The sequence below is a fragment of the Ursus arctos genome, unplaced genomic scaffold, assembly GCF_023065955.2.
Source record: "Ursus arctos isolate Adak ecotype North America unplaced genomic scaffold, UrsArc2.0 scaffold_39, whole genome shotgun sequence".
Lineage (NCBI taxonomy): Eukaryota > Metazoa > Chordata > Mammalia > Carnivora > Ursidae > Ursus > Ursus arctos.
Window position 1 is genome coordinate 464,773 of NW_026623055.1, and position 60,948 is coordinate 525,720.

At 45.8% G+C, this 60,948-nt stretch overlaps 1 protein-coding gene across 2 annotated transcripts; it reads left to right on the forward strand.

Moving 5' to 3' along the window:
- The first annotated feature begins 5,792 nt into the window (after nucleotides 1-5,792).
- LOC125282341 (guanine nucleotide-binding protein G(olf) subunit alpha-like) lies at nucleotides 5,793-60,311 on the forward strand. 2 transcript variants are annotated; one of them, XM_048216939.2, is made up of 5 exons: nucleotides 5,793-5,893; nucleotides 47,107-47,179; nucleotides 47,887-47,941; nucleotides 48,095-48,214; nucleotides 58,034-60,311. In XM_048216939.2, exons 1-5 carry the CDS (start codon nucleotides 5,839-5,841, stop codon nucleotides 58,055-58,057), a joined length of 327 nt encoding a protein of 108 aa, XP_048072896.1. In that variant the 5' UTR covers nucleotides 5,793-5,838; the 3' UTR covers nucleotides 58,058-60,311. The 2 variants fall into 2 exon arrangements, with proteins under 2 accessions (XP_048072896.1, XP_048072895.1); XM_048216938.2 differs by lacking the exon at nucleotides 5,793-5,893 and adding an exon at nucleotides 46,593-46,844 and having other exon boundaries at nucleotides 58,034-59,095.
- Nucleotides 60,312-60,948: the final 637 nt, after the last annotated feature.

Here is a 60,948-nt window from a genome sequence, read left to right on the forward strand (position 1 = left end):
AGGATTTCACTACTAATTTTCTGGCTGTTTCCCCACCTCCAGATTCTATTCTCTGATATCTTAAGCCAATAAGTCGGCCCAGCTTCCTGGGCATGTTATCTGCAAAGTCATACGGGACTTCATGCCTGATTTACTACTCTGTTTTCACTGTCTCGAAATTCTTAAATTTTCAACAAGAGACATTGGATTCATATTTCGCCCTGGGCCCCACAAATCACGTAGCCAATCTTGTCAGTAATATTGTGGCTTTCTGCTGCCCACTAACGGTGAACCAGGGAGTGTCCTTAAGCAAAAAGCCTTAAAATCACAAATCTTACCCATTGTACTTATCTTTCAAGGGTAGCCTTGCTATGGTTACTCTCTAGTACATTAAAATGGGAGCTATAAATATATTTCTTAATTGATCAGTCCAACTGAGCTACTCTGCCAATCTATTGCAACCATGGTTTTGAACTAGGGGTAACTTTGCCCGAGGCCATATTTGGCATACCTGGAGACATTTTGTTATTGTCTTGATTGAGGAAGAGTGCTACTGGCGTCTACTGGGTTGAGGCCAAGGATGTTGCTAAACGCCCTGCAATACACAGGGCGGCTCCCCGCCACAACAAATTATCTGGCCACAAAAGTCAATAGTGCCAAGGTTGAGAATTCCTGCATTATAGGAAATTAGCCCTCTTTCATTTTTAATGGATACATTATTATTGCCTTCTTGAGAATGTATCATTGTTTAATCAATCCTCCATAACTACACATCATACTATTCGAATATAGCTCCAACTGGGGAGAAAGAAGCCAAATTGGTCTTAACTCATTTCTACAATTTTACTCAAGTGTCCAAGTAAACAGTGTGAAAAGGTGCAAAAATGAGTAATGATAAAATGCCACTTTCGTCACCTGAACTTGATTTCCATACAAAGACCTTAGACGGAATCCTTTCACTATATCTAATTCTGATTGCTCTTAGGGGGTTCAAAGGAAAATGAATTTCGACTGAAATAATCCTATTGACATCAGTTAAGATTAAATATAAAATGACACCTTACATGCTATAATTTTACATTTACTTTAGAGTCCCCTCATAATTTCTATTTTCAGCTTCATAATCGTTCTTCGACATTAGAAATTGCTTGCTTGTATGGCCCAATTATTCAAGAATTAAAAATCAACCTCAGAAAAACAAAACAAAACAAAACAAAAAAACGAATATCCATTCTTATAATCCATACTACAGCTTTTTCTATTCTTACCTCAGTTCCATTATCCTCTCTGATAATCACTGTAGTACTTTTTAATTGTCTGTGGCTCAAGTTTTCCAAAAACAAATTCTGTAAATGGTTCATCAAATTTCTGAACATGAATTTAAAGTTATAACTTAAAATTCAAATTAATTTTCAACAAATAAAGAAATAAAGAATGCCTCCTAAAAAAAATCAACCTCAGATTAAAGGGAAAACATTAAATTTAATGAAAGTGATATATACATATTTAATATTTTATTCTAATTTATCCTATGCAGAGAACACATAATCCAATTTCGTATATTTGGTATGTAATTAAAAGTGTTGAAAGTAATTGAAATGTGGGCAAAATGGGCCCCCAACAATTCTTTCCTAGTATTCTTTGTTTTAACAGGATTTTAAGAATTATTTTCAGTTTATGATATTGGATACAAATAGAAAACATTGTCTTCTATCTCTTAAGTAAGTCCTTAAATGTGAATGAATTCCAATCTAGATACAAATTACTTTATGTACTTTAAAAATCTATACTAGGGACACCTGGGTGGCTCAGTCAATTAAGCGTCCAACTCTTGGTTTCAGCTCAAGTCATAATCTCAGGGTTGTGAGATCGAGCCCCAAGTCAGGCTCCGCACTCAATGTGGAATCTTCTTGAAAGATTCTCTCTCTCTCCCTCCCTCCCTCTCCCTCCCCTTATACCCCTCCCTCCGCTCATGCTCGTTCACTCTCTCTCTAAAATAAAAATAAATAAAATCTATACTATATTTGTTTGTGTTTTCCACTGGCTTTAATATATAAAATGTTATCCATCTCTTGTGATACCAGTTGATACAGTTTAATAAGTTACACCAGGAAAGGAACTGGTATATATCTTCTTCTCGGGTCAAATATCTCTTCCTCTGAAAGGCCTTCCCTGTACCACACACAAACTTCTTCCCCTACCGGTTTTTTACTGAAGTAGAATTAACATACAGTGTCATATTAGTTTCAGGTGTACAATATAATGACTTAACAATTCTGTACAGGACTCATTGCTCATCATGATAAGTGCCCTCTTGAATTTCCATCGCCTATTTCACCCATCCCCTCCCCCAGCCACCTCTCCTCTGGCAACCACCAGTTTGTTCTCTGTGTTTAAGAGTCGGGGTTTTGCTTGTCTCTCTTCTTTGTTCATTTGTTTCTTAAATTCCACATATGAGTGAAATCGTATGGTATTTGTCTTTTTCTGGTTTATTTCACTTGGCATAATAACCTCTAGGTCCATCCTTGCTGCAAATGGCAAGATCTCATTCTTTTTTATGGCTAATATTTCATTGTGTATATGTATATATAATACTATAATATATATGCAATATAAATATAATTTTATATGCAACATTTATGTATATTATTACACATATATTACATATAAAATTATATAATATATACAATATATAATATGTATTATTAATTATATATATTATATATATATATAATATATATATAAAACAGCTTCTTTATCCATTTCTATCGATGGACACTTGGGTTGCTTCCATATCTTGTCTGTTGTAAATAATACTGCTATAACAATAGGGATGCACGTATCCCTTTGAATCAGTGTTTTCCTTTTCTTTGCCTCCCTTCCAAATTTAAATTGGGCCTTCCCTTATTACTTCTTGGAGAACCCTCTTCCTTCTCTTCACAGCATTTGTATTATTTGAAATATATAATAAGTTTATTAACTTGTGTGTATATGATTGAACGTATTTCTACCCCATTAGTGTATAAACACCACAAAGATCAGTGTCTTTTGCTTCACCTGATACCAGCCAGAATGCCTAGGATATTGTTGGCGCTTGATAAATACTAAATAAATGAATGGGAAACGGTGGATGGGCAGGTGAATGAATAGTGAAAATCATGCCCATAATAGCAGTTTCTGTTTTCTCAAGTTAGATTTTCTATAGTCCTCCTTCTACTCTTCAAAAACCTAAAAGTGCAGCTAATTTTGGCAGATTTGGGGGATAATATTAGGTCCAAAACATTACATGGTATATACATTTGTTATTAACAGGGCCCTAAAATAAATGTGAATCTAGATCTCTAATTTCCTTCTTTTAAAATGTCATCAAAATGTAGCTCTCTCCTCCAGCCATCAGAGAGAACGCTAAGGCGAAGAAGGGGGCCCCGTCTCCTGCTGTTGTGAAGAAACAGGAGGCCAAGAACGTGGTCAATCCCCTGTTTGAAAAAGGCCCAAGAATTTTGGCAATGGACGGGACACCCAGCCCAAAAGGAACCTCACTCGCTTTGTGGAATGGCCCCGTTACATCCGGCTGCAGGGGCAAAGGGCTATTCTCTATAAACGTCTAAAAGTGCCTCCTGTGATTAACCTCTTCGCCCAGGCCTGGGACCGCCAAACAGCAACTGCTTAAGCTGGCCCACAGATATAGACCAGAGACAGAGCAAGAGAAGAAGCAGAGATTGTTGGCCTGGGCCATGAAGAAAGCTGCCGGCAAAGGGGATGTGCGCACTAAGACGCCGCCTGTCCTTTGAGCTGGGGTTAATACTGTCACCACCTCAGTGGGAAACAAGAAGGCTCAGCTGGTAGTGATTGCACACGATGTGGGTCCCATTGAGCTGGCTGTCTTCCCGCCTGTTCTGTGTTATAGGATGGGGTTTCCCTACTGCATTATCAAGGGGAAGGCCAGGCTCGGGTGTCTGGTCCACAGGAAGATCTGTACCAATGTGGCCTTCACCCAGGAAGACGAGCTCTGGCTAAGCTGGTGGAAGCCATCAGGACCAATTACAATAGCAGATACGATGAGATCCACCGTCACTGGGGAGGCCACGTCCTGGGTCCAAAGTCAGTGGCTCACATCGCCAAGCTGGAAAAGACAAAGGCTAAAGAACTGGGCACCAAACTGGAATGAGTGGATACTGTTGAATTTTCTGTACATAAAAGTAATAAAAAGTTCTCTTTCAAAATATAAAAAAATAATAAAAAATCAAATGTAATATTTACACCGAGTGCCAATTGGTGCAATGTATCTTTGTGAGTAGGGCGTTGTATTAAAGAGACCAATCTGCTGCTATTAATGGAATTTACATTAGATATATTTACCAGTTATAGTATTTCATGTCATTTGGTAGAAATTAAAGAACACGTGTTATAGCAGAGTTCTTAAAAGTTATCGAAATTTTCAACAGTTGTTCGATAGGATGATGGATATTAAGTGGGAAATAATAGACAATGGGGATGTCTGGTGGGGCTGTATCCGTAAGAGGCCTGGAGAAACGGCACCCGGTCTGAATATGCCTCTCGCTTCTCTCTCCCCTGTACTGTGGATTAAAAAATAGGATAGAAAGTGCAATTACATATATTCGCTTTAACAAAAATAGTGTATGACAATTACATGTTCTCCTTTTCAATGTTTTAATAAGTGTAATTGTTAAAAATGATGTCATGGACCTCCTGACCTGGAGATTTTGTCGAGATCAAAGGCATAACAGAATTAAGGTAAGGATCAAAAGCGTGCAGACATGTCTGCTTGTGTGTACGATGTAAGTGAAAAAGGAGAGGCAAGGTGCGGTGATCTCTGCCAGGTAATACATCCGGCAGTTCAAGATCTGAAAGCTAGCATCCCCATCTCTTCCCGGTCTTATTTACCACTGTCCCAGATCGAAGCTTCGGTGGTTTTTTAAGTGCTGCAATGGCAGCTCCGGGTGGTGACAGCACCACCACCGCCACTGCGGCACTGTCCGCAGCTGCACGCTAGGCTCGGGCAACCGTATTTACGGTACCGAAGACCAGAACGCGAGGCGGTGCCTACCGTCTCGGGGGCCGGGGCAGGCGGCTGTATTTACCGTAACCAGAGTGGACCCGGCGGTGGTATGTACAACAACGGAAGCACCAAAGCTTCAGTATTTACGGTAACGAGGGCCGGCCCTAGCGGCGGTATTTACGGTAAAAGGGGGCCGGTTCTGGCGGCGGTTTTTACGGTAACGAGGGACGGCCCGGGAGGCGGTATTTACGGTAACGGGGGCCGGGCTCGCGGAGGCCTGTAGGCTCGGCCCGCTCGCCGCGTTATCAGGTGATCTCCAGTCCAGGCGGCCGCCACCCCCTGCACCCAGCGGAAAATGCAAAATGGCCCTCTGGGACAGTGAGGGGCCGTGGCCCCCGGCCCGGGCCGGCCACACCCCCAGCCCGCACGGCAGCGTCGCGCCGGGTCCGGGTGCAGCCCCCTCCCGCCCCTCCGCCGGGGCCCCGGCCTGAGCCCCCCGCACCCCGCACCCCCGCGTCCACATGGGTCTGTGCTACAGTCTGCGGCCGTTGCTCTTCGGGGATCCGGAGGACGTCCCCCGCGCCTCCTCGGAAGCGCCTGCAGAGGACGCGCGGCCCGGCCCGGCCCCGGTCCCGGCCCCGACCCCCGCCCTGCCCCGGGCGGCGGTGGGGGGCGGCGCGGCCCCGGCCCCTCTCCCTCCGGGCGCCGGCGGCAGTCTGGCGTGCGCGCGGCCCAAAGCCGCCCGGAAGAAGGAGTGGCGGCGGCGTCCTGAGCAGCCGCGGGCTGAGGAGCGCGAGGCAGAGCGGGAGGCGAGGAAGGTCAGCAGGAGCATCGACCGCATGCTCCGCGAGCAGAAGCGCGACCTGCAGCAGACGCACCGGCTCCTGCTGCTGGGTAGGTGTCGTCGGCGCGCGCCCCGCCCCGGGCGCAGGGCCCCTCTCGTTCCGCGCCGGGTGGGCTACGGTCGCAGAAGTGTGCGGGGAGCTGGGGCAGGCTAAAATCGTCGCTACATTGATTTTTACACCGACAATATTTACTTTCGTGATTCGGCCGAGAACACGTTACCGGGTGATTTTGCTGCTTTCCACACCTCGTGATTTTGGCCAATTGCCCATTTATTACTAATTAATGAGCTTCTCTGGGAATTTCCACCCCGCCCCCCTCAATTGATTTACTTCCCCAGTCTGTAATCCGCAGGGATGGCTAACGCGAGCATCTCATTTCCTGCAACGGTGCAGTCATTCTGCACTTTGTTTTAAGAACGCAAATGGCAGGAGACTGTAAGACCTTTTAGCGTGACCGCAAAGCTTTCATTCCAATCACAGAATTAGGGCAGAGTTGTCGGTAGGTGTGGCTCGTTCCTTTTGGAGAAGTAACTTCAACAGCTGAAGATATGGCACTTTTATTTCTTTGAGTAATTTCAACCCCAGTGCTCCCAGAACATGCTTCTCTTTCAGAACCAGAAGCAGAGTAGCGCGGCAGGCTCCCCAGGAGCTGCGCATGGTGCTGACGGCCTGCAAGAAAGTGGGCACCGAATCAGCAGCGTTTTCAAGGGAACAAACTACTACACGGTTTGCTAGGGTTTTCTCAGAGCTTTAGCTGTAGCAAGCATAGCAGTGCTTCTCCAAGTTAACACCCAGAAAGCATTTTCTATGCACTCTACTGTAGAATAAAAAAAAAAAAAAATCATGAATTTCTGAGGCTGCTTGTTGCCTTTTAAATGTTAAGGCAAAAAACAACAACGAAAATTTAACATGTGGGCTTTGACCCCAATTTTGTGAGATATAAGGAAAAAATAACTGTTTACCTCTGTATTCTGCTATGCATAGGAAAGGAACCCATTCCATGACTTGAGTAAGATCCCTGGTTATAAATGAAGGGGCTTTTATTTAACATTTAGAGAACCAAATAAGTTTTTAGTCTGAAAGAGCTCACTTAGTGCAAGAATGAATAATTAAAACAACACAAACCTAGCTGCTGAATTCTAAGGTAAAGGAAAATTTGCCGAGGGCGGGGAGGCGGGGGGTGGGGGGGAGAGAAGAAAAAAAAAATAAGCAAGCATTTTACCTGAAAAGGGAAGAGGACCAGATCAGAAACAGTTTTCATCTACAGTACTAACTTCTACGCTATGACGGAACAATGTTTCCAGAGGTCTGAGAATACCGAGAAGTAATCTTAGAATTTCATACCTCATTAAACCATTACTTGTTTCTAAGATCTTCAGAAATGCAAGTGCTCAAAGTAGGCTCCTACCCACTTATTTTTCTGGAAAGAAACTAATTTGAAATTACTCAAGCCAAAAAGTTTAAGTGCCTCATATTAAAATAACTCAAAAAGGAGAGGATTGTGGTCTCAAGAAATGAAAGAAGAATAAAATAAAAAAGGTCTAGAGTTGGGGCGATGTAATGTAGTTTTCATGTGATTGTGCAGTTGAACAGAAATTTTTTTAAATAAAAGGATATGTGAGGCAGAACATGCTTGATATATGTAAAAATTAATAAGTTAATGATTCTATGAAAAGGAACTGGGAGAGAATATCTACAGAAGGCAATGGTGGGCTCCAAAGAGCCAACTTCTGGTACATATGTTGAATGACTTAAAGTATATTGTATCTTCCATCTGATAATGTCAACAGGAAAACACATACTGTTGTGTCAGGATGACATTGTTGTTTTTTTTTTTAAGATTTTATTTTTATTTATTTGAAGAGACAGAGACAGCCAGCGAGAGAGGGAACACAAGCAGGGGAAGTGGGAGAGAAAGAAGCAGGCTCATAGCGGAGGAGCCTGATGTGGGGCTCGATCCCATAACGCGGGGATCACGCCCTGAGCCGAAGGCAGACGCCCAACGACTGTGCCACCCAGGCGCCCCAGGATGACATTGTTTATTGGACTTTGTATAGATTTTAATTAAACTGAGAAAGGTTCTTGGTTTTGTTAAGATTGAGAGTGGATTTAGCTGGAAATCTTTGAATCAAAAGTACGATTTACTGACCATTTATGTCCTCAAATGTTTGCTTCTGCTGCCGTTAAGTTAAATAGGCATTCATCTTGCTCACTGACCCCATTCACTTATTCTGGAATGTGCATTGGAGAACTCACAGGCTCAGAAAGGACGCATGCACTTTAGGGACCTTCCTTACTCCATGCTCGCTAGTCGGAGGCTGTCCCATCTTCCATGATGACATCTCCTCCAGGAGACACGCCCAGAGTCCTCCAGTGGGAATAAATGTGTAACTCCCTCATGCCCATATTGAATTCTCTTTGCACCTCTTGTTTGGCACTTTGTTATAGCCCACACGCTTCATGGGTGCTTTGATGCATGCCAACACACACATGGGTCCATCCCGATGACCTGAGCTTTGTTTCCTGCACAGGACTTAGTACCCCACGTGGTGCTAGGAACACAGGAGTCTGGGAGCCACTGTGACCATGAGGGCTTAACAGCAAGACTGATGTGGTTCTGTTTTAACTCTTAGATGGAGCATTCTTTCAGGCATGGGGTGGCTAGATTTTAAGGGGAAACAGAGGTGGGGTGCAGACAAGAAGGAAGTTCCAGTTAAAAGGCCACCTGAAGGGATCCTGGAGTCAGAGCTAGAGCAGTATAGTAGGAATGGGGAGGGAATGGTCTCGAGAGGTGGTCAGATGATAGGCATGTAGAGTGGGCCACAGGGAGGAATTCTCAGAGAACTCTCTTCTCCAGAGCGTGAGCTGTATATTAGTAGGCTTGAACTGCTATCACAAGGTGCCACACACTGAGCGGTGGAAACAACAGCCATTTTTTCCCTATGGTTCCGGAGGCTGGAAGTCCAAGTTTGAGGTCCAGCAGAACTGGTTTCCCTTAGACCTCTTTTCCTGGCTTGCCGATGGCCACGTTCTTGCCGTGTCCTCACACAGCCTTTCCTTTGTATGCCTGTGCACAAGGGAAGAGGGAAAAATCAGACTAGGAACCCACACTTAGGATCTCATTTAACCTTGATAGCCCCTTAGAGGACCCGTCTCCAAGTACAGTCACTTTGGGGGTTAGGGGCTTCAACTTATGAATGGGGGTGGGGGGACACAATTCAGAAGGAGGTTTCAGAGAAAGAAAACGTGCCCCGTCTAAAAGGGACAGTCCTAGCTTCAACGCATTGTTGCTCTGTGAGAATGCAAGCCCAGTGTTGCCAGGTCTTCTGAATTTCCAGAAAAAGATAGAAATGCCCATTTTCATCGGATACTACTTATTTTTAAGCGTCGGCTCAAATTAATAAAATACGCTCTATGTGCCCGATTCAGTCCACAGGCCACCAGTTCTTCATGTTCTTTATTCAACTACTTCCTGTCACATTTTTCGTGATTGCTATTTCTCTGCCAGGAAAACACCCTTCAAGAGCAGTCGCTTTGGGACATGTGCTGCTTTTCCTCTGCATTTGGCTATTAGTATAAACCAGAACGCCCACCGTCTGTGTCTGTAGCTGCGGCAAGAGGAAGTGCTTGGTGCGGTGACAAAAGCATGGAATATTCTCCGCTGTGGGGTGTTGATCACTTGTTTTTCAAATAAATGTCATCGTTGTTTTTTTCTTCATCTGCGATAACGCGTACAGTGGCCAAGACAGCAGCTTTTGGGTTGTGCGGTGCACTCAAGCTGCGTGGACACCTGTGCCACATCCTCATCCGGTCGCTGCTCTCCTTTTGCCCCAGCCCCCTATAGCACCGGGGCTTTTAAAGTCAGTGGAAATCCCAGCTACTCTGGCTATGCCTTCACTTTCCTGAAGACACAAAAGCGTCACACTTCCTTACCGCCTTGGAAGGGGATCCTGTGCCATTGTGGCATTTTAGGCACAACTTCTGTATCATTTTATTGTACAATCTATTCACTACAATAGTGTAGGCTCGATGCGGCCATTGTTTATGTGAAGCCAGATTCCATCCCCAGAATTCAAGCTGTTCTTTGACCGGTGTCCCAGCACCGGAAGGTCAGAGCACTCCTTCAAAGCTGCTCTCTTTGACTTGGGTCTTAGTCAGCTTTGGCTGTGATAATACCACAGACGGGGTGGCTCGAGCCACAGAAATTGATCTCCTCACACTTTACAGAGGCTGGAAAGGCCAGGATCGAGGTCCAGGAGGGTTCGGTGTCAGTTGAAGGCTCTCTTCCTGGCTTACAGTGGCCAGCTTCTTGTGGGTCCTCTCACAGCAGAACAGGGCACAGTCTCCCTTCCTCTCCTTACCAGGTCACAAACCCTATTGGATTAGGGCTCCTCCTTTATGGCCTTATTTAACCTTAATTACCTATCTCCAATAGTCACACTGGGGATCACGGCTTCGATATTCGCTTTTGAGGGGACACAGTTCAGTCCATAACAACTTGCAAGCCCATTCCTGTTAAAACAGATGATTAGTACTGGCCCTGAAAAGGACTCAAAGTGAATGTCCTCTACTGTGGTTAAGGGTGTTAGTGGAATCTATAACTATTTTTATGAATACTCTCAAAACTTGAGGATATACTTATGATCCACAAAGAGATGCAGGGTGGTTAAGAGCAAGGCATTGGTGTCAGACAGACTTTGTCTGAAATTGCAGCGTGCCCATTTTCCAGCTTTGTGACCTTAGCTTAGGACTTCGGTTTCCATATCAATAATAATCCTGATGCCACATGGTAACTGAGAGGATTCAGTGAAATTAACTGAGAAAGTTGTACGTAAACGTGCTTGGCGTAGAGCTTAGCACACGGTGAACGCTCCATAAATTGGCACAGTCTCTGAATTCTATATGGAGCTCAACCACTTCTCTCTGTGATACCCACACTCTAAATTATAAACTAAATGGTCACATGAGATCACACAACCTAAAACAGTTAACCCCATTCCAGGCTCACCCAGTTACTCTGGGATGGAGCCAGGACTCAAACCCAGGCGGTCTGGCTTCACTGCACCAAACTGGCAAAGAGCCAGCTGGAGACCATTGCAATGATCCAGTCAAGAGATGTGAAGAGGTGAACACAAGCTGACATGGTAACGACAAAGAAGAAGGGCCAGAAAGGATTGGGACGGAGGCAAAATGGAACCCACTGAATCTGGTGACTGAGGAGATGACGGAAAGTAGAAGTGGAGAGGAGTCTCTGAACTCTTAGTTTTCTCTCTTAGGCAAAATGGCAATGACATGCTCCACCATAAAGGATTTAAGAGGAAGGGGCAGGTGGAGAAGAAGGAGAACAATGAGCTCCACTTTGGATGTGTTGAAGGTGAGCCCCCATGAGAAGCCAGTGGGCATCATCGGGGAAGCAGACGGGCATTCACGGAGGGTCCGGACCCCATGGGGCCTCCTGAGCTGGAGACAGACATTAAGGAGTAACCCACTGGCGACGGGCCCGGGGGGCAGGCACAGGCCACCCCGGGACAATGTGCACAGTAAGAGAAGAGAGCCCAAGACAGAACACAGAGCTCCCATCTTTCAGAAGAGTGCTGCAGAAGGAAAGGTATAAAGAATAACAAAGACCACTGGGAGAAGCCAAGAAAGACGGAGTTTCGGGAAGAAGGGAGTAGCCAGGAGTTTCAGCTGGAAGTTCAAGAATAAAGACTGAAAAGGAATCCACTAGGTTTGCCCTTTATGCAAAGGTGGTACAGGAGGCTGAAGACCTCTGGACGTGGGAATGGTGAAGCCGTCCCAGAGCCCATTCGGCGGGGGGCGGGCGGGGGGAGGCTGTGTGCACAAGAGTGGTGACCACAGCTTTCAAAGCTGGCCTTAAGGAAACAGTTCGGAAGGATCCAGATGAAACCACAGAAAGTTTACAGGTGGTTGCCACCTGCAGGTGAAGAGAGAGAGGACAGGAGAAGAATTATCAGATCTTTCCACTCACAAGGGCTCCTGAGTGAGCCCTGGCTGGCTTGGCGTTGGCCACGAGTCTGCCGTCTGGCATTCAGGTATGTGGGCCAGCCTCCCTCCCTCTACCACCCGTCACTGTCCTCTTGACACTGTCCGACACATTTGCAGTTTAGACTGAAATTCTTCAGCACCAAGCAGATTGTTCAGTTGAGTTGAGACCAAGAGATCTAGCGAATTCTCTAGCTAATTAAGCCTATGAAAAGTTTCCAAGCATAAGCATTTTCAAAGGTAAGACCAAACTACTAAGACCTAAAATCCGCTCATGATCTTGAAAGATAACCAGGAGACTGTCAAAACCCCGGGACATAAATAAGGCAACGGGATATACGAACAACCCTGAATGATTGTTCCTTACCCCCACAGCACCCAGAATAATGTACTTCATGTCTAAATGTATTAATACTTAGTTATTTTGTCTAGTTGGTTTCAAACCAAAACAAACTCTTTAACTGAAAAAGAGAGGAGAATCAGACCGTCAGCTGAAGAAGTGACGCTAATTGTGTTTAGGGAGCTGGTGAAAACTGCCCCCTAGAGTTTAAAAATTCCCTCGCTAAGTATGAACAGGCAGAGCACAGAGGAATGTTAAGGCAGTTAAACTATCTGTATGATACTGTAATGGTGGGTACACACCCTTATCCATTTGTCCAAACCCATGGACTACACATCACCAAGGGAAAGCCCTAAGATAAACTACGGACATCGGGGGATAAAGATGCATCATTTTTTTAAAGATTTTATTTATTAATTTGACATAGAGAGACAGCCAGCAAGAGAGGGAGCACAGGCAGGGGGAGTGGGAGAGGAAGAAGCAGGCTCCCAGCGGAGGAGCCTGACGTGGGGCTCGAACCCATAACGCCGGGATCACGCCCTGAGCCGAAGGCAGACTCTTAACGACTGCGCCACCCAGGCGCCCCTAAAGATGCATCATTGATGGGTCATCCACTGTAACAAATGTATAGCTCTGTTGATACGGAGTGCGGGATGTTGGTAGAGGGGTAGGCTGCAGGAAGGCAGGGGGTACGTGGGAAATCTCTGTACTCCCCAGCCACCTCTGCTGTGATTCGAAAACTGCTCTAAAAAATTAAATCTTGGGAGGCCTGGGGGTCTTAGCTGGTTAAGCATTTGCCTTCAGCTCAGGTCATGATCCCAGGGTCCTGAGATCGAATCCTGCATCGGGCTCCCTGCTCAGCAGATAACCTGTTTCTTCCTCTCCTGCTCCCTCTGCTTGTGCTCTCTCTCTCTCTCTCTGACAAATAAATAAATAAAATCTTTTAAAAGAAATAAATAAAAATTAAAAAATAAAAAAGTACTTTTTTTTTAATTCCCTTAGTAGAGAAATAGAAAGATTCTTATCCTTGAATTAGGATCCCAAGAGGAAGAGCTCAGGGCCATGAGCATCAGACCCTTCTCTTAAAAAGTCCAAAAAGTTGACCAAAGTAGGAAAGATCGTGTCCTGTTATTGAAAGCTGTGGTTTATGAATAAAGAAGCACCACTTGAAGACATTTCCATCTGCAGCACCAGGGGTAAATTTTTCCCTCCCAAGAAGGATTTTACACTCACACCGCAATTCAGCCCCTCCCCAGTGCTGGGGAGCCGCACGCCGTGCCCTGTCCCTCCAGGCTGCCCTTCCATCTGCTCTGTAAGGCTGCCTGATCTCTGCGTCTTGGTCAGAAGCAGTCACAGCATCGTTACGCTGCTCCTGTCAAAAGGGGCCATACTTGATGCCACTGAAGAGAAACAGGATGTTATCTGCTCCCCCTGACCCCCCATCAACGCTTCACTTGCCGTGTTCAGGGCAGAGAAGATGCAAGCCGTCAGAAGGCCAGTGTAGGCTACAGGTACAGCTGCTGGCTGATAGAGGACACGGACGTGTGAAAACATCCCACCGGGTCAACTCCTCTTTAACCCTAACGGAAGAGACCTAGGGAAGGCCTGCATCCCTATGCCTTGGATTGGCATTCACTAAGCATATTTTTTCTGCAGCTGAGAAGCGAGTTTTCTCTCCCAGGAAGTGAAACACGACCTAAGAGTCTTCCAGGAAAAACTCAGGAGAAGGATACTTGGTGTAAGAGGAAAACAAGGAGCGATTCTATCCATACCTTGAGTTACAAGGGAAAATGTTGCTTTATTCATTGCATCGTTTCTACTGCTCAGCAACCATCAACATTTCTTTGAGAGCCTACTATGTGGCAGGGGCTTCTCTGGGTAATACGGAGATTCCAAGGGGTAGAGAACACAGTCTCAGCCCAGGAGAAATCCACAGCGTGGTCAAAGGAAAAGGACAGAAGGCCACAAAAGAAACAGCAGTGTGAGCGTGCACGTGCTGTGTGGTGAATGGACACAGCACGGGTTAATAATACCATTATTAGGGTTACGTAGAAGGCTAACAATATGATAGGTACCCTCCTTCCTTCGGGTGTGTTATTCACAGGCGAGCACAAGGAAGGTAGGAACTCAGTGGCTTAGGGCAATGTTGGAGTTTGCACATAAGTGCGTAATGCTTCTCTCCATCCTGCATGCACACCCCAGCAGAAGCATCCTGAAACCTGCTGAAACCTGCCGGGAGCTCGCGCCTGGCAGCCTGATTTTCCTATTCATCAGAGAGCTACAGAAAGAACCCAGAAGTACACACAGCTCCCAGGATGTCACAGAGACCTGGGGTGCTGACCAAATAGCACTGACGGTTTGAGAGCATGAAGGAAGTTTGAGTGGCAGGATACAGCCGTGTGGAATGGGAAGGACAGTGCTCCTTTTACCTCCCGCCATCAGAGTGCCTCGGAAATCAATACTAGAAGCTGCCTTTTATGAATTACGCCATCAGGGGAGACTGACTGTGAAGAGACATGAAGAAAACAAAAGTTTATCTCGTTTTTTTATGGATTATATTCATCGTCAAATGCAGGAGCTGTCATGTGACGCTCAAAACCTGTCCACATTAAAGCAATGGGCACTCTGTTTATTTACTAGTGTCGTAAGGACTTCATCAGATTTTGTTTTAAGTTTTCATCAGAGTGGTTTTAAAACAGGTCGGGGTGAGAGGAAAAGCTTACCTAGGGTCCAGGCATCAGCAACTCTTCCCTGCCCAGTATGGGCGAGGAATTTTTGATGGTATAATTCTGATGAACTGTTGTTTAATAGTTTGAAAGAGCATGGTTGTAAGAATAAATGCCAAGCCACAGTGTGGAGCCTTTAACTTAACTGCAGAGAAGCGACTGTGTTTTGCCGGAGCTTCTAGGAGCATCGAGAGAGTACAATTTTGCAACTCCGTGCACGTTCCAGCTGGGAGGCCAAGCCCTGAATTTCTGATTCTTCCTTCCCCATGAGTGGCTTCTCGGTAAGAGGCCTCAGGTTGAGTCAGAATCATCAGATGAACTTAGCCCCACATTGTATTTCTTCTTTAGGGGAAAGACAATTAATCAGAGGTAGGCCAGCTACCGAAATCGGCGGCCCTGCAGCACAGATCACCATTCTGGATGAGCAGAGCAAGACACAGAGAGCGGATTAGGGCCCATAGGATGGAGCAAGACAGAATGAGAAGGGGGTTGCTGATCCCCAGCAGTGCTCGGGCCTCACCCTACCTGAGCCCGCAAGGGCTGGTCAGCCTCAGAGGCCAGTGTAGACAAACTGTAAGCCCACAGCTCCCCGAGAAGGAAACCTAGGACAAGACAAAAGCTGGCTTGTCCCAGAGGAGTGTAGGCTGCATATCGATCTGCTGTTTGACGGCGGAGCAAGTAGTATGTTCCAGAAGATGTCAGTGCTGTACTGTGGGCTCTTCGCTCACTAAATCTATCGCAGTTAATGGCCCCTGTGCCATGCCATGTTCTTCTGGGGGTCAGCACACGAAATTGTCCTCAGGAGCTCATGGCCTCATGCAGGAGACAAGGACATTAAGCACCCATACGACACAGCACAGCCCGGAACCAGGGGGCACTGAGGATGGAGGGACAAGGCGGCACAACGGAGCTGCCAGGGGGAGGTCCCCAAGTCCCACTTCCAGACCACTTTCTCATCAAGGAGTGAAAATACACTTGTTGAATATATTTCTTTTTTTTTTTTTTAAGATTTTTTTATTTATTCAACAGAGATAGAGACAGCCAGCGAGAGAGGGAACACAAGCAGGGGGAGTGGGAGAGGAAGAAGCAGGCTCATAGCGGAAGAGCCTGATGTGGGGCTCGATCCCATCACGCTGGGATCACGCCCTGAGCCGAAGGCAGACGCTTAACCGCTGTGCCACCCAGACGCCCCTGTTGAATATATTTCTGTTTATAAAGTTAAGGGGTTGGGGGTTTTTTTGTGTTTTTTTTTTCCATTTTGAGTGGTTTGTTGGAATACAGAACATTAAGGTTCCTCTCAGAACAAATGAAAAGCCAAAAACAGCACATTTTCCATGGTTGCATTAAAACTCTGCTTCCACCGCAGATTTCGAAGTCCAGTTCAGATACGATGTAATCGACTTATGTGACCTTCTTGGAACATGAGGGAGTGTCCTCGTTCTTTGGTTATTATAGGTTTTTGTCGTACAAAGAAGTTCAAAGTGCTAAAGGAAGCCAATCAGACGCCGTGGGGTGGGGGTGGGGTGGGCCAGCTACTGAATCACTTTCCTTTCTGGACCAATAAGGGACAGTTACATAATTCTTTATCTCTGAAGTTCTTTTAACAGGCACTTTATCGTAGAATGATGTTTTAATGTTGTAGCGTGCTGAACATAACTGTTTCTCAGTGCCGCGTGGAACCAAGAAGCAGGCAGAGAGGCAGGAGGTCTGATGCACTCTGCTGTGCCTAATGGCCAATGTTTATTTAATATTCAGATCCACTGCCCTCTTCTGATCTATGGCATTTTCTCAGAAGCAACCTCTGCCATTTGGGTTTGGGTGCAATGATCAGCTCGTAAGAGGACGCAGGGGGTCAGGGCCAATGGTCTCGCTCGGGTACAGACGCCGGAGTTCTGTGGTCACCTGTGGATGGAGGGAGAGGGGTGATCTGGTGTCAGCCAGCCTCCCAAGTGACCCGGAGAGGCATGCTTCCTCAGACGCTGCTGCGGCCCAAGGAAGGCCTTTTGTTTCTGCCTCAGCCTCTCCCGGGACCTAAAATTCCTAAGCGCAAGTAGTCCCTGATTTAAATCAAGTGTAGCTGAAGGTTCACTTAGGAAAATAGATGGTGGGTTTTCAAAGTCCTGTTACTCAAGCCAAAATGGAAAAAAAGGGAAAAGCAGCATAGGCATTCTTCAAAAGAGCCTAAACACCGTGGATTGCAATTGGTCCCACCGTGGGTCACAGCCTGGAGCACACAGTATATCGGGAGCTACTCTTTTTTTTTTTTTTTTTTTTTTTTTTACTATATATAGGTTTTCTCTGTACAAAGAAGTTCAATGTGCTAAAGAGAACTCGTCGGACAGCATGGTGGAAGACACTGGCTTTCCACAGGAACTCTCGGCATGGCCCTCTGTGCCCTGACCCTCAGTAGGGGCCCAGGACCTACTTTGGGCCCAGGGACTTAGGACAGAGGGTAGGAGCAGTGAGGAATGGGCCAGGGACGGCCAGTGATCGACTGGCGAGGACAGGTTCCGCCACGTGAATGTGCCCCTGCTCTGGCTAGTCCAAGATGCTGAGGGCCGGCCCCAGCTGTCTAGCCCGCTTACTTGTGCCCTCCCCCAGCCCGAGAACCTGCCAGGTGGCCTGCGGTGGGGTCTTTGGGCTCCACTCCCGTGTTTCTGTCTCTCCTCCTCTTGCTTTTTTTTTTTTTTAAGATTTTATTTATTTATGTGACAGAGAGACAGCCAGCGAGAGAGGGAACACAAGCAGGGGGAGTGGGAGAGGTAGAAGCAGGCTCATAGCGGAGGAGCCTGATGTGGGGCTCGATCCCATAATGCCGGGATCACACCCTGAGCCGAAGGCAGACTCTTAACGACTGTGCCACCCAGGCGCCCCTCTCCTCCTTTTTCTTGATATCAGTCTTTTCTTTCAGTTTCTCCTTACAGCACCTTGCCCTTAAGTGGGGCATTTCAGTCATTCCTATCACTTAATAAAATGAGGTAAAGATTACGTCCATTACCAAAAGCAACATTTTATTATGAGAGACTTGTCATTCAATGGGGGCCAAAGGATGGTACCAGAACATTTGTCATTTTTTCTGGAGAGTTTCCAGTCTGACTGGAAATGTCTGGTCTCCCTCCTTGGGCCCTCCGTAGCCAGCGTGGGCTCTGCTACCCAGTGCTCCCTCTTAAGGGAAGGGAGGACACAACAGCACCGGGTCAGGCTCCAAAGGAGCGCAGCTGCGGGGGTGAACAGACTTTTCCACACTAGTCTGAACTAGCCGCCTCTTAGAGACCCCACTCCCTGTGTTGTCCACTGAGTAGTCTGTTCCCTGCGCCCCCTCCCCGGGCAGGGGCGACAGAGAGGAGAGCGAAGGACCCCCATCCCAGGGTGCTGGGAGCATCCTCTCTGAAGTTCCCAGCCGTGGGCACCGTGGAACCCTGACAGAACACCGCTTCTCGCAAAACGCTGTGAGACGCTGGTCTGTGGTGGTCCTTCGCACTAACCAGGAATGATTCCATCAACCCAAAGCATCCACAAGCCGTGCGCACCAGCACTCAGCGGCTTCTCGAGCACACTGCGAATAAATGAAGAGCACCCAAAGCAGAGCGAGCAGGGGCTGTTCGCTCAGGGCTTGTGACAGCAGCACGGTCAGGCACCGGAACTTGTCCTGACGGGCTCAAAGGCAGGCAGCGGAACCAGGAGGCTTTTTCGTGGAAAAAGAGAAACAGAGGCTGGGAGTGAGGGCAAGTTGTAGGCGGGCTCACTAGAAATAGGGCATCCTGATTGGTTAAGACTACATACTTGTCTTCCTCCAGTTGGTCCTGAATTGGGAGGGGGGGGCGGAATTAAGGAAGCAGTCAGTTATTAATCAGGTCCTGGCCATTTGGGACCAGTTGTTACAGGGTTATTGTTTGCCTTCCTGGGCAGGTAGGATTGGGATAACGGTTGCACTTCCTGGGCTGGTTACTACAGAGCGCGGGTTGGCCTCCTGGGCTGGGTGCTGCAGGCTGTGGGTCAGAGTTTGATCTTTACATATGGAGGAGCCATTGTCCTTTCTTATTTTGTCTTCTGCTTGTACCCATAGAGAAAGCAGCTGTGTGAGCTAGCAGGGAGCCCCCCCGCTGGCCCCCCAGGGCCCGGACCTGTCCGGAATTCTGGCCCTCTCTCCCCTGGAAGGTTACTTAGCATTTCTGAGCTCCCTTTCCTTCAGTATAACATGAAGATGAGAATACATTCCAGAAGGATCCTTATGAAAATTGAGGTGACGCACCAGGACACAGAGCAGAGTGTGGTGACCTCACTTTCCTGCCCCCACCTTCCCATCTCCCTCAGTTCACACTGTAAGGGCAGGGTCTGATGTGTTCCCTTTCCCCGGAATATCTACACCTTACAGGGGACAAAGCCCAAGTTTGATCTAAAGAAACAGCTCAGAATCATGGGATTTTCTAAGGGCACCTCCAGTGCCAGCAGCTAAACAGAACCACAAAAGGAAGTTGATGCTAGGATTTTAGTTCCACCCCTCGTTTCCATAACCACTTCTCTGTCCGGAGACCCGCCTATGAGGCGCCTCTGCTGCACTCTGTCATTGCTTCCAGCTAATGGACAACTAATGAGCACAGGGACTGCTGAATGGGCTTGGGGTTGCAATTTTAAATAACTTGGTCAGGAAGCTTGCGTTGAGAAGATGGATATTTGTACCAAGGCCTGAAGGGGATAAAAGATGGGACCAGGTAACTACATGGAGAACAGCATCTCAGGATAGGGAGAGGCAAGTGCAAAGGCCCTGAGGTTTGCATGAACCTAGTGCGTTCAAGGAATAAGCCTGGCTGTTGGCCAACCACTTAGGAACATATAAGGCACGAAAAAGACCCTGGGTTTTTCTCTGGCTATTCGTAGTAAATCAAATAGCCAGTGGAGGCTTGGGACAGGGTGGTAGCAATGGAGTGAGCAGAAGTGGTCAGTTTCTAGCTAGATTTTGAAGCCAGATGAACAGTTTGCTGATGAATTGGATGCGGGTGGGAGAGAAGGGGAGGACTCCAGGAGGAGCGTTATCGCTGGGGGAGGGGGGAGGCTACAATTTATTGAGTGTCTCCTGTGTATACTATGTACTTCTAACTCTCGACACAGAGCTCTGTAACCAAATACGCCAGGCTGTTGTATCTGAATTGTGTGATTGCTGGATAAAAGTCTCCTCACAGTTTAAGCTGAGACACCAGGGCCACTATTAAGAAGAAAGGGCCTCAGGTGCTTGGATGCGTGTGGAGGCCAGAATCCAAGGCCTCTGGGAGCCTGTAGGAGCCTCCCAGTACAAATAGTACTACTTTGCATGTTAGGCTTATTCTTAGAGCCCGAGGAGAACCGAACCACTGAGAAATCACGCACGGCAGGTAGGTGGCCTAGCAGTGGTCAAGTTTTCTTGTGAATTTGCGAGCTGAGATTGAAATTTTTCTGAAAGAGAACCTTCCACCAGTGGTCATTTCTTACAGCAGCCCTAGCGGACTAATACAGCAGAGGTTTGCCTTTTCCAGAATGTCACATAGTCAGAATCCTACAGTAGGCACTCTTTTCAGATGGGCGTCTTTCACTTAGCGACGCTCATTTAAGGTTCCTCCATGTCCTTTCATGGCTTGATAGCTCATTGCTTTTTATCACTGAAGACCGTGCCATTGTTTGGACGTATTGTTTACCCATTTGCCTACTGAAGGATGTAAAGGCAACGTGCCTTCAGAACAACCAGGGCTTAGACAAGAACAGCCAGGAAGCGTTCTTATTCCCTTTAAGCAAAGAAAATCTAGTTAATTTCTTATCTGTAAAATAGGATCATGGTACCCGGCAGGATTTCTTCCACCGTATGCAGGGAGGTGGAGCTTGGTGGTGCGGTAGGGCAAGGGAGCTGAGTGTGGTCTGGAATTGCTAAGGTGCTGGGGTTTGGAGAGCAGGCTGCAGGCAGACCAGAAGCAAGCTGTGCAGAAGGCGGAGGCCAGCAGACCTCATGGGAATTCCTGGAAAATGCATGCACTGTGGCCAGCCTCGAAGAGACCCCTGTGCAGGGCGGAGGCTGAGTGCTGGAAGGAAATGTCCTCAGAGCACAGGTGCAAAGTGCTTATTTCCAGAACGTAAAAAGGAATCCTACAGACTGACATAAAAAGATGGCCAATTAAAATGGGCAGAAGACTAGAAGCAGACATTTCACAAAAGAGGAGCTATGAAGAGCCAGTAAGCTGCCAACATCACTGCTCATCAAGGAAACGCAAATTGAGATCACAGGGAGCAACTCACACCCACTAGAATGGCTTAAAATCTAGCAAATACCAAATGTTGACCAGGATGCAGAACAGGGTTCCGCAAATGTTCTCTCTAAAGGGTAGGTGGTAAATAGACTGTTTTGCAGGCCATAGGATCTCTGTGGCAGTTACTCAGCCTACATGGTACCAAGAAAGGAGCCACGGACCACACAGAAACACGTGAAGGTGGTTGTGTTCCCATAAAGCTTTGTTTATAAACACTTAATTTGAATTTCATAGAATTTTTAAGTGTCATGAAATATTATTTTTCTTTTGATTTTTGTTTCACAACCATTTAAACGCTTCTTAGCTCATGGATTACAGACAAACAGGTGGCAAACTGAAGTTTACTGAGCCCTGATCTAGAACCGAAAATCTCACTCTTCGTTGGCAGTACAAGTAAAATTGTACAATTACTTCAAAGAATTAGTCGGTAATTTTTTGAGAAGTTAAACATATACCTATCCTAAGACTCAATAATACCGCTCCTAGGAATTTACCCAAGAAAAATGAAGCATGTGTTTACGTAAAGATTTGTACAGAATGTTTATATCAACTTTATTCAAGATAGCCAAAAACTTATCAAACTATACACTTTAGATCTATGTATTTCACTGTAAATCTTTTTTTTTTTTATGAAGCCCTTAAAAGTACTGCCTGGCACGTACATAGTAAAAGATTAATAAATGTTTGCAATTTTAAAAAGGATTTTTTAAAAGCATAGATATGTTACAATTCAACAAGGATGATTCTAATTATATAATGAGACAATAAATTAGGCTTGCTACATCAGACCTAAATTTAACATGTTTAATACAGAAAGAAGATAATTACCATTTGTTGGAATGTGTTCTAATGATCCCAAAGATTCAACACCAAACTCCGAAGTGGGTCTTTGGTATTGGGGGGGGGGGGCAAGGGTGATGTCACTACTCTCTGTCGCGTGGTCGGGATTGGAAGAGGAGTTTTGTGTCCAAACTAACTGCCTCTTTGGACACTTACTGGACTCCTACGTAATGGCGGGCTTCCTGGGACCGTGAACTACTTTCTTATTGGACCCCCTACCACTTTACTCCTTTTATGTTCTGTGCCCCTCTGTCTTCTCTCTACACCAGGACAGCAAATTGAAGTTATAAACCTGAAACTCAAAGGCAGAAAGCCTGATAAGAAGCCATTCACTGGGCCAGTTGTGTAGAGAAATTGCACATGGTTTGTTTTAAGCCAGACTCTTTCTATCATAAGTGATAGAATTCCAACTCGAGCTCATATAAGTTAGAGGCAGGGAGTAGCATGTGTCCCGGCAGCCAGTGTCATCCACGCTCCGTCCCTTCCAGGTCTCGATTCTACCATGTTCCGGCTGCTATTTCAGCTACGCTACCAGTGACCCCGCCATCACAGAGTCTCAAGAACCCAGGGAAAAGAAGCCCCACGAGTCTGGGCTGAACAGCTCAAATGAGAGTTTAGAATTGTTTCTAAGTGTCATTCTTGTCCCAAACCTCAGGATTGCTTTAAAAAAAAAAAAAAAACTGAATTCTAGTTAACATACAGTACTCTACTAGTCACAGGTGTATGACAGGGATTCAACAGTATATGCATTATAAAATGACCACCACACTAAGGCTAGTTACCATCTGTCACCGTACCAAGTTGCTTTTTAAGATAAATTCACTTAATATTTTCTAAAATTATTTCTGACTTTAGTTTCACCATTAATCTTTGATAAAAGACCTATCGATTTCTTTATATTTTTTATTTCCTTACGGTGATGAAATGAACAGAAACATAGATATTTGCTACATCACTGTAAGGAAAGAAAAACGTTCCTAGATTCCTGTCTTAGACAGTGAGTTTTATAATACCAATCAATATCGCGAGCTAAAAACACTTATGCATTTTGAAGGCAAATTGTTTCCTTGGGAGCCTACTGATGAAGGACTGCTTCCTCTCTGGGGAGAAATCATAAGCATCATTAAAGTTCTGAGAGTTTAAACACATTGGTGTGTGTGGACCATTCAGCATATAAAGTCTCACTGAGAAACGTCAGAACCATTGGGAGGGAAATACCTCTGGTATCATATTTGGTATTTGGTATTTGGTATTTGGTCTCTGTACTTGTATTTGGAAGCAGACAAGACATGTAAGCCATTTTTCTAAAACCATGGGAATGACATTCAGAATGTGATGTTTGTGGGATCGAAGAAGGTTCATAGATCGTTGGCCGTCGCATCATCTAACACACAGACATGGGACATTTTTTTCATGACCCAACTACATTGCTTATCACTCCCCACCCCTGCCGTGTGTGTGTGTGTGTGTGTGTGTGTGTGTGTGTGTGTGTGTGTGTGTGTGTGAAATACCACCAGTACCTGCCATTTCAGGAATACTTTACAGCTGACTCTCTCGGTCCCTTTGTCCCTCTTTTTGGTACCTCTTCACGCTTGCAGTTTCCACCCCTGGAAAACTGGTCTTTTTTTTTTTTTTTTCAATTCACCTGTATGAACTCCATCTTATCCTTCACATCTGAGCCCAGTGATCACCTCCTCTTCAGAGGGGCCTTCCTGGCTGCCCATTTTATTCTTCCCCAGGGTAACTGTCTCTTTTCTTCACATAACTGACCACATTTCACAATTATATTTTCATTCATGCGTTTGCTTAGTGTCTGACAGCAAAAAGCTCCTAGGACCAGGGACCTCATCCTTCCTGTCTCCTACTTGGTCTCCAGTGTCTTTCATGATGACTGCTTTAATAAATAAATGAATGTCAGAAGAAGACCAGAGTGGTAACAAGCAAGGAGGACCCTCAGCACCACGAGTAAATGCTGGTGGGTGCCCATCCTTTCCTGTTGCACCCCAGCAGGTGGTTGGTATGGGCCATGATGCTGTTAGATCACGAGTGCGGAGTGAAGATGGCAAACTTTATTGTAAGGTTACATTGTTTTAATATTTTTTGAGGCATAATTGACCTGTAACAGATTAGTTTCAGGTGTACATGATGATTCAACATTTGTATATATTGCCAAATGATCACCGCAACGAATTTAGTTAACATATGTCACCACACGTAGTTACCAAAAAATTGTTTTTCTTGTGATGAGAACTTTTAAGATCTACTCTCTTAGCAACTTCCAAATATACAATGAGGTATTATTAACTGGGGTCACCATGCTATGTATTACATCCCCAAGACTTATTTATTTTATAGTAGGGAGCCTAAAGGTGCAAACTCCCCCATTTCTCATGAACCACTTCCCCCTTTCATCTGCAGTGTGAACCCACCAGCCTGGACCTCTTCGTGCCCTCTGCTTGCTGGTTCCTCAGCTTTACCCTGTCCTTTGCCCCTGGAATTCCTTTCCTGCGCCCTATATTACCTAGATCCTCCCCATATTTTAAAGGCCATCTCAAGTGTTACCTCCTCTTTGAAACCCACCTGATCCCTTCTGTTGGAAGTCTCTGTTCATGTTATATGTACTTCCCTTATAACACCCTTTACCTTATATTATAGATATTTCTAAACATAGCTTAAATCTGTTATCAGATCCTATAGTCAATGGGAGCCATGTCCATTCTGGTTCATTTCTGTGGCCTCTATACAATCTGGAAGAATCTGGCACAAAATAAATCAGAAATAACCGTTGACAAAACAGAAATGAGAACATGGACATCCCACTATGCATTTTCTTTTCAATCCAGAAAGACTGTCATCTTTTTTTTCTTACTTGAAATATAATTTTCTTTTTCTTTCTTAATTGAAATATAATTCCCATACCATGAAATTCATTGTTTTTAAAATTGTACAAGTCGGTGGCTTTTTGTTTATTCACAAGGTTGTGGAGTCATCACCACTGTCTAGTTCCAAAACACGTTCACCCTCCCCCCGAAAGAAATCCCCTACCTATTTTCCACCCCCTCCCAGCCCCTGGCAAACTCTTGTCTATTTTCTGTCTTTATGGAATGGTCTATTCTGGGCATGTCATATATGTAATTATACAATACGTGTTCTCTGCTGTTAGCTTCTTCTGCTTAGCATGATCTCCTCCATGTGTAACATGCACACGTTATTTCTTTTCATGGCCTGATAATGGTCCACTGCACCGATGTGCCGCATTATTTGTTCATTCATTCAGGTGACGGGCATCTGGGTTATTTCCCTTGTTAGCCCTTATGAAGAATGCTGGCATGTACAAGTTACGGTCTACACATATGTTTTCATTTCTCTTAGGTAGATATCTAGGAGCAGAGTTGCTGGGTCGTATGGGAAATCTAACTTTTTGACAAAGTGTAAAACAGTTTCCAAGGCAGCTGAATTGTTTTACATTTCCACGAGCAATAGGTACAGGCTCCAGTTTTTCCACATCTCACCAAAACTTATTATTGTCTGTCTTTCGGATTTTGCCATCCTAGTGGGTGTGAAATTGTTTTCTCTGTGCTTTCGATTATTGTTTTCCTAACGACTAACAGTGTTGAACATCTCTTCACGTGCTGATTGACAACTTATGTCTTTTTTTTTAAAGATTTTATTAATTTATTAGAGAGAGCGCGTGTGCGCAGGGGGAGGAGCAGAGGGAGAGGAACAAACAGATTCCAGGCTAAGTGTGGAGCCTGCTGCTGGGCTCTATCTCACGACCCTGAGATCATGACAGGAGCCAAAATCAAGAGTCCGACACTCAACCGACTGAGCCACCCAGGCACAGCAATAGTTTGTGTCTTCTTTAGAGAAATGTCTAAATTCAAATCCTTTGTTCATTTTTAATTAGGTTATTTGTCTTCCGATTGTTGCATTATAGTCATTCCTTAAATATTCTGCACATCAGAGCCTTTTGATGTGGTTAACCACATGCAACCCTGCACTTTTTTTTTTTTAAGATTTATGTATTTATCTTAGAGGGGGTGAAGGGGCAGAGGGAGAGAATCTTAAGCAGAGTCCGCACTGATCATGGAGCTGGTAGGGGGCTTGATCCCACGATTCTGAGATCATGACCTGAGCTGAAACCAAGACTCCACTGCTCGACCGACCTAGCCACCCAGGTGCCCCACAACGCTGCTCTTTATGTGCTGGCCCACGGGATATCTGCTCAATAGTGAATAATGTCAATTTTAGCCTCTATTGTTAAAATTTCAATTGCATTGTACATTAGCAATATCAAGAGTCTTAATTTCAAGTTTCTAAATATGAACCTTTACCAATGTTTTCAAGTTTAGGGGGAATATATGGAATTTTCAAAACAAATTAAGATGTCAATACACTTTGGATCGCTGTTTTTTATCAATGTCAGTGTTAAGTCAGCAGAACCCAATAACTGATAACGGACACAATAATTTAACAGCTAACAGCAATAACGTAAGCAGAAGTACGGGGACATTTGGGAAGAGGGAAACAACAATATTAGGAAGAGAGAAGGGGAAGAAGGAATGAATAACGGAGACTCTGTATTTTTGAAATAGCCATTTTCTGAGCTTTGATTAACTGACACCTGAGAAATAGCAAACATGGGAGGAAAGAGATGAAACTATGCACCGTCCTGCTGAGAAGGAAAAGTAGGTAGTGCCTGGCAGTCCGGCAGGCACTTGAAAAGTGAGACAGGTGCTGAAGTTCTGTGCTCACGGTTGGGTTATTCCTAGACCCAGCCGCCAGGTGGTGCTGTCGAACAGGAAAGCACCGAGAACCCCGGGTACAGGTTTCTTGAAATCTGCCACCTGTGTACCAGGGACCCTCGGAATCAATACTGATTACCTGGTGGGCTGCCACCCAAGTTGGTGTTCTGTTAATTGGAAAACTAGCATGAGGCCCAGGTGGTGCTAACCTGGACACCCAGCAGCATTCTGGAATTGAAGTGAAACCAGCAGCAGGTCCCATCCCCTCATCTGTATGTTCTCTTTCTTCTCTTCTGGGAATATCTTTTCTGTGCTAAAGAAATCCAAGCCCCAAGACTTGTGTGCACATGTCATTCTGCACAGTCCTGGTCAAGTCACACACCCGTCGGTTCTGCAAAACTGCTCCCGTCACCTCTGTCCCGGAGAAAGCACACTACCTGCTAACTGCCACCTGATTCTGGTTTTGTCCTCCCTGTAATCCGTTCTCCACATATTTTAATTCTTTTGAGATCAAACTTAGCCTGTTGCCGCCCTGCTCTGACAGCTCAGTGACTTCCGCTGTCCTTGGGATAAAGAATAGAACCCTTAACAGAACCCACAGCTCGCCAGTGTGTGAGTCCCTCACTCCTTGAGACACCTGGCATGTCATCAGCACTCAATAAATACTTGGGGAGATCAGTGATACGGTCCACACAAACAAAATCCAAGTATCAGGCAGGTGAGAAGGTAAGGAGCTGGCAGAGAATTCGCAGTGAAGAAGTGGTACTTATTTCTCCTTGACTCATCTGTGCCACGCTGTGGGAGGTTTGCACTGCAAGACTTTTCAGGACTTTCATGCTCCCAACTCACCAGGAAAGATTAAACGTTGGGGGGGGGGCGGGGGTGGTCTCATGTTCTTGGACAGATGCAACTGTCTTTCCAGAGGCTCAAGGGTTCCTTCTTAGCGGAGTTGAGAAAGTAAGCAAGAGCAGTAACTTTTCTTTATGCAAAAGGATCAAATCACACAGACTGCATTAGGTTGAAACCGTCATCGCTGAGCTCTGAGGGCTGAAAGCATGGTGATGAGGCCTAAACAAATGGCTCTCAGGCTCCAGCCAGCTCTGGGGAACAGGCAATGACTTGATTATTTGCATGTGTAATAAAAACATGATCCATTAGATTCAAAGGAATCAAACTTTTCTTTACATACTTTTTATAGATACTGTAACATGTACTTTTCTAAATTCAGCTGTTAAAGGAAAAGGGGGGGATGACAAAGAAATGACCACATTCCTAGCATACAATCAACATGGGATCAGTAAAGACTCTTGTCACTTTCCTACTCGAGTGTAGGAATTGTGCCTGGAGTTGGGGGTGTGTATCTGTAAGTATAGGATGTGTTTTTAATTTCTGGTCCAATATACCCGATCAAATAACATCAGCAGCCAGGAAAATCACGTTTTTCATCTCGCGATACTTCACCACTAATCCTGCAGCAATCGTTCACAGCTGGGGCTTGGTGAGAGGATGGCTATCCATCAGGATCTTGGAACTAGAGCATGGGAACTCTGAAACTGGAGGCCCAGTGTCAAGAACCTTCTCCCACACTGACCATGACTGCACGTTTTATGACATGAAGCAATATTGTCGATTATTTTACGAAGGACTCATTATACTCTTCTGTCTACTTGTGCATATGTTTGAAAATGTCCACAGTAAAACCTTTTTTAGGGAAAGTCTCCTGTGGGCGCCTGAGTGGCTCAGTCAGTTAAGCATCTGCCTTCAGCTCAGGTCATGATCCCAGGGGCCTAGGATTGAGCCCCGAAGTAGGCTCCCTGTTCAGTGGGAGTCTGCTCTTCCCTGTGCCCCTCACCCCCCTTGCATGCTCTCTCTCTCTCACTCTCTCTCTCAAATAAATAAATAAGATCTTAAAAAAAAAAGAAATTCAAAAAAAATTTTTAAAAATTAAAAAGTCTCCTGCATGCAACCATTTCATTATCATATGAAAGAAAACAACAGTAGAGAGCATAGAATTTTGATCGTTCCTTTTGGTTTCTAGAAGATCTTGTAAAATCAAGGAAAGGTAAGTTACTTTAAAACACTTTATTTAGGGGGCGCCTGGGTGGCACAGCGGTTAAGCGTCTGCCTTCAGCTCAGGGCGTGATCCCGGCGTTCTGGGATCAAGCCCCACATCAGGCTCCTCCGCTATGAGCCTGCTTCTTCCTCTCCCACTCCCCCTGCTTGTGTTCCCTCTCTCACTGGCTGTCTCTCTCTCTGTCGAATAAATAAATAAAATCTTTAAAAAAAATAAAATAAAACACTTTATTTGGTTAAACAGGAATGCAAAGTAATGTTTCAGAAATATATTCGATGAAGATTGAGATATCTCCTATTATTCTTAATTGGGGGGAGGAATTCTACGATGCCAGGAACATTCGTATGCAGTTGTAAACTCTTTTCCTTTATGGATTATAGACTTTAAAAAGATGCTAATAGTGTTTATGGGAAATCTAGGTCCCTAAATATACTGCTTCAGATTTTCATCATTTAGGATATGGTAAACGGAAATGATTGTGAAACATGAATAAAACTGAGAGCTGAGTGTCAGGAGCTTTCTGTCCATTTAGTGCCAACAAGCACACACAGAACGAAACTAGACACAGTTGGGCAGGGATCCTCACGGGCATTGTGGGGACCATGGGGATCTCATGGGCTAGCCGAGGATCCTAACCCCCCCATGGCTTTGGGGTGGCTTTGGGTTCCCAGGGGGACAACACCCATCCCTAAGTGGAGTCTCCCCTGGAGTCTCTCTTTCATTCACTCACTCAGCTTGTCACATCACAGATCTGACAAGCACCGTAGGAAACAGCCCTTGGAGGGGCTGCTTCTAGTAGAGAAACCAGGCATTCATCGAACCACAGCAATGAGGGAGGGAGTTAAAACCCCACATGGACCCTTGGCTCTTTGGGCAACTAATCTTTGACAAAGCAGGAAAAAACATCCGGTGGGAAAAAGACAGTCTCTTCAATAAATGGTGCTGGGAAGATTGGACAGCTACATGCAAAAGAATGAAACTTGACCACTATCTCACACCATACACAAAGATAAACTCCAAATGGATGAAAGACCTCGATGTGAGACAAGAATCCATCAAAATCCTAGAGGAGAACATAGGCAGCAACCTCTACGACATCGGCCAAAGCAACCTTTTTCATGACACATCTCCAAAGGCAAGAGAAACAAAAGATAAAATGAACATGTGGGACTTCATCAAGATAAAAAGCTTCTGCACAGCCAAGGAAACAATCAAAAAAACTAAGAGGCAGCCCATGGAATGGGAGAATATATTTGCAAATGATGCTACAGATAAAAGACTGGTATCCAAGATCTACAAAGAACTTCTCAAACTCAATATGCGAGAAACAAATAAATCATAAAATGGGCAGAAGATATGAACAGACACTTTTCCAATGATGACATACAAATGGACAACAGACACATGAAAAAATGTTCAAAATCATTAGCCATCAGGGAAATTCAAATCAAAACCACACTAAGATACCACCTTCCGCCAGTTAGAATGGCAAAAATTAACAAGGCAAGAAACAACAATTGCTGGAGAGGATGTGGAGAAAGGGGATCCCTCCTACATTGTTGGTGGGAATGCAGGTTGGTGCAGCCACTCTGGAAAACAGTGTGGAGGTCCCTTAAAAAGTTAAAAATTGAGCTACCCTATGACCCAGAAATTGCACTACTGGGTATTTACCCTAAAGATACAGACGTAGTGAAGAGAGGGCCATATGCACCCCAATGTTCATAGCAGCATTGTCCGCAATAGCTAAATCGTGGAAGGAACCGAGATGCCCTTCAACAAATGATTGGATTAGCAAGTTGTGGTCCATATATACAATGGAATATTACTCAGCTATCAGAAAGAACGAGTTCTCAACATTTGCTGCAACATGGACGGCACTGGAGGAGATAATGCTAAGTGAAATAAGTCAAGCAGAGAAAGACAATTATCATATTATTTCTCTCATCTATGGAACATAAGAAGTAGGAAGATCGGTAGGGGAAGAAAGGGATAAAGAAAGGGGGGTAATCAGAAGGGGGAATGAAGCATGAGAGACTATGGACTCTGGGGAACAAACTGAGGGCTTCAGAGGGGAGGGGGTGGGGGAATGGGATAGACTGGTGATGGGTAGTAAGGAGGGCACGTATTGCATGGTGCACTGGGTGTTATATACAACTAATGAATCATCAAACTTTACATCAGAAACCAGGGATGTACTGTATGGTGACTAACATAATATAATAAAAAAACATTTAAAAAAATTAAAAAAATAAAACCCCACTGGCATTTCCATGAGATGAGTCACCGCAAGACCAAGGTCCCCTTCGGCCAGGAGACACTGGCAGGGGCCTAGCGTTGGGAGAGGATTTGCATAGATGCACAAAGATCCTGTTGGAAACCTTTCCAGACAAAGGGAGAGGAAAGCGCTGGGCCAGTGAGACCGTCGGCAGACACTGAGAGTATTAGCGGCTGGTGCTGGTAAGGGAGGCAGACTAACTGAAGAGGTGGTTACAAGCGACGGATAATTCCAGTAATTTCAGTCGTCCATTGGTCGCTTTAAAAGAATACAAATTAGGGCGCCTGGATGGCTCAGTCGGTTAAGCGGCAGTCTTCAGCTCAGGTCATGATCCCAGAGTCCTGGGATCGAGTCCCACATCAGGTCCCTGCTCAGCGGGGTGCCGGCTTCTCCCTCGGGCTGCCGCTCCCCCTGCTTGTGCTCTCTCTCTCATTCTCTCTCTCTTGCAAAAATAAATAAATAAAATCTTTCAAAAAAAAGAATACAAGTTAATTGTAAAAAGAGAATGTGGAAGGACAGAGCAAAAGCGCAAACTTCTCCTTGCACTGGGCCAGCAGTGTGCCTCCAGAACCCTTACATTTTCTTCCCACGGGTGGGCTGAGATTGCTTTTATTAAAGATACTTGTGTGCTGTTTCAATTCTAATGTGGAGGCATTCGTTTTATTTTTAACTAATTTGAAAGGTAAGTAAGAGTAAAGGCAGTCTCCTGAATGAGGATTGGAAAAAGCACCAGGCACCCTTGACAACACCTTTGTACAGCATTTGTCCTAAAAGATTCATGCCAGGATTCTGCAACCCCTATTTGCAAAAGGCCCTGGGGGACAGGCCCGGGTCAGAGAGCAGATTTTGCCGTGCTGTTTAGAAGCTGCTGGAGGTCACGTCCTCCTTCAGCACATGAAAAGCATCCTTCATAGTTTTCCCGCATGAACTGCGGGGTGGATGTTTCCCAGATGTACTGAAAAAGATAAACATGACAACCACATGCTGTGTGATGGCGGGTCAGCTCCTGAAAGAGGGATGGGGGATGGCTCTAAGGGACATCATCCTTTCTACTGGTAGACTTTGAATGTGGACTGCAGCTTAGCTAATGGGACCGTAATGATGTTTGTAGTTCAATGAGAGAATCTTGTTCGTAGGAAATACGCACTGACAAGGACATAATGTCTGCCTCCTACTCTCAGATAGTTCTGGAAAAAGTGTGCCTATAAAGTATGAGAACATAGAGTGTATGATTAAGCCCATGCAGCAACATGATAACAAGAAAGGCTCTGGGTGAAGGGTATGCAGAAAAATTTTATGCTATTCTTACAACGTTTTGTAAGTTCAAATTTAAAAATTGAAAAACATACATGTAGCCAAATATTGATGTAGTGACTACGAAATTAGCTTGTCCATTATCTTAATCCTTTCCGTAGAAGAATAGCTTGCTGCTTTGCAATGACGACTGCAAATGCTTCACATTGTATATACTGTCTTCTAGTCCATTCTAAGGATCTTGAGCGCTTTTTCTCTCTCCCTCTCCTCGACCCCCCAGGTTCTTGCACGTTTTTCTGAATGTTTCTCCCTTTCACTCTTCCTCGTAATGTGTATTGTCTTCGCCACCCTGGCTGGGCCTCCAGTTCCGTGTAGATTGAACCCCCCACCTGTCCCTTCCCTCACCTTTCCAGTGTGGGGGGTTTCTTCCTTCTGAAAGCATGGCCCACGTCAGATCACTGCACGGGGACACCTGCCCAACATAGCAGTGGAGTCTCAAATCAAGGTGGCTCTGTTTCCCAAACAATGGGCCTGGCACAGGGACACGTCAATTCAGAGGAAGGACCCCGTTCAGGTCAGGATCCTGGCAGAAGACAAATACCCTATTCAAACCAAGTTCTTTAAGGGTGCTTGATGAAGATGTTATTTATCAAAGTTTGCAGAGGGTTCGGGAAACCAAGAAGGGATGGCGTGGCATCCAAGGGCTGGCAACAGCAGGGGGCCATCACCAGCCCAGGCCTGAGGGGCAGAGGCCACAGCAGTTGTTGGAGCCAAGCTCAGGGCCTTGGGCCAGGAACCGTGGCTTTCGGGGAAGGCAAAAGCCACAGCCAGACCACAGGCTGGCAGGGTCCTCTAGCCCCGCCCTTCTGTCTGTCCCCTCTGCACCCTCGGGAGCTGGGAGCAGGGAGCCCAGACGAGGCGGTCTGCAGAGGCCAGCCTCCTGGACACATGGGTCTGCAGCACCAGGAGAACACCCAGCACAGGATCCTTTCTGCTGCACATAAGGTAGTGAGCTTGGGGGCTGCCTCAGCACGGAAGGGAAACAGGCCTGACTTAAGTTTCTTATTTGAATATTTGAAACTTCCCACAGACCCAGCCTGCCACCGTTGTCTCTTCCAGCTACCTGGCTGCACACTTCCTGGTCACAGGTCCTCAGCCTGAACACAGCCTCTCCCCCCACAAACCTTGGCTACTGGTAGTCTCTCTGTTCCCCCAGGGGCCTCCTCCTGAGCGGCTTTGGGTCCTGCCTGAGCACCGTCCAGACCAAGGTGCCCCTGACTGTTGGCCTCCGTGGCTTCACTGCCCATAACTTGTATTGTCATGTCTGCCGTGGGCAGTTATGCCTCTCTGGGGGCCAGATTCCAGTCTCCCAGAGGGGCAGGATGATGTCTGGAAGGTCTGACCTCTGTGGGCAGAGCCCAGTTGGATGATGTCTCCAGCCTCTCTGCCTCCGAGCCTCAGAGTGCTTTCCCCTCAGACCCGTGACCCTGTAGGGAATGAGAAGCAGCTCCTTCCAGGGCAAACGGGGAATTGTGTGGTGTGAGTCCCATGTGGAGCAGCTGAGGACCTGCTTGATGGCAGCAGGACAGCAAGCGATTTTCAGGGACTCAACTGCAAAGCTAAAAGAGCTGTAATAATCACAGAGGCCGAGGATGGTCAGATGCTCTTAGCTGTCCAACAATAACACCATGTTATTACTGTACTCCAGGCACTCGATGTACCACTAAAGGACATGAACAGAAATATCGCAGTTGTGTAGGTTGTTGACTGAACAAGGTCACACAGCCTGGAGAGAACTCTGCAGAACTAGATGTCCTAGGGACACTTGGTTCTTAATGTGCTTTTGAGCCTTTCGTGGAGCATAGAATCCCTGTGGTGTTGTTTTACTTAACTTTTTATGTGGAAGGGGGCGCCTTCCCCTTTTATTCAGAGAGGACGCCTGCAGGGCTCAGTCAGTTAACCATCCAACTCTTGGTTTCGGCTCAGGTAGTGATCTCATGGGTCCTGGGATCAAGCCCAGCATTGGGCTCCTTGCTCAGCGGGGAGTCTGCTTGTCCCTCTCCCTCTGCTCCTCCCCTCCACTTCTGCTCTCTCTCATGATCTCTCTCTCTCTCTCTCTGTCATACTCTCTCTCTCTGTCAGATAAATAAATAAAATCTTAAAAAAAAAAAAAAAAGTTCCCCTAGATGGAGCCTCTGTGTCTGGATCTTGCCTGACCCAAACTTCGCTATGCTGTTTGCAAATGCTGATTCTCCCGTTCCAGGATTACGTTCACATTCTCTAGCAGCTAGCTAGCAAGATCCCTCCCTTCTCCCCCATTTATTTACTTATCTCTTTGTTATTGGACACATAATATTCCTATATTTTTCAGTGGTTTAGAATTCATTTCTGTACCTAAATATTTGGGTGCTCATATCATCCCAGATTTGACTAAATGAGAGCCCCTTCGGTCTGGCTCTTGTGTCCCAGTGACATTCCACCAACAGTTTTAAAGCACTTTCTTACTTTCTGGCATGACCATGTTCCAGGTTTACCTTGCATCTACCCTGGCCCCCAGGCTGATATCACCCATTTCTTCGAGGAGCCCTGGTTCCTTGTGGTGATAAGTAAGACTAAGAGTCAGACCCGGGCAAGAGGTGGCTCACTGCTGTTGGAGTGACTTAACTTCTTGGCCTTTCCAACAGACCAAATGAAGAAATGTAGGCATGTACCCTTGACCCTTGAACAACTCAAATTCATACTGCACAAATCCATCTATATGCGGGGGGTTTTTTCAATACAGTACAATACTATAAATATATTTTCTCTTCCTTATGATTTTCTTAATAACATTTTCTTTTCTCTAGCTTCTTTATTATAAGAATACAGTATAGAATACATATAACATGCAAAAATACATATCTAATCAATTGTTTATGTTAACATAAGCCTTCTGGTCAACGGTAGGCCACTAGCAGTTAAGTTTTGGGTTTTTCTGTTTGTTTGTTTGTTTAAGATTTTATTTATTTATTTGAGGGGCCAGAGGGAGAGGGAGAAGCAGACTGTCCGCTGAGAAGGGAGCCCGATACGAAGCTCAATCCCAGGACCCTGAGATCATGACCTGAGCCGGAGGCAGACGCTTAACCAACTAAGACACCCAGGAGCCCCTATAGTTAAGTTTTTGAAGAGTTAAAAGTTAAACGCAGATTTTCGACTGTGCAGGGGGTCGACACCCTAACCTTGCATTGTTCAAGGTCAAGTATATATACATATATGTGTACACAGCATACAAATGTACACACATACATGCCCATACCATCAACATATACATATATATTTTGGAAAGCACGATTTCACAACGGCCACTACAATCCAGGTCATCCTCACAGGCTCTCCCTTGCCTTCCCTCATTCTGTATTTGTACATCATTCTTCCTCTCTGAAAATCCTGGCTGTCAATAACAACATTAACATATTTCTGTAATTGTTCAATCCTATAATACATCTAAATCAGATTGAGATTTATCTGCAAAGACTCCCCTTTTGAATGTCAGTCTTTCATTTATTTATAGTTTAAATCTGTTGAAACGTTCCTACTTAATGACAGATGTAAAAAAATTACATAATGGCAAAGATAGACAAATATTAGGTTCTATCTCCCTTGTTCTTTGCCAGCAGCCCTGCAAGCTGTAGGAAGAGCCATTCCAACTTTTCTGAGAAAGCTACATAGTTCCCACCTGTGGTAAAATGTGTCTATGTTCCATTTAATTTCATATACAATTTGACTGTTGTCAAAGGAATGCTGTTGCTTTAAACTCTGTAACCAAGCCAAATTCTAAAAGAAACCAGTTGCTAAGGCAACTGGGCAAAGAGTTAATTAATTCATCAGTCATTATATGCAGATTAATCTGCCTAAGTGAGCTAGAAAGGAAGTGGGCTTGTTTGATTTTTTCCTTTTGGAATTAGTGGAAGAAGAATGGTGTGATTTTTTTCAATCTGTAAAGGCTGGAGAGTTCCTTCTGGAAAAGGCGCAGGCTTTGCGATCAGACGGGTGCTCCACCCCTTTCAGGACCCTGGGGGGCCTTCAGGCCAACAGCCTTATCTGCAAAAGGTGGCTAATAATGTGATCCTATAGGTTGCTGTGAAGATCAGATGAGATGCTAGACATAAAGCACCTTCCAGCGTGTTTTTAAAATTAAGATGAAAGGTGACTAGCCAAGTTAAGCATGCATTTCTCCAGGAAAGGAAATGATATTTTTTCTTCCCTTTTATAATTGACCACGCACACCCTATGGGTTCCCGCAGTAATCTCTACAGAATTCAGAGAACTTTACCGCATTTACTTGGTTCCATGTCTGTCCCTCTCTACTAGACTAGTAAACTGCTTGAGATGGCAGATAATGTCTAATTAATCCTTAAAATCTCAAGGCTTTGTGTGCGTAGGCTTTCAAAAGAATACTTAACGGTGAACGAATGAACATAAATGCACCACTATTAAACATCCTTCCAGCTCTACATTGCCACCTGCTGGTAAGAAACTATAATTGCAGCAAATATTTCTAAAGGGCTTGAAGTCCCTTAACTATAATCCGAAAAGTCAAAACAAATATCCTGAAATCACAATAAAGAAAGATCTCTCACTCCCACAATTGTCATGATGAAGATTCTACATGTGAATTTTTTCTTGTTTTTCTTGTGGCAAAATACACATAACATAAAACTTACCATATTCACCATTTTTAAGGGTACAGTTCTGTAACTTCAAGGGCATTCCCATTTCGTGCGGCCACTGCCTCCACCCACCTGCAGAACTTTTTCAACTTCCCAAACAGAAAGTCTGTGCCCATTCAACACTAACTCCCCATTCTCCCTTCCCCAGCCCCAGGCCACCACCATTCTACTTTCCCTCTCTAGGAATCTGACTGCCCGAGGTCCCTCACAGAAGTGGGGTCATACAGTAAATGTCCTTTTGTGACTGGCTTTTTTCACTTAGCATAATGTCCTCAAAGTTTATCCATGTTTATTTTAGAATGTCCTTGCTTTTTATTTATTTATTTATTTATTTTTTTAAAGAGAGAGAGTACATGCAAGCAGGGGTGGGGGAGAGGTGCAGAGGGAGAGGGAGAGGGGGAGAATCCTCAAGCGGACTCCTTGATCAGAACAGAGCCCCATGTGGGGCTCGATCTCATGACCCTGAGATCATGACCCGAGCCAAAATCAAGAGTCAGACGCCTAACCGACTGAGTCACCCGGCACCCCAAATGTCCTTCCTTTTTAAAGCAGAATACTATTTTATCATACACGTAGACCACATTTTGTTTATCCATTCATCCATCACCTGTGCTTTTTTTTTTTCCATTTCCAACATGTCTCATTGCCTTCATGTTCCCCCTAGTTGCCAGTACTTTGCTCAGCTGAGTATAGGTAGTCCCTCAACAAATCCGTGTTGACTGTACCATACGTCACTGCTCGCGTGCCTGCCTAGTTGTTTCTAGTAGGAGCTCCTCGAGGACAACACACTGCTTCATGCAGAGAACTTAAATGGATTATGTGTTAGAGTTTAATGATAATAATTGCTATATTTATTGGGAGCTTGCTATTTGCCAGGCACTGTGATAAGATGAATTGATTCCTATCATTCTCGCCATAGCTCCATGAGGTGAATGCCATTGTCCTCTCCCATTTAGAGAAAGAAACAGAATCACTCAGCAGAAGAGGCATTTGAGGCCAGCCATTCTTGCTCAGCAACCCATGCTCTTAACCACTAAGCACACAAACCGTGGGAGAGCTTTTACCTTAAGAAAAATTGCCACACCAAGAATCTATATTTTCCTGTGGCTCACTGGGTTCAGCGCCCCTCAGAGACACAGCGTGTGCTGGGTGTCCCTCTGCCTCCTGTATGTGACCTACTTCCTCTCCTTTCGCAGATCTTCCTTGCCTGAAGTGCGCTCCTTCTCCCTACCCCGTCCAATCCCCTTTTTCAAGACACTCCTGGGGTCCCTCCTCCTTGGTGAAACTTTTGCCAATCCCGTGGACCCTCCCATCCCCCCAGGGCCCTACCACACCTTTCAGCTCTGGGTTCCTGCATATGGTCACACATTGCCCTCTGAATGACAAAAGTATGCTAGTCTTATTTCCCCAACTGCTCAAGAAGGTAAAAAATTGGGGCGCCTGGGTGGCACAGCGGTTAAGCGTCTGCCTTCGGCTCAGGGCGTGATCCCGGCGTTATGGGATCGAGCCCCACATCAGGCTCTTCCGCTATGACCCTGCTTCTTCCTCTCCCACTCCCCCTGCTTGTGTTCCCTCTCTCACTGGCTGTCTCTATCTCTGTCGAATAAATAAATAAAATCTTAAAAAAAAAAAAAAAAGAAGGTAAAAAATTGCCCTCAGAGTCTTCTTACCCTTTCGGTGGTACATCTCTCCAGATGATGGCCTATAGGGAGAAATAAAGACGAGTTCAATGCCCTGAATCTATGTTGTGTAGACACAAAATTGGATTCTCTTAGTTATCTTGCTTTACAGAATATTGTTGCTGGATTTGCTTAAAGTATGAGAACAGTTGTGAGGTAAGTAGGCAGTCCAACCCGAATCGGTGTGTTAAAACTAGGATTCACGTCACCATGCCTCCTGAAGACCTGACTTCGCACGAGGGCGCCTCACTGACACCGAGAGAATGTCAGTAAGCATTTAAAATGCACGTCGAATCATTTGTCTCTTTTTGTTCCAAATCAGATAAAAAACAGGTTTGAAGAGAACTTTTAATCATTGGACACATTCTTATAACCCTGGAGATTGCATGAGATTGAATCCTAAAAAAAAAAAATTATATATATATATATGTATATGGGCCACCTGGGTGGCTCAGTCGGTTGGGCATCTGCCTTTGGGTCAGGTCATGATCCTGATGTCCTGGGATCAAGCCCCGCGCCGGGTTCCCTGCTCCTCGGGGAGCCTCCTCCTCCCTCTCCCTCTGCCTGCTGCTCCCCCTGCTTGTGCTCTCGTTCTCTCTCTCTCTCTCAGTCAAATAAATAAATAAATCTTTTTAAAAATTATATTGGGGAATATAGTTATCCGAGGAATAGAAAACTCATGCCATCTAGAACTAAGTGCTAAAATTATTTTTTATCACAAAAGATCCCTTATGGTTTAAGCTTTATTCGGAAAACAGACTCCTAACTATAGAGAACAAACTGATGTTGGGGGGCGGGTGTTGGGGGATGGGTGAAACAGGTTCCAGGGACTAAGGAGCACACCTGTCATGATGAGCACCAGGGGATATATGAAAGTGTTGAATCGCTATATTGTCTACCTGAAACTAGTATAACACTGTATGTTAACTACTGGAATTAAAATAAAAACTTTTTCAAAAAGAAAGAAAAAACACTTAAACTTTATTCACATATGGTGGATTTGTGTGCAAGCTCTACATTTTATATCTGATGTTTGTTACTTAGTAAAGAAAGAAATATCTTTGAAACTGTTTAGACAATCTTTGCAACGTTACATCAGTATTCGAATCTCTGAATTAAACAACGGGTGTCTGAAAATCAGATATAGTCCCCTATTTTGTTAGGCTATTTGAGGTTGAAGATAGGGATTAAATAGCTAGGGGTGCTAGTCTTCATGGTTTGAAGGCTACTTTTCTCTTCTCCTCCAGTCCTTGAGCCCCTTCCTGGATTTGTTTGGAAAACGTGTATTGGCTTCCACTCGGATGTGTGGTTTCCCTCACAGTACACTCACAGTCCACAGACTGCCCTTCTGATGCCTCTGCCTCGTAACCTGAACCCCATTTGGTGGCTTTCACTGCTGTTTTGAACTGCAAAACCATAATCGTTTCATTCTGTTTGCAGATTTCCCATTCTGCTTATTGGGATTTTTGTTGTTTCCTTTTAGCTTATTCGGTAGTCTCTCAACTGGTGTTTTTCTACTATAATGAAACTCCTGTCTGTGGCACTGAGTTGTGGATTCCAATAAGGATATTTCAGTCCTGGGTTTCTGGACACAGGGCAGAGTCAAAGATGGTTAACATCCCTTTCCTATTGATCTGCTGCTTTGGTTTTTCAAGTTGTCAGTTAAAAAGACTGTATCACTTGGGGCGCCTGGATGGCTCAGTCGTTAAGCGTCTGCCTTTGGCTCAGGGCGTGATCCCAGTGTTCTGGGATCGAGCCCCGCATCGGGCTCCTCCGCTGGGAGACTGCTTCTTCCTCTTCCACTCCGCCTGCTTGTGTTCCCTCTCTCGCTGGCTGTCTCTCTCTCTCAAATGAATAAATGAAATCTTAAAAAAATAAATAAAGACTGCATCACTACCTTTTATGGATGGCCCTTCCAAAAGCTACTTAATATTACCCTGGCTGTAGGAGTAAGGGGGAGAAAAGACAAATCATTTCAATGAATTCTAAAGTATTTGATTGCAGAGTATTATGTACAGAGAGGGTAAATGGAATAAGTTCCCCGGATTTTCTATAAAAAATGTAAGACGTTTTACCCCAGTATTTTTAAAGTGTATGGTAACTGGGTCATGGAGTGAGTTCCACTGCCAAGAAGGGAAAATATCTTGCACAGGTTGTTTCCACCAAGTCACTAAGAAAGAAAAGGGAGAGACCCATAACAAGTCGTCTAACGCGGCGCGGAGCAGCACGAGGGCTGCGTGAACGCCCTCCCGGGGGGCCAATGGCCGTTCTGGAAGCTTCAGGTTTGCAAAACTGGCTGCAGCCGGTAGTTCTCGCATTGAATTAGGACCTAGTTACCTTTCCTGGACTATTTTGTTCCTTTTCTTCTAAAACTTTGGATATATCTGTTCTGAAAATCTTAGTGCCGTTTTAACCTTTAGTCACCTCGAAAGTATAAAATGCCACCACAAAACCAGTTAATACCTTTCTTAAATAATGATTGAGGCCTGTCATACACCGAAACAGGTTCCTTGAATGTTTCATCTTCACTGTTAATTGAACTTCTACAGGGAGCCTCCTTGTAGGGAGAAACAAATGCTGTTCGTATGGCTGTCGCCGACTTGAGTCCAACTCCCCAGAGAACAGGTGTAGTTTTTTCCCCAACATGTGCCAACTTCAATCAGAGGGTCTGAAACAAAATCAAATCTTAAAATCATGATTGAAAATTCACAAAACTAACTGTAAACGAAATTTAAATAATCACACTTCCAAATGCACTACCGCTTGAGACACCCTTGTCTTCAATATCGACCAGACTGAGGAAGACACCACTTCGTGTGACCTTTGTCCTTTTGCCCCAAACTCTGTGCCTTCCCCATTCTCCTCAATGGCCTCCCCTCCCCTCTTGGGCAGGCACAGGCGCACCCCTGGCCGGCCGCCGCCCCCCGTGCGGGCAGGCAGCTAGCTGCAGGGCGGCCCTTGCTCTCCGCAGGTGGGTGTGCGCCGCTGGGTGAGGGCGATGCTGCCGCACAGCCGTTGCCTGGCAACAGAGCCCTGCACTGCCTGCGGCTCCAGGCTGTTCTTGGTGTGCCCCAAAAGCTCCGCTCCCGCCACTGCAGGTGAGCCAGCTGGGATCTGGGATTCTGATCCCATGGTTTCAAACACGAATGAGGATTAATTTCCCAGACCAGACTAGGAAAAAGCCAGATGATCGGATTAAAGGGGGGCGGGGCGGGGGGGGGGGGCGGCTGGAGAAGGTGTCTTGATTTCCTACCTGATAACAGACTGGGTAAAACTGGCTTTGCATTTCTCATAAAAAATGTTGCATCACTGTATACGGACGTTACTTTTCTGTTTTAGAATGTTTGGCAGCGTGTCGCGGAACACACTGTAGGTCCTTTATTGCGGCTATTACAGCCAGGATACAAGGGTTTATAGCCCAGATACATCCCTTACTCAGCCCTCAAAGCTACTGCAAAGTAAATGTCGACAATAGTTCCTTTTAGGCTGGGGCGCCTGGGTGGAACAGCGGTTAAGCGTTTGCCTTGGCTCAGGGCGTGATCCCGGCGTTATGGGATCGAGCCCCACATCGGGCTCTTCCGCTATGAGCCTGCTTCTTCCTCTCCCACTCCCCCTGCTTGTGTTCCCTCTCTCGCTGGCTGTCTCTACCTCTGTCGAATGAATAAATAAAATTTAAAAAAAATAGTTCCTTTTAGGGTTATTGCAAATGCTACAGAAATTATCCCATGGGAAGGACTAGCACAGGGCCAGCAATCAATGAACAACTAGGAGAAGCTATTTTACACTGAATATATTATTACTGCGTTGATACATTAACTTCTTGGGTGTGTTATTCATTATATATGATCATCTAAATCTTATTAGCATTCCAAATACAAAAACTTATCTTTAACCCCATTTCATGGTAAACTCAGGCATATTAAAATAGTTAGGAGTTTATTTGAACAAAACGTGATTCGAGTCAGGCAGCAGCCCATCTAACTAAAAGAAAGGAGCTCCAAGGAGCTGCACAGAATGAAAGATTTTCATAACCAGCAGGGAGCAGAAACAAGGAAATTATACTAGGTTCAAAAGCGGATTAGTTATTGCAAGGTTACTTTTCCTTAGGGGATGACAGGGGTGTATGAAGCAGATCACCTAACTTGTGCTCGTCAGGTGATGCCAGACTGACAGGTTTAAGATTTCATTTCTAGGAAAGTCAAAACTGTAATTGATTCTCAGTTTGGTGGTGGGGGGCTTAGCATAAGCAACTTGATAATAATTAACAATTGTCTTGTTTTTTGACACCCCTAATTCCTAGATCTGAACAAGTGGGAACTTTCTGCTGTATTTTTAGGGTAACTGAATTATCGGGCTTCCTTAAAAGTGTAGCCTTGGGGTTCTAACTTTATTCTCCCTTTATAAGTTTTCATGGGATTTGTTTTGAAACTTTTTCTTCCAACTGTTTATAAAAATCTTGGCCTTAGGGACACCTGGGTAGCTGGTTCCATTGGTTAAGCATCTGCCTTTGGCTCAGGTCATGATCCCAGGACCCTGGGATTGAGTCCCACATCGGACTCCCTGCTCCGTGGGGAGCCTGCTTCTCCCTCTCCTCCCCACCGGTTGCTGTCTCTCACTATCTCTGTCTCTGTCTCTCTCTCACTCTCTCAAATAAATAAAATCTTTGGGGAAAAAAATCTTGGCATTAAGAAAACTGACAAATCCTTATGAACATCCCACTATACTATGCAATTTTTATATATCTTTTCTTGCCTCCTGACTGCCCCCATTACCCACAGTACATGCCAGGTTGATATTACCATGTGTGAACATTTGTGTGAGGTCAAAGTGTAAGGCCTGGCAACAGTGATAAATAGTCCCCTTCCACAAAACTAGAACCTTGAACCTAGCTCCGAGTATAGTATGGCACTGTATGTTTGCTTCTGCCTATGTCAAGAAGAATAATTGACTGCTCTTGTTTTTTAGAAAGTATTGATATTTTCAGTGCAGCACCAAATTGGGCAAGTGCTTCCTGAACTTAAAATCTGATGACAAAACTCCTTTCATGAGACCCCATCTTTTGAGCAGGGGTTATCTTTTGGCTTTCAGGAATTCAGTGACCCATTCAACAAAGATCCATGGGGCAGCTCCTCCCAGCCAGGCACTGGACTAGACGCAGGTGCAGTGGGTGTAAAAGACAGACTCAGGCTCGGCTCTCATGGAGGCCAAGGTCTAGCCGACTTTGGAAAAAGCTGTAAATACACCGGTACGGTGCAAGGAGCTGGTGAGACAATAGAGCATGGGGAAGGGGGCCTAACACTGAATGTGGAGGGGGTAGTGAGGCTAGAAGGATAATTAGGAGATGGCCAAGTGAAGAAGATATCCCAGGTATTCCGGACAGAAGCAGCATGTGAACCCAGCGGACGAGCCAGGGCGTTCGTGAAGTCCACGCGGCTGGAAGGAGGGGCAGGGCAGGGCTGGGAAGGGGAGCCACTTGAGACCTGAGGCCACAGAGTTTACACCAACCCGGTCTTGAAGGAGCGTGGTGGAGGCCTTGTAGGTGGTGGGGACAGACACGGCAAATGTGTATTGTCCCTGTGGCGACATGGGGTTCTAGATTAAGTGAGCAGAAGGTCATTGCCGAAATCCACATTAGATTAGTGATCTAAGACCATGGTAGTGGAAGACAGCGTGAAAGAGATATTTGGTAGCTCGGAAACAGACTCCATGGGACACAGTAAGTGTTTGGGTTTGCAGGAAGGAGACGGAGTCAGGAATGAGTCCCATGTTCTGGTTTGGAAAATTGGGGACCCTTATCACAGAGAGAGAAGAGAAAGGAAAGGGCTGGAGGTGTGGGGGTAAGCGTAGGGGATGAGCTCAGCCCTTGGCAGGTAGAACGGAGGATCTACTTCAGGGAGATGGAAGTGAAGATATGCTTGGGAGTGGCAGGGGACAAGAGGGTGAGCGGGGCTGGAGATGGGATGTGGCCGTAGTCAGAGCTGCGTGCACAGACTATGGAGGATACAGTCAGCCCTACCAGGAATGTGTGCGAGGGGAGAAAGGGTGGGTGGGGTCCTGGGCACCTCTACCAGCCAGAGGGTGAGCAGGCCATGAAAACCACCATGCAATGCAAGCCAAAGAACAAGACAGTCGCCAAGGAGGGCCAGTGCCAGCTCCACGGAGAGGTCAAAGAAAGTAAAGACCAAAGTTCATGGATGAAGTTTAGTGCCTGGGAGGCCACTGATGACCCTAATGAGAATATTCTCAGTGCAGGGAGGTGGGCCAAAGCCAGGCTGCCGGGAGCTGAGGTGTGAAGAGGAGGTGAGGAAGGACAGGTCAGAATCAGATTCCCTTTTTAACTCTAGGCTGCTGGGGGCGGGAGGGGGGGGCAGGAGAAAAAAATGGTGGCACTAACAAGGAGTCTGAGATGTTAGGAGGTGCTGTTGGGTTTGAATGAGATACACTGACAAGTGGGGCCTGCTGTGCCCCCGGGGTGCGTGCGACCTACAGAGGTAATGGGGCAGCAGAGCGCGGGGAGCCCCGCCAGGTGCTGTTTGATCTCTACAAAGAAGATCAGGCCTTGCTGAATGCGAGAGAAATGTGGGTTTAGAGGAAACTGGGGCACTTGAAGACAAATGAACAAGGCCACCTAAAAGAATCAGTGCGCAAGGCGGCGGGCCCCCAGAGCCTGGAGACCATCACCGTGCCATAACAGCACCGCACGGGGAAGTGATCTCAGTCCGGGGCTTCTCAGCCGGGTCGCCTCTTACGCCGTCCTTCCTGCAAGTCCTAGAATGCGAGTGCAAAGCTGCTGCAGACCGACTGTCTCTGTGGGCTGGTGGTAGCAGTAACGAGGGAACTCGCACTCAGCACCGTGAATGAGAACGCAGACGGGTCTCTATCCTCTTCGGTTCCACGGCTACAATGACAAAGTTCGAGGCCATAGTGTCTCCTAGGAAAGTAGTAGAGCTGTTCAGAGAACTGCGAAGGAGAAACGGGGGCTGGAGATAAAGACAAGAGGCTAAGGGAGGCGGCGGCGTGGGTGCGCTGGAATAGTCTAGAAAATGAACGGAACAAAGGCGGTGTGACTGGTGAGCCTCTTACAGATCCTCCTCCCTGATAGAATATGCATGATCCTGCGCGAGTCCTCGCCTGCCTGGGAGCAGGGAGGCGTCCGAGGCATCGGCGGGGAGCGCACGCCCAGACCCAGTCTCCCGGGCTCGGGGTGCGAGAGAGGCACGCGGCCGGGCTCGTAGAGGTCAGCTCCCGACCCCTCCAGCACTGACAGCGCTAGTGGCCCAGCGAGATCCCCGCGAGCAGGCCAGCTCCCTTCCCGGCCGCGCGGAGGCCCGGGGGTCGCTAGGAACCGGGAGGGGGCGCGCGTCCGACGGCGGAGGCAGCGCGGGGCGCGAGCGGGCCGGCAGGTGCCCACGGTCGCCTTGAGGGGACCGGGCGGCGCGCTCCGTCCCGCCACGCCGCTGTCGGCCAGCAGCCGGCAGGGCCCGGACATCCTCGCGCTCCCGCAGGGCGCTTCCCAGGCCGCGCAGGCGGGGGCGGGGCTGAGTGGGTCCAAGTGTGGCGCGGGCGGTGCGGGCGCGGCGACCAGGGGCGAGCTCCGGGCGCAGCGCCACCCTGGCTGGCTCCAGCAGAGCCCGGTGCTCTCGGCCCCCGTCTCCCTTCATTCTGTGCGGTTTGTCCAGCAGAAAATTCTAAACCTGTATTTTTAAAAAGCATTTCTTTGGCTCCGCGCGACTTTCTCGCATCCTTTTTAGTTGGGAGTTTGCGGTGGGCAGAGGGAGGGAGAAGGAACGCCTGTTCTGATCGGCAAACACCGAGAGACCAGAGCATCTCTTTCAGCGGCAAGGAAAAGAAGCCGTCGCAGGATCCACACACATCTACAACTCTCTATTGCTTTTTGTGCAAATACCTAACTCTGCCTGAAGTCCATCCAAGCGGGCAGGCATGGGGTGTTTGGGCAACAGCAAGACGGCAGAAGACCAGGGCGCCGATGAAAAAGAACGACGCGAGGCCAACAAGAAGATCGAGAAGCAGTTGCAGAAGGAGCGTCTGGCTTACAAAGCGACTCACCGCCTGCTGCTACTGGGTAAGGCCGGAGGGCGCGCGGCGGCTCCCGGCCGGAGCGGAGCGCACAGCCCGGAGCGCGGCGAGCGCGGGGGCCGGGCGGGCAGGACCGGGCGGGGGCCGCCCTCACCGCCGCCAGCCACCGGGACCCGCTCCTCCAGTCGCCAGCTGGCGTGTACTGGAAAATGCCCACGCTGGAGTAGAGTAATTACTGTCTGGGTTGGCAGGAGAGATGGCAACGGTATTGGGCCACGGAGTACAGCATTCTTTTTCTGTGTTTGCAGGGGCTGGCGAGTCTGGGAAGAGTACTATTGTCAAACAAATGAGGATCCTGCATGTCAATGGATTTAATCCTGAGTAAGGAGTGATCAATTTCGCTTTTGCTTCCAAACTGCATGCAAGCTCCCAAACTGCATTTCACGTCTCTTCAGCATTTCCAAACGTGCTTTCTCTGAAGAGTTAATCTGATCATTGAGTAGACCTTTGGGGCGGGGGGTAGAAGCCTGTTGTTGAATCTGGTATATTTAGGCAAATCCTTCTTTTGGTAGCGTCCAGATGAAAAGATAGCATAACTTCCTTAACAAAATATGATTTATTAGGTATTCTTGCGGTATGGGTCTGTGTTATCCGTACTGCACTTAGCAGACTTAACCAATATGTCAGTATATACTTTTCTCTATATCCTTGGTCTGCCTCTATTTCAATTCAGAACTATCAACGTATGGATAATTCAAATAAAATATAATTACAAGTTTAGCTGTATAGTTTTTATATGCAATATTATTCATAACAACCTTGCCATGCTTTGTGTAACTTGTGTAGTTGTTTAAAACCACACATTGTAATGTGTGCATTCAAGTTTGCTTCATATACAGATTAGGGAAAAAAGGTACATTTTCCTCTCCCAGTTAAAAACTTCACAGCTGTTGTCTTGGGGGTTGGTGTTGACCTCTAGGAAAACCAGTCTAGCCCCATGCTGCCGCTGGAAGTTTAAAATCCCACTCAACTGATTCAAGTCAGTGCTAAAGGTAAATTAAATTAATAATAATTCTCTTTTAATATAGGGAAAAGAAACAGAAAATTCTGGACATCAGGAAAAATGTTAAAGATGCTATTGTGGTAAGGATTTTTTTTTTTAAATGTTGGGTTAGTAGAAAGGTTAAATACTCTGCTCTCTAAAACTGTATAGACAGAAAGTATATATATCTAGTTGTCCTATGAGGAGCCTAAATGTTGTATTTATCCACATATTTTTTCTTCATTCCATTTTAGACAATTGTTTCAGCGATGAGTACTATCATACCTCCAGTTCCACTGGCCAACCCAGAAAACCAATTTCGATCAGACTATATCAAGAGTATAGCTCCTATCACCGACTTTGAATATTCCCAGGTAAGTAAATCCTTCTTGAAATATTTTAAATGGTGAAAGAGAGAACCATTTTTAATGAGATTGCTTGAGAAGCAATGTTAATTATTATTTTATCTTTGACTTCAGAATCTAGCCCCCTGCCTAAGAGAAATGCTTTCCTTCATACCAAAATATTAACATTGGTTTAAAAATGCTGAAGACAATAGAATGGCTAAGAAATGCTTTTATGAATGTATTGGTGAGGTTGGTAATCAGGAAGATAGCCTACCTTTAAGAAATATTGATAGTACTTTTTCCTACATGTATTCCTAAATTAACAATTAAGCAGATAACAGAATAGAAATGACATGAGCAGAGAGAAATATTTATGGTAAGTAACTGCTTCCGTGGGAATAGTAGAACAGAATTCAGTTCACTCTTAAGATGCACATCCCATGGCTCAAGTGAGAAGAGAATGCACATTGTAAATAACATAGATCACTTCTGAATATTTATTCTATGATAGGAAGAAACGTGGTTTGCTTCACATCTGCAGTATTTATGGCTGCTTTCCTAATTCCTTGGATAACGGTATTGCTTATGTGAGACGGTAAAATGAATAGTAATTTTCTCTTGTTTGGGCTATATAGGTATCTTTAAAATATTGTTATGTGGTCATTCGATTAAGCATGCGTCAAAGGAAAATATATGTGTTAGATTTCTCAGAAAGTCATTTTTCTTACAGTTGTGCCAAAAGAGCGTGTGTGTGTGTGTGTGTGTGTATACCCAACAGTAACGGAATTTGAAAGGTTTCATTGCCTGGCGCAGTGCTCTTGAGACATTTTTCTTTCTCACAGTCCTCTCTTTGAAAGGAAGGTGATGCAGAAAGCGGGGTATAAAATAGACAGGCCCTGCCCTGCTCTGCCCGAAGTCTGGGCAGTGTGCACCTGCTCGCCCCCACCCCGACTCGACGGCAGAGCACCCTTGTCGTGGGGGCTTTGTAGCAGGATGGCAGATAAGAATGACCCTTTTTGAAAACTTTTATTTGCAACCTGTCGTGTGATTTTTGCATCTGATAAGCATTCCAGTGTAGCCAGTGAGAGCTCTGGACTTTCTCAAAGGAAGGAGCCAGAGGTGGCAAACTGGCTAGAAAAGGGGGCTGGGGTGTCTGGTGCAGCGGGCAGGCTTCCTTACTGAACTGTGTCTGTAACTGGATGGCTTGCAGGGGGTAGAGGAGATGACAAGGTGGAGGCGTGGAGGGTAGGATTAAAGCAGTGATTCAGCCAGCTCCAGTATAGGGTGTCCCCCAGGACTGTGTGACATCGTATGCATTGAAGAAGTCACCCCAACCTTCAAGGTCCTAGCTCAGATCAGAGGTGGCATTCCCATTCAGCTTTAGATTTACACACGTAGAGACACGTACTTAGATTCTCAAATTTGTCCTGTCATATTGCCCGAAAGTAATCCTAAAACATCTCATATATGGTTCTGATTTAGGGGGGAAAAAGTTATTCTTACCATCTAATGAGAAATTAGAATTGAGAGGTGTTCGTCACATATCTTCTCTCCTTTTATACGTATTGGTCTCCCAATGCAATAGAATTACTTTGTTTCTGGAAGCAAAATGGCCCCCGTAATTGCTGGATGACAAATACAAGAAGTGCTGTGGGTCAGGACGTGTGGCCCAGGAGACCCAGTTGGCTCTCTACCCAACCCTCTCCATGCCCCCTGGTGCCATCCTGGGCTTTAATGAGAATTTCATGAGATCTGAGATCTTAGAAATATGCAGTTTCTCTCTTTCTCCTGAAATTTGGGAAATGACAACACAAGAACATTTATGTGAGAATAGTTGGAATCCATTGTTTTTTGCACAAGAGTTTATTTTTTTTAATTTTTAAATTATATTATGTTAGTCACCATACAGTACATCCCCGGTTTCTGATGTAAAGTTCGATGATTCATTAGTTGCGTATAACACCCAGTGCACCATGCAATACGTGCCCTCCTTAATACCCATCACCAACATATCCCATTCCCCCACCCCCTCCCCTCTGAGGCCCTCAGTTTGTTTCTCATAGTCCATAGTCTCTCGTGGATCATTCCCCCTTCTGATTACCCCCCTTTCTTTATCCCTTCCTTCTCCTACCGATCATCCTAGTTCTTATGTTCCATAGATGAGAGAAATCATATGATAATTATCTTTCTCTGCTTGACTTATTTCACTTAGCATTATCTCCTCCAGTGCCGTCCAGGCTGCAGAAAATGTTGAGAATTCATTCTTTCTGATAGCTGAGTAATATTCCATTGTATATATGGACCACAACTTCTCAATCCAGTCATCTGTTGAAGGGCATCTCGGCTCCTTCCACGATATAGCTATTGTGGACAGTGCTGCTATGAACATTGGGGTGCATATTGCCCTTCTTTTCACTACATCTGTATCTTTGGGGTTAAACACTCAGTAGTGCAATGGCTGGGTCATAGGGTAGCTCAATTTTTAACTTTTTAAGGGACCTCCACACTGTTTTCCAGAGTGGCTGTACCAACTTGCATTCCCACCAACAATGTAAGAGGGATCCCCTTTCTCCACATCCTCTCCAACATTTGTTGTTTCCTGCTTGTCCATTTTTGCCATTCTAACTGGCATAGGGTGGTATCTCACTGTGGTTTTGATTTGAATTTCCCTGATGGCTAATGATTTTGAACATTTTTTCATGTGTCTCTCAGCCATTTGTATGTCTTCATTGGAAAAGTGTCTGTTCATATCTTCTGCCCATTTTTTGATTTATTTGTTTCTCGTGTATTGAGTTTAAGAAGTTCTTTGTAGATCTTGGATACCAGTCCTTTATCTGTAGTGTCATTTGCAGATATAGTCTCCCATTCCGTGGGCTGCCTCTTAGTTTTTCTGACTGTTTCCTTGGCTGTGCAGAAGCTTTTTATCTTGATGAAGTCCCATAAGTTCATTTTATCTTTTGTTTCTCTTGCCTTCGGAGACGTGTCATGAAAAAGGTTGCTGTGGCTGATGTCATAGAGGTTGCTGCCTATGCTCTCCTCTAGGATTTTGATGGATTCCTGTCTCACATAGAGGTCTTTCATCCATTTGGATTTGATCATTGTGTATGGTGTGAGAATGGTCAAGTTTCATTCTTTTGTATGTAGCTGTCCAATTTTCCCAGCACCATTTATTGAAGAGACTGTCTTTTTTCCTCTGGATGTTTTTTCCTGCTTTATTAAAGATTAGTTGCCCAAAGAGCCGAGGGTCCATTTCTGGGCTCTCTATTCTGTTCCATTGGTCTATGTGTCTGTTTTTGTGCCAGTACCATGCTGTCTTTGTGATCACAGCTTTGTAGTACAGCTTGAAATCCGGCATTGTGATGCCCCCAGCTTTGTTTTTCGTTTTCAATAGTTCCTTGGTGATTCGGGGCCTTTTCTGGTTCCAAACAAATTTAAGGACTATTTGTTCCAGTTCTTTGAAAAATGTCCTCGGTATTTTGATCAGGATAGCACTGAAAGTGTACATTGTTCTGGGTAGCATGGATATTTTCACTATGTTAATTCTTCCGATCCATGAGCATGGAATATTTTTCCATCTTTTTGTGTCTTCCTCAATGTCTTTCAAGAGTGATTTATAGTTTCTAGAATATAGGTCCTTTACATCTCTGGTTAAGGTAATTCCAAAATAACGTATGGTTTTTGGTGGTATTGTAAATGGGATGGATTCCCTAATTTCTCTTTCTTCAGTCTCATTATTCGTGTATAGAAATGCAACTGATTTCTGAGCATTGATTTTGTGTCCCGCCACATTACTGAATTGCTCTATCACTTCTAATACATTGGGAGTGTATTCTTTTGGGTTTTCCATATAGAGTATCATGTCATCTGTGAAGAGAGACATGTTGACTTCTTCTTTGCCAATTTGGATACCTTTTATCTCTTTTTGTTGTCTGATTGCTGTTGCAAGGACTTCTAGTACTATGTTGAATAATAGTGGCGAGAGTGGGCATCCTTGTCGTGTTCCTGATCTTAAGGGAAAGGCGTCCAGCTTTTCCCCATTGAGAATGATATTTGCTCGAGGCTTTTCATAGATGGTTTTTATGAGATTGAGGAATGTACCCTCTATCCCTACATTCTGAAGGGTTTTAATCAGGAAAGGATGCTGTATTTTGTCAAATGCTTTTTCTGCCTCTATTGAGAGAATCATATGATTTTTGAATTTTTCTTTCCGGATAAAGTCTAAGACACCGATCGATTTGCGAATGTTGAACCACCCTTGCATCCCAGGAATGAATCCCACTTGGTCAATATGGATAATCCTTTTAATGTGCTGTTGGATTCTATTAGCCAGGATCTTTTTTTTTTTTTTTAAATGATTTTTTATTATATTATGTTAGTCACCATACAGTACATCCCCGGTTTCCGATGTAAGGCTCGATGATTCATTAGTTGTGTATAACACCCAGTGCACCATGCAATACGTGCCCTCCTTACTACCCATCACCGGTCTATCCCATTCCCCCACCCCCCTCCCCTCTGAAGTCCTCAGTTTGTTTCTCATAGTCCATAGTCTCTCATGTTTCATTCCCCCTTCTGATTACCCCCCCCTTTCTTTATCCCTTTCTTCCCCTACTGATCATCCTAGTTCTTATGTTCCATAGATGAGAGAAATCATATGATAGTTGTCTTTCTCTGCTTGACTTATTTCACTTAGCATTATCTCCTCCAGTGCTGTCCATGTTGTAGCAAATGTTGAGAACTCGTTCTTTCTGATAGCTGAGTAATATTCCATTGTATATATGGACCACAACTTCTTAATCCAGTCATCTGTTGAAGGGCATCTCGGCTCCTTCCACGATTTAGCTATTGTGGACATTGCTGCTATGAACATTGGGGTGCATATGGCCCTTCTCTTCACTACGTCTGTATCTTTGGGGTAAATACCCAGTAGTTATTAGCCAGGATCTTGTTGAAGATTTTGGCATCCACGTTCATTAGGGAAATTGGTCTGTAATTCTCCTTTTTGATGGGGTCATTGCCTGATTTGGGGATCAAGGTAATGTTGGCCTCATAGAATGAGTTTGGTAGCTTTCCTTCTGTTTCCAATTTTAAATACCTTTAGGAGAATAGGAATTATTTTTTCTTTGAATGTTTGGTAGAATTCCCCAGGAAAACCATCCGGGCCTGGAGTTTTGTTTTTTGGAAGGTTGTTTATCACTGACTCAATCTTTTCATAATTAAATGACCTGTTAAAAAAATCAATTTCTTCCTGTTTCAGTCTTTGCACTTTATGGGTTTCCAGGAAGGCCTCCATCTCTTCCAGATTGCTTAATTTATTGCCATAAATCTCTTGATAAACGTTTCTAATAAGCCTTCCAATTTCATTGTTGTTGGTTGTGACCTCTCCTTTTTCATTCATAATTTATTAATTTGGGTCCTTTCTCTATTCTTTTGGATAAGTCTTGCCAGTGGTCTGTCAATGTTATTGATTCTCACAATTTTAACCTGCTTCTAGTTCTGTTGATCTGCTCTGCTGTACTCCTGGTTTCTAATTCATTGATTTCTGCTCTAATCTTGGTCAACTGCTTCCTCGTGCATGGATTAGATCTGTCCCTCTGTTGTTGTTCCAGTTTCTTGAGGTAAGAATATAAAAACTGCATTTTAGATTTTTCTATTCTTTTGAGTGAGGCTTGGCTGGCTATGTATTTCCCCCTTAGGACTGCCTTTGCAGTATCCCATAGGTTTTGGACCATTGCGTTTTCATTCTCGTTGGTCTCCATAAATTGTTTAAATTGATTTTTGATTTCCTGGTTTATTGAATCATTCCTGAGCAGGATGGTTCTTACTCTCTATGTGTTTGAGTTTCTTCCAAATTTTTCCTTGTGGTTGAGTTCCATTTTCTAAGCATTGTGGTCTGAGAATGTGCAGGGAATAATTTCAGTCTTTTGGTATCGGTTGAGACCTGTTTTGTGTCCCAAAACATAGTCTATTCTTGAGAATGTTCCATGGGCATTAGAATAGAATGAGTATTCTTTGGTTCTGGGGTGTAGTGTTCTATATATATCTATGAGGTCCAGCTCGTAGAGTATGGCATTCAAAGCCCTTGTTTCTTTGCTGATTTTTTGCATGGGTGTTCTGTCTATTTCTGATAGTGGAGTGTTGCGGTCCCCTACTATTAGCGTATTTTATCTATACGTCTCTTTATTCTGGTTAAGAGTTGGCTTGTGTATCTTGCTGCTCCCCTTTTGGGGGATATATATTTATAATTGTCATATCCACTTGTTGGATACATCCTTTAAGAAAAATATAGTGCCCTTCTGTGTCTCTAACTATAGTCTTTAGTTTAAAATCCCAACTGTCTAGTATGAGAATTGCTACCCGAGCTTCCTTTTGAGGTCCATTAGCGTGAAAGATGGTATTCCATCCCTTTACTTTCAGTCTGAATGTATCTTTAGGTTCAAAATGAGTCTCTTGTAGACAGCAAATGCATGGGTCATGTCTTTTTATCCAATCTGCAACCCTGTGACATTTTATGGGAGCATTTAGGCCATTTACATTGAGACTGATTATTGAGAGATATGATTTTAATGATGCCATGTTGCCAGTAAATTCTTTGTTTCTATCGATTGTGACTTTCTGTTCTGTATCACTCTTGGGTCCTTTTTACCTTTATAGAACCCCCCTTAATATCTCCTGTAGGGCTGCTTTCGTGGTTATGTAATTGGTCAATGACTGGGGATTCTGGAAGGTCCTTATTTCTCCATCAATTCTGAATGACAGCCTTTCTGGATAAAGTATCCTTGGCTGCATGTTTTTCTCTGAAAGAGCTTTAAAAATGCCTCCCCAACCCTTTCTCTCATTCCAGGTCTATGTAGACTGGTCTGACATAATTCTGATAACTTTGTCTTGGTAGGTGAGAAATTTCTTTGCCCTGGCCGCTTTCAATAGTGTATCCTTGGATCTAATATTTGCGAATTGCACTGTGATGTGACGTGATGTGGTGTAGTTTTGTTGTGGTTGAGCTTGGGAGGGGTCCTCTCTGCCTCTTGGACATGGAAATTTGTTTCCCTTGCTAGGTTAGGGAAGTTTTCAGCTACAATTTGTTCAAATATCTCTTCTAGATCTCTGTTTTTCTCTACCCCCTTGGGGATGCTGATGATTCTGACATTGGAATGTTTCATTGAGTCAGTAATCTCCCGTAAACTACATTCCTGAGCGTGGATTTTTTGAGTTCACATTCTATTTTAGCTTTTTCTTCCTGTAACCCATCCTCCAATTGGCTGATATGTTCTTCTGCCTCATTCACCCTGGCCGTCAGAGCCTCTAGTTTTGACTGCATTTGGCTCATAGAATTTTTGATTTCTGCCAGATTTGCTCTCATTTCTGCCCTTAGAGATTCTATATTCTCATTAACATTTTCATTAATACTTTTTTCAAGTCTACACCTCATCTTGACCATTGTTACTCTGAATTCCATTTCTGATAATTTGGTTATATCCATATCCATTAGTTCTGTGGCAGAGGCCACAGACTCATTGTCTTTTCTTTGCTTGGGGGGACTTCTCCTTCTCGTCATTCTGATGAGGAGTGGTTGCGGAGTTGCCCAGAGCCCACATTATTGACCGGGACCCAGGCCTTGTGCCCTTGTTTTATATGGATCTTAGGGATGTGGGCTTCTTGATTTTTCAGCCTGCCTTCTGGCGGAGGGGCCTGCCGTGCCGACACCCTGTTTGGGTAGAGTCTCCATGTCCCCTGCGAGGGGTGATGGGGATGGGCACACTGTGAGCCCGAATTTCCAGGCTTTGGATCTCTGGTGGCTCTCCCTGGAGGTTTACTGTGCCTCTTCTGAGAGTCAAAGCAGTAGTGGCCGAATCTCAGCCTCTGTCTCAGAGGGATCGCAGACCGTTCTCCACCGATGTTCTGGCCACTTTAACTTTGTTTCTTTTGGTGCTGCTCAACCCTGTAGCATCCTGGGATGTGCGCCCCACACCCGGCATCCCAGCCCTCACTTCCAGAGCCGGCGCATCTCTGTCCTTTGTGTTTCTAACTCCGCCCTCCACTGCCGCCAGCTGCCCCCACGCATTCCCTGAGCTCCCAGTCTTAGTCTGGTTCCAGTGAGCACACCGCAGCTCCGTTTCAGTCTGGTGGCACGCGTTCCCCGGTTCACGGTCTCAGTCTGCTCTCTCGCGGGTCCGGTCTGCGAGTCCACCCGCTCCCCCGTGTAGCTGGCTACTGCTTCCCGGTAACCGAATGTGGCGGCTCCCTCCCCCTTTCGTTTATCTTCTGATATCTGTGCGCGGTTTCACAGCTCCGCTCTTCATACCTCAATACTCAGCGCCGGAGATGTTCATTTGTAGAGATCCAGATGTATCTTCCTGCGTCTCAGGCTGATTCCGTGGATATTCAGGATGGTATGGTACCTACCCAGCTCGACTCGGGGGACCGGCCGAAAAAGAGGTCCCCAATCCTCCGCCATCTTAACGCCCCCCCAATTGTGATCTTTTGAACATATCGCTGAGAATCTTTAGATCCTATAAAGTGTCCAATGTATACGGATGCCCTGAAGACCCCTCATAGGACATTCAAACACGCAAACAAACAAAAGCACATCCACTCTTCCCTGGTGTGTCACGTCAGATGTGGCACATATGGGTCCTTCAGGTTTATCTGGAATCTCCTGTGGGGGTCACTGGCTACTTCTTTTGTTTTTCTGAGCATTAAAAACAAATGTGCCTTTTATTTTCCCAGTGATAATGGGTTATATTCAAGAAAAGTACAAAATGGAAATCCAGGACAGGTAAAGTATGGGAAAACCACCGGCAAGTCCAGAGAACAAAGGATAGGGGCGCTCTTTTGTAGAGCAAAGGGTGAGTGTGGAAGGGCTGTGAAAGACAAAATCTAAGGGAGGAAAGGGGAATTCTAGGTAAAACGGCATGTCATTGGTTGAGCTGTGACAATTTCTCATTGGCTGGGCTGTTGCCAGGGAAGGGGAAGTCTTTCTCTTCCTGAGGCAGTAAGGGAGAAGCTAACATAGTGCAGACTTGCAAGGTCTGTCTTCTCCTGCTGGGTCTGCATTTGAGGAGTTGTGGTCTTGAGAGCTCCCCCTACTGGTCTCTGATCTCCATGCAAAAGAGATTTTCCTCTTACTAATTTTCAGATAATATATGTACGTGTTTACCTTCTCATAGACCAGGACTGGTTCTGAGAGGGAGACTCAACAATATCATCAGCCGACCTAAAAAACCATAGTATCTGGATATCAGACCTAGTGAGGTGCAGACACCAGCTGGACTCTCAGGGCTTCGGGCCATGGTGACTGACATGTGTGCATTTGGCCAGCAGGTGGCGCGATGGGACCGCCTCTTGCTCCCTAAGCAGTTCATTAATGAGAACAATTCAAAGGAGCCTGGGTCTGGGACCTGGTACAGTGATCCCAGATGGGACTCAGCAGCTGTGTCCCGTCTGGCCTAGCAGAGTCTCCCCAGGGGACCTGTGTGTGGTCTCAGCAGGTGCTTCCTCCCAGGGCTGTCCCCAGGGCTAAAGCCACCTGCATCCTCCTCAGTGTGGGGTGTGAGCTGAGCTCCAGCACCAGGGCTCAGGGAGGGGCTGGACAGTCATTGGACGGGCCTCATTTTCCTGGACAGCCCCTCCTGGGGCAGAGGCTGGAGGGGAAAATGAGGCCTGAGGCAGCCCAACCCCCTGTGGGGACCAGGGTCTGTGTCACAATTGTCTGCACTCCTGTCCTCATGCTTCTCTCTTGCTGCACAACAGGCCTCAGGGACTAGACTGCATCACCCCCATGGTTCAGAGTCTAGACAAGATTTACTTTGACCCATTCCAGTATCCCATGAGTGTCTCTTTCTGCAGACTCCCTGTCCCGGCCTGTGCTGACCCAGCTGTGCTCCCGTCTGCACGTCTACGAACAACAGTCAGACTCTCGCCTGCACCCTGAGCAGTGGCTTCCGTGTTGGCGGCTCCTCCATTTACTGGTTCCAGCAGCTGCCAGGGAGCCCTCCCCGGTATCTCCTGGACTACTCCTCAGACTCAGATAAGCACCAGGACTCAGGGGTTCCCAGCTGCTTCTCCGGATCCAAGGATACCTCGGCCTACGCAGGGCTTCTGCTCATCTCCGGGCTGCAGCCTGAGGACGAGGCTGACTGTTTCTGGGCTACGGCTCATGGCGGGGGGAGCAGCTCCCGTTCCTCACAGTGTCTCAGACGAGGACGAAGTGGGTCAGAAACCTCTGGACCCAAGAATCTTGTTTCTGAGCCTCTGTCCAGAAGACACTATATGGACAGACACAGCAGGGTGGTCGCTTCTGCATGAGGATCTGTCATTCATCAGGGAAAGAGAGACACTCCTGTAAGGCCCATAATGTGAGATGAAATGGGGACATCGCAGGAAGACACAGACAGATGAGATATCAGAGCCCAGCTGCCCATCACCCTCAATCTGGAGACGATGAACAGGAATCAACACGGTTTCCACAGTGAAAATGCGAACACTCACCCACACATCAGTTTCACCCTCTTATTCCATGAAGTGTGACCTCGTGTCACTGCTGATGCATCTGCAGCTGATGTATGGACACTAACCCTGGTCACAGAGACTCTCTCCTCTCTCTGAACCAGCTACACATGAACTTGGACCAGATCCCACAGACTCTCCCTGACAACACCCCCCACTCCCTCCTCTTCTCCGCTCTGCTCCCCTGTCCCTCAGGCTTCAGTTTCTCCCTCTGCCTCTTCAGGTCTCCACTCCGTCTCCATGTCAGGATTTCAGAGAACACTGGAGAGGATGGTGCTGTACTTTCCCTGGAAATTAGACCAGAGAATGAGCAGAGCACACAGCTGCCTGCAACCCTTCCCATTCTCCTTTCTGCTCTCACCCCAGGCTCCGTGTTTTCTGTCCCCAACACTCCCAGTCAGTCTCTTTATAGATTTGAGAGAGAGTAGAGGGAGAGGGAGAGAGAGCACAGCAGGGAGAGGCAGAGGGAGAGGGAGGGAGAGTCTTAAGCAGACTCTGCACTCAGTGCCCTGTGGGGGGCTAGAGCTCAGGATCCTGAGATCATGACCTGAGCTGAAGGCCGATGCTTAACTGCCTGAGCCACCCAGGTGCCCCTCAGGACCCTAGGATTAGGAGCAGAGCCAAACCAAGAGTCAGACCCTCAACCAACTGTGCCCCCAGGCCTGCCCCAGTCATTTTCTCTAATATGAAAACAAAGTTCTTACATTTCCTGAAAAGGATGTGTTCATCTACCTTTAGGTATTTGCACGTGGGATTTATTGATTTTTACCCACTTCAGAATTAACTGATGCTCCACCCATGGGGAGTGTTGGAGGAATCCACAGACAATAGAGGGCCTGCATACTTTAAGATATGTGATTATTTCTCTTATGCTCCAGATTCTCATTCCTAAGAATACTCTGGATGGTAGATTCAAAATAGAAACATTTTTCTTCGATACTTAACGTCCCAGACTGTAGTGTTTTTTCTTTCTTTTTTTTTTTTTAAGATTTTATTTATTTATGTGACAGAGAGACAGCCAGCGAGAGAGGGAACACAGCAGGGGAGTGGGAGAGGAAGAAGCAGGCTCCCAGCCAAGAAGCCTGATGTGGGACTCGATCCCGGAACGCCGGGATCACGCCCTGAGCCGAAGGCAGACACTTAAGGACTGCGCTACCCAGGCGCCCCCAGACTGTAGTGTTTTTTCACACAGGTCCATGCATCAGCAATAACTTGTTCTCACTCTGGTAGACACTGGGGGACATGAGGGACTGTGGGTCTCGCTGGGATGTGGGGGCAGGAAGGAGGGGGCTGCAAGCTCCACCCCCCCACACCGTCTGCTTCCCAACACCTGAAAACCCCACAGCTGTAGGTCTTCTGTCTGCAGAGATTAAAAAACAAAATTGGCAGATTTCTTGTCACTCAACAAGACCGGGACTCCTGATTCAGTAAATTGTTCATACGTCTGTTCTCACATGAGTCCTCCCAGCCTAAATAAATCCTTTTCCAGTAAAAATCTTTGACATACTTACCTCTAAATGCAAGATCAGGACCCTGGAGGTTATAAAGAGAATCACCAAGGAGAAACATCTCTCAGGGTGTTTCAAAGTCATAAGAGGGACAGGGGTCATGTTGCTTCCTTTTTGGTCACACACACACACACACACACACACACACACACACACACACAGCTTCACTCCGTCTGAGTGAATAGTGTGTCTGGGACTCTGCAGTTTCCAACTTCTCGGTTCTTCCAGAAGTCAGGGTCAACCTGTGCTCACCCAGCAGCCCTCAGCGTCATAATATCCAGATGGTAGAATCCTCTTCAACAGGAAGCACTGGGGACATCTAGAGTTATTGGGGTCCTGTCACCAGGGCAGCCAGGATGGGCTCTGAACACCTTCTCTCCTGGGACGAGGCTGGTGCTCAGGTGTCCCCGGGGGAGTCTCTGTCCCTGTGGGCAGCTCAGCCCCCAACCATCTCTGGGCTCCAGTCAGGGCCTTAGGCTGATCAGCACATTGATTCTGGGACAGCAGCCTCAGGGCTGTTTCCCACGGCGCTCAAACCTTAGAGAAAGTGAGTCACATGCTCTCTGTGCTCTCAGGGCTGGGCGGTCACTCCCTCAGTCACCCCAGGGACACCTCCAGCCAGGCTGCACTCTGACGGAAACTCTTCTGTCCCAACCCAGGGCCACAGGGCCTGTGAGCTCAGGGACACTGTCCCAATTATCTCCACCTCTCCTCCACTCACATGTGGGTTATTAGACAGAAACTTCT

What these genes read in the sequence shown, in the direction of transcription:
- LOC125282341 (XM_048216938.2), top strand. Translation starts at nt 46,703, where the DNA reads ATGGGGTGTTTGGGCAACAGCAAGACGGCAGAAGACCAGGGCGCCGAT. An exon ending in TCACCGCCTGCTGCTACTGG is followed by an intron (nt 46,845 to 47,106) that starts GTAAGGCCGGAG and finishes CTGTGTTTGCAG; the next exon opens with GGGCTGGCGAGTCTGGGAAG. An exon ending in ATGTTAAAGATGCTATTGTG is followed by an intron (nt 47,942 to 48,094) that starts GTAAGGATTTTT and finishes ATTCCATTTTAG; the next exon opens with ACAATTGTTTCAGCGATGAG.